We start from the raw sequence: 72089 nt of genomic DNA, 5'->3' as shown, positions 1-72089 counted from the left end.
CAGTGGCTTCACTGGATAGGTGTTCCAGACAAAAAATCAACAAGGAAACAGCGACCCTAAATGACACACTAGATCAGATGGATTTAATTGATATTTACAGAACATTCTACCCCAAAGCTGCAGAATATACATTCTTCTCAAGTGCACATGGGACATTCTCAAAGATAGACCACATGTTAAGACACAATACAAGTCTCTACAAGTTTAAGAAGATTGAAATCACATCAAGCATCTTCTTGAACCACAGTGGCAAGAAATAAGAAATCAACTACAATAAAAACACTAAAAAAAATTTTAACATATGGAGGCTGAAAAGCATGTTTTTAAACAATTAATGGGTTACCAAAGAGATAAAGAAAAATAAAAACTTTCTGGAAACAAATAAAAATTAACACAGAACAAGCCCAAATATATGGGACACAATGAAAGCAGTCCTGACAAGGAAGTCCATAGCACTACAAGCCTACCTCAAAAAACAAGAAAACTTCTAATAGACTCCCTTACCCTACAACTTAAAAACTTAGAAAGAGAACAAGAAAAGTCCAGGGTAAGTAGAAAGAAAAAAATAATAAAGATCAGAGCATAAATAAATGACATAGAGACTAAAATAAATACAAAGATCAATGAAACCAAGAGCTGGTTCTTTGAAAAGATAAACAATATTGAGGAACCTTTAACCAGACTCATCAAGAAACAAAGAGAGAGGACCAAAATAAACAAAATCAGAAACAAAAGAGGTGAAGTAACAACTGTCCCAACAGAAATACAGAGGATTGTAAGAAAATACTATGAACAACTATATGCCACCAAGCTGGACAATCTGGAAGAAATGCATAAATTCCTAGAAAAACACAACCTTCCAAAACTATCAGGAAGAGTCAGAAAACCTAAATAGGCCAATAACTGCTGATGAAGTTGAAGCAGTAATCAAAGGGCTCCCAGCACACAAAAGCCCTGGCCGGAATGGCTTCACAGGGGAGTTTAACCAAACATTCAAAGAAGAGTTAACACTTATCATCCTCAAACTATTTCAAAAAATCCGTGCGGAAGGAACACTTCCAACCTCTTTTTACCAGGCCAACATTAGCCTAATTCCAAAGTCAGAAAATGACACTACAAAGAGAATTACAGGCCAATATCCCTGATGAACACAGATGCTAAAATCCTCAAAAAATATTAGCAAATCAGATCCAGCAACATATTTAAAAGATCATACACCATGGTCAAGTGGGACTTATTCCAGGGATGCAAGGTTGGTACAATATTTGCAAATCAATAAATGTGATACATCATAAATAAATTGAAAGACAAAAATCACATGACCATATCAATAGATGCAGAAAAAGCATTCTACAAAATCCAACACCCATTTTTGATAAAAGTCTTAGCAAAGTGGGAATAGAGGAAACATACCTCAACATAATAAAGGCCATATATGACAAACCTACAGCCAATATCATACTCAATGGGAAAAACCTAAAACCATTTCCCCTAAGAACAGGAACAAGACAGGGATGTCCACTTTCACCACTCTTATTCAACATAGTACTAGAAGTCCTAGCCATAGCAATTTGACAAGAAGAAAACATAAAAGGCATCCAAATTGGAAAGGAGAAACAAAACTGTCATTATTTGCAGATGACATGACACTGTACATAAAGAATCCTAAAGACTCCACCAAAAAACTACTAGATTTAATAAATGAATTCAGCAAGGTAGCAGGATACAATATTAACACTCAAATCGATGGTATTTTTATACACCAATAATGAACTCTCAGAAAGAGAAACTAAAAAAAAATACCATTTACGACTGCAACTAAAAAAATAAGATACTTCGGAATAAACTAAACAAAAATGTGAAAGATCTTTACTGGGAAAACTATAGGACACTGGAAAAAGAAATATAGGAAGATATATACAAATGGAAAAATATTCCATGTTCATGGATTGGAAGGATTAACATCATTAAAATGTCCATACTACCCAAAGCAATCTATAAATTTAACCCAATCCCTTTTAAAATACAAATAGCATATTTCACAGATCTGGAACCAACAATTCAAAAATTTATATGTAAGCAAAAAACACCCTGAATAACCACAGCCATCTTGAGAAATAAGAATCAAGTTGGAGGGATCACAATACCTGATATCATGTTATGCTACAAAGCTACTCTAATCATAACAGCCTGGTACTGGCACAAGAATAGACATATAAGTGAGTGGAACAGAACAAAGAACCAAGAAATTGACCCAGTATGGTCAATTAGTATTTTATAAAGGAGGCAAGAATATACAACGGAGTAAAGACAGTCTCTTCAATAAATGGTGTTGGGAAAATTGGACAGATACACGGAAAACAATGAAACTATACCACGAACTTACACCATACACAAAAGTAAATTCAAAATGTATAAAAGACTTAAATGTAAGACGTGAAGCCATAAGAATCCTAGAGGAAAACATAGGCAGCAAAATATCAGACATCTCTCAGAGCAATATGTTTGCTGATACATCTCCTAGGGCAAGAGAAACTAAGGAGAAAATAAACCAATGATACTGCATCAAAATGAAAAGTTTCTGCACAGCAAAAGAAATCATCAACAAAATGAATAGGGAATACACTGTATGGGAGAACATATTTGCCAACGACACATCTGATAAAGGGTTAATATCCAAAATATATAAGGAACTCATACAACTTAACAAAAGGAAGACAAACAATCCAATTAAAAAATGGCCAAAGGACCTAAATAGACACTTCTCCAAATAGGACATACAAATGGCTAAGAGACATATGAAAAATTATCACTAATCATCAGAGAGATGCAAATTAAAACTACAATGAAGTGTCACTTCACACCTGTCAGAATGGCTGCTATCAACAAATCAATAAACTGCAAGTGCTGGTGAGGGTGTGGAGAAAAGGACACCCAAGTACACTGCTGGTGGGAATGCAGAGTGGTACAGCCACTATGGAAAGCATTATGGAGTTTCCTCAAAAGGTTAAAAATTTACCTGCCATTTGACCCAGTGATCTCACTTCTAGGAATATATCCTAAGGAACCTGAAACACCAATCACGAAGAACCTATGCACTCCTATGTTCAAAGCAGCACAATTTACAATAGCTAAGATCTGGAAACAGCCCAAGTGCCCATTAGTAGATGAGTGGATAAAAAGACTGTGGCACATTTACGCCATAGAATGCTATACAGTTGTAAAAAAGAAGGATATTTTAACCTTTGGAACAGTATGGATGGAACTAGAAAGTATTATGCTAAGTGAAATATGCCAGTCAGAGAAAGACAAGTACCACATGATCTCACTAATATTTGGAATATAATAAAGAAAATAAACTGATGAAGAAAATGGACCCAGAGACATAAAAGCATGGAACAGACTGAGGGATCTCGGAGGAAAGGTGGGGAGGGGGGAAGGGGAGAGATTATTCAAATAACCTATATGCTTATAAGCATAACCCATGGACACAGACATTGTTATGGGGAAAGCCTGGGAGTGGGATGGATGCAGGGTGGAGAGGATCAAGGGAGATAAAAAGGGGATATCTGTAATATTCTCAACAACAAAAATAAAGAAAGTTAAAAAAATGGAGAGTGACAAAATACTAATAATAATAATGAATTTTATTTTGATTATGCCACGAGTTATGCCTATTTAATATACCAGTTATCCCACTACTAAAACAAAATAATTTACAATGTATATATATAAAAAAAAAGACCAAGAGTAATAAAATTTGAATTAACATCATAAATGTGACTTATTTTGCTGTTCTGTTGAAATTAAATTAGATGTGGAACTGACTACCTTAATATGGCTTGTTTGAGTTCCATTTGCTTATTCTGTTGTTTGCTCAAACATTCCAATTTTTCCACTATTTTTCTGTATTTAAACTACAGTAAAAACTGTGTTACCTGATGCAGTCTGAGGAAGGACCTATAGATATTGGGTGAATTCATGAGTTAGAGTGGGAAATAATAAAAATGCCTAAAATATTTTATTTCAACTTAAAACATAAGTGCATCTTGAGTCACTAATCCTTTGTGCTAGCACTAAAACTTTTTGAGTTTAAGTATCCTGAATTTGTTTCATGTTAACTTTCTTTTTTTCCTTTCTTTCTTTTTTTCTTTTTTTTTACAGAGAGAGGAAGAGAAAGGGAGTGAGATAAACATTGATGAAGAGTGAAACATAGATTGCTTTGTCATGCATGCTCCCTACTGGTGATGTGCTTTTGACTGGGAATCAAACCGGCAACCTCCTGATGCACAGGACAATGCCCTACCAACTAAGCCACACCAGTCAGGGCTCATGTTAACTTTCTTACATAAAATATATCCATGCCAGTTTCAATTTTCTTAACGTGAATCAAGAAATTAACGATGTTTGCAAAATAACCTGAGAATTCTAGATTGTAATGTTTTTCTCCCCAATCATTTATATTTGTTTTATCCACATCTATTTTGACAGTACATCTATTTACTGACATTTAATGAGTATTTCCAAAGTTTCACTTAGTTTCCATAAAACATCTTTCTTTATGCATTGATTTCATCAGTTTACATAATATTTAAGTAAATTATTTAACTATATGTTGTATATAAATTATATAATTGCAACAAGTACAACTGACAGAAACATATTTAGAGCAAATGCAGTTGACTCTTCGTAAGCATAAAACTCAAACTTGTTGTTTTGTACAATAAAGTAGCCATTAGCAACATATGACATTATAAGTTTAAATTCAACTAAATTTAGAAGATCCAAGATGGCTGTGGAGTAGATAGAAGTTACACTCACCTCCTCCAAGGACAAAACTATAATTACAACTAAAATATTGAACAATCAACCTGAATAACCAACTGAATGCCAGCTAAACAGAAGTCTTATAACAAATCATTTACAGAAGAAACCACATCAAGACTGGTAGGATAAATAGAGATGCTAAAAGTGCTGGCCTTTCTCCCATAGGCTGTGGCTGAGATCCCAGAGGGGATATCTCAGCTGCAAAGATGCATTCTGAGGAGCATGGGGTCTCAAGCCAGCACAAAGCGACAGATCCAGGAAGATACACCCATAACATCTGGCTGTGAAAAGTAGTAAGGATTCTGTCTGCCATGGAAAGATGGGAGTCTGTTAGAGACACTGGCACCCAATTAAAGAAAGAGTACACACAATAGCATTTGCATCTACTTACCCTGAGCTCTGGTTGAGAAAGGGTACAACGGACTAGAGTAATGTGAGGGGACACTGGGATTTGTGGATCTGGGATAGAGCTAAAGAGAGTCACCAAGATCCCTGTGCTGAGTCTTTCTCCTACACTGCAGACACCATCTTTCTTGGGTGGAGCACTCCCTTACATAAGACAGCAGCTTGTAAGAATGCAATAGCCCCACCCTCTGGGCTCCCTGTCACCCCACCTGTGGGGTTCTCACCCTGCTGAGGAGTCAGCTTCCTAAGCAGGGGTGTAGAAGCCTGGGCAGACTAAGATGATATAATTGACTAAGTTGCATGGCTTTGGGGCAGGTGCCATTTTCCCCAATTTCCCATGAACCTGAGTGGCAGCACCTCACCAGCACAGGAAATCTAGTCTGACAATTGGGGCTCCCAACAACTGCACCCATTTAACTCCCAGCAACTCCACCCTGCTGAGCTTGGGCTCCCAGAAGAATCTGGAACAGACCAAGTTGTGTGAATCTAGTAAGACAGGGACCATTTTTTTCCTCACATGCCTGAGCAGTGCACAGCCTTCACTTTACATGGCTCAATCTTTGTTCAGTTTTGGTAAACTCTGCTGGCCTCACCCTGACTACTCCTTGAGACAGCATCACACCACAAAACTCTGTAGGCATCTGGTAGGGAGCAGAAAAACTTGGTATACACTGGGTCTTTGGCTGAGTGGCCTCACATTAAGCAATACTATCGAGTTTGAAACTGGATCAATCTGATGAACACCATTCAACCCTACCTGGTAACTCACTGAGAACCTACCTCATGGAAATCACATCCAGAGACTCTTTAGTGACTGAACCTAACAGGCAGCTAGTAGGTGGAGGCAGGCTGAGGTGGATCTCAGGGTGCCTTAGCCTTTTTTGCTGACCAGCCCCTGGGTGCCATGCTGGTGGAAGCCAGTCTTGGTGAACAGCTTGGTCCTTGCCACACACACCAAGGCCCAGCAGAGACAGCCACAAACTGTAGGTCAATTTGTAGCTCCAAACAATGTCCCCAAGGCCAGTCACAGGCAGTGTCTGACATTCACTTGCACCAGAGTCACCCCCAAGAGGTCCCAAAATAGACACACCCAGTGACCAACTTTAGATAACATCAAAACAGGATCCAATTAGCTTGACATGTGGCATATTCAAGGAAAATCTCAATAGGCACAAGAGCCTGCTAAGGCAAAATTCACTTTGTGTGATCAGCACCTGTAGAGCAGCTCATAGGCTCTGGTCAAAATTAAACCTCACAGTAATCCAGTCTGAGGATCCTCCCCACACACAAATTGGTCAATAACAATCAAGTCCCACCCAGCTGAGCATGGCTCAGCAGTTGAGCATCAACCTAGGATCCAGGCGATCAGGGTTCAATTCCTTGTCAGGGCACATGCCTGGGTTGTTGGCCCAATCCCCAGTTGGGGGCTTGCAGAAAGCAACCAATCAGTGACTCTCTCATCATTGATGTTTCTCTCTCGCCCTCTCATTTCCTCTCTCTGAAATCAATAAAAATATAAAAATAAAAAAAATTAAATAAACACCTAAAAAACAAAAAAACAATGAAGTCCTAATTATAAAAGGAAGGTTGACATAACCCACAGAAGGGACATTCCTTTGACACCCAGCTCAAGTGACCTTATGGGACCACTGTGTCCAACAAGGCACTTGGCATATAAGACCACCCTACCAAAATTGGGAGACATAGCAGTTGTAACTAAAACATAGAAACAAACACAAAGAGGAAGCCAAATTGAAGACACAAAGAAACATGCCCCAATAAAAAAAAAAACCACCCAGAAATATCCAGAAAAAAGTTAAATTAAATGGAGGAAAGCAATTTACCAGATATAGAGTTTATAGCAATGCTTATAAGCATGATCAAGGAGCTTAGTGAGAACTGCAACAGTTTGAAAAAGCACATAGACACTATACAGAAAACCAGTAAGAAATGAAGAATGCAATATCTGAAATGATTAATACACTGGAAGGAGTAAACAGTAGTTTAATTAAATCAGAGGATCAAATCAGTGATTTGGAAGACTAGGTAATAGAAAACACTGAATCAGAGTAGCAAAAGGAAAAGATAATTTAAAAAATGAAGATAGTTTAAGAAGCTTTGGAAGCATAACAATATCCACATCATAAAGGTACCAGAAGGAGAGGAGAGAGAGCAAAAGAGCAAAGATCAATTTGAAGAAATAATGGCTGAAAACTTTCCTAACCCTGTGAAGGAAAATGACACAGAATTCTAGGAAGTGCTGAAAGTCTCAAATAAGATGCACTTAAAGAGGTCCATACAAAGACACATCATAATTAAAATGCCTAAGGTTTAAGACAAAGAAAGACTTTTAAAAGCAGCAAGTGAAAGACAAGACATTTTCTACAAGGAAGTTTCCATATGACTGTCAGCTGTTTTCTGAACAGAAATATTTCAGGCCAGATGAGATTGCACGAAATATTCAAAGTAATGAAAAACAAGGACCTATAACCAAGACGAATATACACAGCGAGGCTATCATTTAAAATTGAAAAACAAATAAAGAGCTTTCAAGACAAGAAAGAGGTAAAGGAATTTATCACCACCAAACCAGCACTATAAGACATGTTAAAAAGTATACTTTAATAAGAAGAAGAAGGAGAAGGAGAAGGAGAAGGAGAAGGAGAAGGAGAAGGAGAAGAAGAAGAAGAAGAAGAAGAAGAAGAAGAAGAAGAAGAAGAAGAAGAAGAAGAAGAAGAAGAAGAAGAAGAAGAAGGGGAGGAGGAGGAAGAGGAACCTAGGTATAAAGGATAAAATGATAGTAAATACATACCTATCAATATTCACTTTAAATGTAAATGGCTTAAATGTTCCAATCAAAAGACATAGGGTATCCAAAATTTAGCTATTGTAAATTGTGCTGCTATTAACATAGGGGTACATATATTCTTTCTGATTAGTATTTCAGAATTCTTAGGGTATATTCCTAGAAGTGGGATCACTGGGTGAAATGGCAGTTCCATTTTTTATTTTTTGAGGGACCTCCATACTGTTTTCCATAGTGGCTGCACCAGTCTGCATTCCCACCAGCAGTGTATTAGGGTTCCCTTTTCTCCACATCCTCTCCAGCATGTGTCATTTGTTGATTGGTTGATGGTAACCACTCTGACAGGTGTGAAGTGATATCTCATTGTGGTTTTAATTTACATCTCTCTGATGTTTAATGACATTGAGCATTTTTTCATATGTCTTTTAGCCATCTGTATGTCCTCTTTGGAGAAGTGTGTCTATTCGGTTCCTTTGCCCATTTTTAAATTGGGTTGTTTGTCTTCCTCTAGTTGAGTTGTATGAGTTCTTTGTATATTTTGGAAATTAGCCCCTTATCTGATACATCCTTGGAAAATATGTTCTCTAAAACCATGCAGTTCTTTTGTATTTTGGAGATGATTTCTTTTGCTGTGCAGAAGCTTTTTAGTTTGATGTAGTCCCATTTGATTATTTTTCCTTTGTTTCTCTTGCCCTAGGAGATGTATTGGTGAAAATACTACTATGGGAGATGTCTGTGAATTTATTGCCTGTTTTATTCCAGGATTTTTATAGTTTTGTGACTTACATTTAAGTCTTTTATTCATTTTGGATTTATTCTTATGTATGGAGTAAGTTGGTGGTCTAGGTTCATTTTTTTGCATGTACCTGTCCAATTTCCCCAGCACCACTTATTGAAGATGCTGTCTTTACTCCATTGTATGCTCTTGCCTCCTTTGTCAAATATTAATTAACCATAATGGCATGGGTTGATTTCTGGGGTCTCTGTTCTATTCCACTGATCTATATATTTGTTGTTCTACCAATACCAGGTTCTTTGATTACAATGGCTTTATAGTATAGTTTGGTATCTGGTATAGTGATCTCTCTCACTCTGTTCTTTTTTGTCAAGATTGCTGCAACAGTTTAGGGGTCTTTTTTGGTTCCATATACATTTTTGGAGTATTTATTCTAGTTCTGTGAAATATGCTGTTGGTATTTTAATTACAATTCCATTGAATCTGTAGATTGCTTTTGTTAGTATGGGCATTTTAATGATGTTAAGTCTTCCAATCCATGAACATGATATATTCTTCCATTTTTTAATATTGCCCTCTATTTCTTTTTTCAGTGTGCCCCTGTGTTCATAGCAACACAATTTATAATAGTTAAGATCTGGAAGCAGCCCAAGTGCTCATAAGAAGATAAATGGAAAAATAGCAGTGGGACATTTACACAATGCAATACTATACAGCTGTATAGAAAAAGGATCTCGTACTTTTTGGGAAAGCATAGATTGAACTGGAGAATATGCTAAGCAAAATAAGCCAGGCAGAGAAAGACAAATATCACATGATCTCACTTTTATATGGAATCTAAAGAACATAACAAACTGATGAACAAAATAGATTTAGTGACATTGAAGCATGGAACAGACTGACAAGTCTCAGAGGGAAGGTGGGGATGGGTGGGGAGAGATTACCCAAAAAATTTATATGCAAATATGAATAACCCAAGGACACAGACAATAGTGCGGTGAAGTCCATTTGTGGTTGGGTGGGTCTGGTGTAGAAAGGGTCAATGCGGAAAAAGAGGGACATCTGTAATACTTTGAACAATAAAGAAAAAAAAGACATAGGGTAGCTGAATGGATAAGAAAATAAGACCCATATATATGCCAACTACAAGAGAAACAGCTCAGAATGAAAGGTACACACAGACTAGAAGTAAAGGAATGAAAAAGAAATATTTTATGCAAATAGGAATTTTTAAAAGGTGGAGTATTAATAATTATATCAAAAATAGATTTAAGCCCTAGATGATCTGGCTATTTTTAGAGCATCAGCCTGTGGACTGAAGGGCCTCAGGTTCAATTCTAGTCAAGGGCACATACTGGGGTTGCAGGCTCGTTCCCTGGCCCTGGTAAGGTCATGTGCAGAAAGCAACTAATGGATGTGTCTCTCTCACATTGATCTCTCTCTCTCTCTCTTTCTCTCTCTCTCTCTCTCTCTCATTTTCTCTCCTTTCCACTCTCTCTGAAAAGCAATGGAAAAAATATCGTCAGGTGAGGATTTAGAAAAATAGATTAAAAAAATAGTCAATAATAACAAACCAGTAAGGACACTATATAATGATAGAGGGAGCAGTCCAACAAGAGGATACAACGCTTGTAAACATTTATGCTCCCAACCTTGGAGCCCCTCAATATGTAAAGCAAATCATGATGAACCTAAAGGATGATATAGATAGTAATACAATCATATCAAGGGAATTTTAGCACCTATTGACTTCAATGGATAAATTTCCAGACAGAAATTCAACAAGGAAATAGCAGCCTTAAATAACACACTAGACCAGATAACATTAATTTCTATCTTAATAGAAATTAAGAGCATTTTACCTTAAATTAGCTAAATATTCATTCTTTCCAAGGGCACATGAAACATTTTCTAGGATAGATCACGTTAGGACACAAAAAAATGTCTCAATAGATTTAAGAAGATTGAAATCATATCAAGTTTCCCTCTGACCCCAATGGTATGAAACTAGAAATAAATTGCAAGAAAAAACTGAAAAATGCATAGACATGGAGGCTAAATAACATGTTACTAAAGTAAGATTGCATTAACAATGAGAACAAGGAAGAAGTCAAAATGTACCTTGAAGTAAATAAAAATGAGAACACAACAACCCCAAGTCAGAGAGACACAGTGAAAGCAGTCCTAAGAGGAAAACTTATAAAATTAATGACCTACCTCAAGAAACAAACAAAAATCCCAAATAAACCATTTAACCCTACCCTTAAAAGAACTAGAAAAAGTACAACAATCAAAACCCAAAGGCCTGAAGGAGGGTGCAGGGTGGAGGGAGTCAATGAGGGAAAAAGGGAAACATCTGTAATACTTTCAACAATAAAGATAAATAAAAAACCCCAAAGTGAGTAGAAGAAAGAAAATATTAAAGTTAAGAGCAGAAATAAATAAAATAGAATTTGAAAAAACAATACAAAAGATCAATGAAACCAAGAGCTGATTCTTTGAAAAGGTAAGCAGGAGGGACAGAGCTTTAAAAACACTAATATAAGGGTAAAAAAATATTACAAACAACTATATGCCAACAAATTTGAAAATCTGGAAAAAATAAATAAACTTCTAGAAACATACAATCTTCCAAAACAAAATCCCTAAGAATCACAAAATCTGAGTTGATAATTTACTACTAATGAAATTGAATCAGTAATAAATAAATAAAACACCTAACAAACAAAAGCCTTGGACCATATAGCTTCACAGGTAAATTTTACCAAACATTCAAAGAAAAAGTAACACTTATTTTTCTCAAAGTAGTCCAAAAAATTCAAGAGAAGAAAAGACTCCCAAGCTCATTTTCCAAGGCCAGCACTATCCTAATGCCAAAACCACATGTCGACACAATAAAAAAAGAAAACTATAAGCCAATTTCCCTGATAACCATAAATGATAAAATCCTCAACAATGTATTTGCAAACTGGATAAAAAAATACATTAAAAATATTATATACTGTGATCAAGTGGGATTTATTTTGAGGAGGCAAAGTTGGTTCAATATCTGCAAATTAATAACCATGATACATCGTATAATTAAAATGAAGGATAAAATCACATTATCATATCAATAGATGCAGAAAAAGCTTTTAATAAAATGCAGCACCCATTTATGATAAAAACCCTCAGCAACCTGAGACTAGAGGGAACATACCACAACATAATAAAAGCCATATATGACAAACCCACAGCCAGTGACATACCCAATGGGTAAAAACCAGAATTGTTTCACTTAAGATCAGGAACGAAACAGGTATGGCCACTTTCACCAATCTTATTCAACATAGTACTGGAAGTCCTATTCACAGTCATCAGACAGGAAGAAGGAATAAAGACATCAAAATTGGAAAGAAAGAAATAAAAACGTCATTATGTGCAGATTTTATGATACTGTATAATAGAGAACCCTAAAGAATTCACCAAAAAAACTACTAGAACTGATTAATGAGTTCAGTGAAGTAGCAGTGTACAAAATAAATATCCAGAAATCAGTTACATTACATACACCAATAATGAACTATCAGAAAGGGAAACTAAGAAAATAGTCTCATTTACAATTTTTGTTTGTTTTTTGTTTTTTTGTTTGTTTTAATCTTCACCCAAGTATATTTTTTCCATTGCTTTTTCAGAGAGAGTGGGAGGGAGAGAGAGATAGAGAGAAACATCCATGTGAGAGTGACACATCAATCCTCCCACAAGTTCCTCAATTGGGGCCAAAGATCAAGTCTGCAATCTAGGTGTGTGCCCTTTGCTGGAATTGAACCTGAGACCCTTCAGTCCATGAGCCAACACTGAACAACACTGGCTAGGGCCCCATTTATAATTGTATCAAAAAATTTTAAAAACCTGGGAATAAATTTAACCAAGGATGTAAAAGACCTGTAGTTGGAAAATTATAGGACACTGAAGATAGAAATTGAAGAAGATACAAATAAGTGGAAGCATATAATGTGTTCATGGATTGGAAGAATTAACATCATTAAAATGTCCATGCTACCCAAAGCAATCTATAGATTCAATACAATTGCCCTCAAGATACCAATGGCATATTTCAAAGAACTAGAACAAATATTCCAAAAATTTATATGGAACCACAGAAGACCTTGAATAACCTAAGTAATGCTGAGGAAAAAGAACAAAGTTGGAGGAATCATGATACCTGATATCAGATTATATTACCAGGACATAATAATTTTAAAAAGCATGGTACTGGCATGAAAAGGGATCTATACAACAATGGAACAGAATGGAGACCCCAGAAAAAAACACATGAATTTTTGGTTAATTAATATTTGACAAAGGAGGCAAGAAAATACAGTGGGGTAAAGACAATCTATTCAATAAATGGTTTGGGGACAATTGGACAGATATGTGCCAAAAATGCAACTAGACCACCTTCTTACACCATACAAAAAAAACCCCTCAAAATGGATTAAAGATTTAAATGTTAGTCTTGAAATCATAAAAATCCTAGAAGGTAAAGTAGGCAGTAAAATCTCAGACTTTTCTTGTAGCAATATACATTTCTGATATATATCCTCAGGCAACAGAAACAAAAAGAATAAATGACAAATAGGACTACACCCAACTAAAAACATTTGTACGGCAAAAGTAACCATTAACAAAATGAAAAGACAACTCACTGAATGGAAGAACATGTTTGCCAGTGATACATCTGATAAGGGGTTAATATTCAAAATTTATAAAGAACTTACAAAACTCAACATCAAAAAAAATCCAATTAAAAATGGGCCAAGGACCTCAATAGACACTTCTTCAAAAAAGACATACAGATGTCCAACAGACTTATGAAAAGATGCTCAACATCACTAATCATCAGAGAAATGCTAAGTAAAACCACAATGAGATATCACCTCACACCTGTCAGAATGGCTGTCATCAATAAATAAACAAACACCAAGCATTGTTGAGGATGTAGAGGAAAGGGGACTCTCTTGCAATGTTGGTGGGAATGCAGATCGTGCAGCTGCTATGGAAAACAGTATGAAGGTTCCTTAAAAATTAAAAATGGAACTGCCTTATGAACCAGTGATTCAACTTCTGGGAATATATCTGAGGTAACCCAAAACACTGATTCAAAAGAATGTATGCACCCCTATGTTCATTGCAGCAATATTTACAATAGTCAAGATGTGGAAGCAGCTCAGGTGCCTATTAGTAAATGAGTGGATAAAAAACAACAACAGTGGTACATTTACACAATGGAATACTACTGCTGTAAAATAGCAGGAAATCTTACCTTTTGCTATCATGCTTAGTGAAATAAGCCAGTCAGAGAGAAAGAGAGAGACAATTACTATATGATTTCACTTATATGAGGAAACTAATTAACAAATCAAGCTAACAAACAAAACAGAAACATACTGCTAGATACCAAAACTGACTGATAGCTGTCAGATGAGAGGGGGATTTGGGGAGCTTGGGGAAAAATGTGAAATTATTAACTAAAAAAATCCTCATAGACACAGACAACAGTATGGTGATTACCAGAGGGAAAGGGGGATGGGGCAGGTAAAAGAGGGTAAAGGGGGGATAAATGACAGAAGGAAACTTACCTTTGATTAGTGAGCACACCATAATGTGCAGGTGATGTACTATAGAATTGTATACTTGAAATTTATATAATTTTATTAACCAATGTCATCCAATAACTTCAATAAAAATTAAAAATAAACCCGAACCCCCCTCAAAAAATTCAATTAAATTTAAAATTTAATTCCTCAGTCAAACTAGCCACATTTCAAATATCCAATAGAATACCTGGCTAGCGGCTTCTTTATTGAACAGGGCAGATAGGGAGCATTTTTATAATCTCAGAAATTTCTATTGGCTCTCCCTTCTCTAGAGAATAACAATAGCCTGTAGAGCTCCAGAGGTCCACATTTAAAGAAGAATTGTCCAAGTGATGGAGAGCCATTTAAGAGTTTTAATCTGGAGAACAATATGGTCATATTTGCATTGTAAGGGGAAAAGACAAGAAGCAGATAAGGTGTGAAAAGGATACATGCAGGAACAAAGAGAAAAATAAACTTTTGAGAAATATTTTTCATGTGAGAGCAGTGGTTTTAGATATGGAAAGTGACAAAGAAAAGAAATGCAAATGAGTCATAGGTTTGAATTTGGGTGATAGGTTGGATAATTTCTGAGAAATAACATGGAAGGAAAATATGTACAAGGGAATTGAGAAAGAATAGTTCATACAATAAATCACGGAGCACAAGGTAGCTTGGCAAAATAAAGAAATCAAGATTATGCTTATAATTGCAAAAATAAAGGAACAGTTGAGAGACTCTGAGTTAAAAATACAGGTCAAATAGGAGATTATGGTAATAGTAGAATACTAAAGTTTATTTTCTCTGAAATTAATCCATTATAAAATTCAGGGTACAGCCATGTGGGTGGAGTGTCTAAAGTGGAGTTCCAAGGGTCCAGCAATTGGAAAGTTAGGTTTTCAGGTAGGTAACCAACATTGATGCTTAAATAACAAGAACAATAATAATAATAATGATAATAATAACAACAACTACCATGGGCCAGAGAAGTTACTATATTGTCTTACTTTATTCTTCCAGCAATCTCGTGAGATACAATTATCCCATTTTACGTATGAGGAAACTGAGAAACAGACTAAGTCTCTTGCCAAAGGCCACACTGTTGATAAGTATTTGAACTTTGATATAAACTCAGATTTTGGGGGGTCTAAAATCTATATTCTTCTTTGTATGTCACTGATGGGAAATAACTTATCAACCATATATGAAACTTTAACTCTCATTTTGTGAATGTGATGTCTTTTCGTTTTATATGATATTAAATTAGATTATAAAATTTCTTAAATAAAAGTTCTATGTTGTTTGAATTATACAGATAAATAGGAATGTATATAAACTTAATACTCCTAAAGTTCCAAGAAATAAAGGAAATTAAACCTTTAAGACTTTAAATGCACTAGAAAAAATATTCTTGAAGAAATCAACCCAGAATAAAAATACGAGTTTATATAATTTGGTAAAACTTTCTCAAATAAAAGTAATTTCACAATTTTTATTTCATAAAAGTTGCCCTGCCTTCTGTGATTTATCAGTGTTAAGTGTAATATAAGCATACATTTCTATTCTATTTTTATTAATACATTTGCTTCAATTTATACAGGTTTACTGATCAATTAAGGTAGCATTACTTCTACATAATGTTTAAGATTATAAAAAATTTAAATTTGCATTTAACTAAATTGAGTTGTTCTGATGAATTTTATTACAATAGTATTTATTTTGCACCATATTTATTAGCTTAAAGAAAATTTCAAAGATGTTTAGGTAGCTTAAAATCTTAGACTGATACTGAATTAAATTAATTCATGAATTCATGATAGTCTAGATCTTTTTCCCCCCAATTTTATTACTTGCTTTATTTTTAAAAAAATTTCCTTATTCCTTAATAAAGGATGCTATTTTATAACAAGGAAAAACAGAGTTTACTTTAAAAATTTTTAAATGTTTTAATTTACTTTATTGTTGAAAGTATTACAAATATCCTCTTTTTTCCCACATTGATCCCCTTCACCTTGCACCTCCGCTCCAGGCCTTCACCACATTTGTCTGTGTCCACAGGTTTGCATATATGAATATAAGTTCTTAGGTTAATCTCTTTCCACCCACACATACATCTGTGCCTTCCCTCTGAGATTCAACAGTCTGTTCCATACTTCTATGTCTCTGGATCTATTTTGTTCTTTGGTTTATTTAGTTCTTTAGATTCCACATACGAGTAAAATCATGTGATACTTGTCTTTCTCTGAGTGGCTTAGCATAATACTCTCCAGGTTCACAATGCTGTATCAAAGGGTGAGGAATCCTTCTTTATTACAGCTCCATAGTATTCAAAGGTGTAAATGTCTCAGATGATTCATTATATGATTTAAAAAAAATTATCTTTATTGTTGAAAAAATTACAGATGTCCTCTTTTTCCCCCCATTGATCCTTTTACCTCGCATCCAATCCCTGCCCTAGTCCTTCACTGCACTATTGTCTGTGTCTTTTGGTTATGCATTTACGCATATAAATTCTTTGGTTAATCTCTCGCCACTCCACCCCCACCCCTGTTTTCCCTCTGAGATTTGTCTCTCTGATCCATGCTTCTGTCTCACTGAATCTATTTTGCTCATTAGTTTACTTTGTTCTTAGATTCCACATATAGGTGAAATCATGTGATATTTGTCTTTCTCTGCCTGGCTTATTTCACTTAACATAATATTCTCCAGGTCCATCCATACTGTCCCACAGGGTAATAGATCCTTCTTCTTTACAACTGCATAGTATTCCATGATGTAAATATCCCACAGCTTTTTTTTATCCACTCATCTACTGCTGGGCATTTGGGCTGTCTCAGATCTCAGCTATTGTAAATTTTGCTGATATGAACGCAGGGATGCATACGTTCTTTCTGATAAGTGTTTCGGGTTTCTTAGGATATATTCCTAGAAGTGAGATCACTGGGTCAAAAAGCAGTTCCATTTTTAATTATTTGAGGAAATTACATTCTGTTTTCCATAGTGGCTCCACCAGTCGGCATTCCCACCAGAAATGTATTAGGGTTCCCCTTTCTCCACATCCTCTCCAGCATGTGTCATTTATTGATTGGTTGATGGTAACCACTCTGACAGGTGTGAAGTGATACCTCATTGTGGTTTTAATTTGCATCTCTCTGATGATTAAGGACATTGAGCATTTTTTCATGTCTCTTGGCCATCTGTATGTCTCTTTGGAGAAGTGTGTCTATTCGTGTCCTTTGCCCATTTTTAAATTGGGTTGTTTGTCTTCCTCTAGTTGAGTTGTATGAGTTCTTTGTATATTTTGGAAATTAGCCCCTTATCTGATACATTCTTGGAAAATATGTCCTCCCAAACCATGCGGTTCCTTTGTATTTTGGAGATGATTTCTTTTGCTGTGCAGAAGCTTTTTAGTTTGATGTAGTCCTATTTGTTTATATTTTCCTTTGTATCCCTTGCTCTTGGAGTTTTATCGGTGAAAATTCCACTATGTGAGATGCCTGTGACTTTACTGCCTATGTTTTCTTCCAGGATTTTTATGGTTTTGGGACTCACATTTAAATCTTGTACACATTTTGAATTTATTTTTGTGTATGGGGTAAGTTGGTGGTCTAGTTTCATTTTTTTTTTTTTTTTGTGCATATACCTGTTTAATTTTCCCAACACCATTTATCGAAGAGACTGTCTTTATTTAATCCACTGTATGCTTTTGCCTTCTTTGTCAAATATTAATTGATGAAAATGGTGTGAGCTTATTTTTGGGGTCTCTGTTCTGTTCCATTGATCTATACAACTGTTGTTCCAACTGTTTTGGTTACAATGGCTTTGTAGTATAGTTTGATATCCTGTAAAGTGGCATGACATAATTTCAATCTTCTTGAACTTCTAAGACTTGTTTTGTATCCTAACGTGTGGTCATTCTTTGATAATGTCCCATGTGCACTTTAAAATAATGTATATTCTACAGCTTTGGGGTGAAATGTTCTGTAAATGTCAATTAAATCCATCTGATCTAGTGTGTCATTTAGAATTATTATTTCCTTGTTGATTTTTTTGTCTCGAAGATCTACATAGTAAAGTCAGTGGGGTGTTAAAGTCCCAGAGTGTGACTGTATTGCTGTCAATCTCTCCTTTATAGTCCTCCAGAGGTTTTTTTCTCAGCCTGTGTGAGTTTTTTGTTCTGAGGTGGGTCTCTTGTTCAAAGCATGTATTTGGGTCATATTTTCTCATCCATACAGCTGCCCTATGTCTTTTGATTGGTGCTTTTAATTCATTTATATTAAGGTGATTATTGTTAGGTATCTATATCTGATGGCTTGTTTATTTCTTTATGTCAATATTTCTATTTCAACTGCTTATTACAGCAGCCCCTTCAACATTTCTTGCAATGCTGGTTTGGTGGTGATAAAATCATTTAGCTTTTTTTGTCTCATAAACTATTTCAACATATATTTTAAATGATAATCTTGCTGGATAGAATAGTCTTGGTTTTAGATCCTTGCTTTTTATACCCTTGCCATACCCTTTTGGCCTATAGCATTTCTGATGAGAAATCAGCTGACAGCCTTATGGGAGCGCCTTTGTAGGTAATAGATTGCTTTTCTCTAGCTGCCTTTAAGATTCTCTCTTTGTCTTGAATTTTTGGCATTTTAATTATGATGTTTCTGGGCATGGACCTTTTTGGGTTCTTCTTGCTTGGGACTCTATGTGCCTCCTGAACTTGTGTGACTTTCTTTCACCAGGTTAAGGAAGTTTTCTGACATTATTTCTTCAAACAAAATCTCTATTCCCATGTTTATTCTCTTCCCCTTTTTGCACTCCTATTATGCAAATATTATTAGGTTTCATGTGTTCCCAGAGCTCCCTTAAAATGCCCTTCTATTTTATTAATTTTTTTTTTTTTTTTATCTTTGATTGAGTGATTTTTTTTCTACCCTGTTTTCTAATTCGTTGGTACTATCCTCAGCTTCCTCTAATATGCTGTTTATTCCTTCCAATGTATTCTTCATTTCGGGCTGGTAATTTTTCATAGTTTCTATATCTTTTCTCATGCTGTTGATTATCTTTACAATCAGTATTCTGAATTCTATATCTGATAGATTGTTTATTTCCATTTCATTTATCTCTTTATTTGGAGAATTCTGTTCTTTCATCTGGGGCTTTTTTTTTTTTTTTTTTTTGTATCCCCATTTTGGCAGCCTATCTGGGATTGTTTCTATGTATTAGGTAGATCTGCTAGGACTCTCGGTCTTTTTGGAGGGTCTCTGGTGCAGGCCAGTGTCAGAGGCTGTTTGTGACTTGCCTTGAGTTCCTTGTTTAGAGCTATCAAAATCTAATGGCTCATGGTTCCTTCTCTTGGGGCTGAGTGAGTTTGGACAAGAGCAAGATGCACACCAAAATCTGCTTTTCCAAGACTCAGGTCCAGAGGCAGATCAGGCAAATACTCAAAGCACTCTGAGGTCTACCTCTGCCTGCAGGCTGATTAACCTGATTCTCTTAATGAGCCTCAGGCTGTAGAAACTCCACAGGGTGGGGTGGCTGGTTGTTATCAATCTCTTAAGAAGCATCAGACTGTAGAAACTCCACAAGGTAGGATGAGAGGGTGTCCAGCAGGATGGTGCAATTGCTTCCCTCCCTGGCAAATGCTGCTTGTAAGGTAAATGTCTGCCCGAGAAAGATTTCCTCTGTGGTATGGGTGAACGACTCGGGTGGATGATCTTTTAAATATATTATTGGATCAGATTTGTTAATATTTTGTTGAGGAATTTGGCATCTATATTCGTCAGGGATATTGGACTGTAATTCTTTTTTCTTGTACTGTCTTTATCTGTATTGGGAATTAGGATAATGATAGCCTCATAAAAAGAGCTTGGGAGTGTTCCTTTCTCTTGGATTTTTGGAAAATTTGAGGAGAATAGGTGTTAGTTCTTATTTGAATGTTCGGAAAAATGCCTTTGTAAATCTGCATGGATCATGGTTTTTGTTTTATGGGAATTTTTTGATTACTACTTCAATTTCATTTTTGTTTTTGGCTCATTCAGGTTTTCTGATTCTTCTTGATTCAGGTTTGCAAGATTCTATTTTTCTTGGAATTTTTCCATTTTGTACAGTTTGTCCAGGTTGTTGGCATATAGTTGTTCATAATATTTGTTTACAATTCTTTGTATTTTGGTTATGTCAGTTGTTTCTTCTCCTTTTTTGTTTCTGATTTTGTTTATTTTGGTCCTCTCTCTTTGTTTCTTGATGAGTCTGGCTAAAGGTTCATCAATCTTGTTTTTCTTTATAAAGAACCAACTCTTGGTTTCATTGATCTTCTGTATTGCTTATTTAGTCTTTATGTCATTTATTTCTGCTCTTATCTTTATTATTTCATTCCTTCTACCTACTCTGGCATTTTCTTGTTATTCTCTTTAAAATTCTTGACGTTGTAGGTTTAGATAGTTTATTAGAATTTTTTCTTATTTCTTGAGGTAGGCCTGTGGTATTATAAACTTCCCTTTCCGGACTGCTTTACCAGTTTTTTATAGATTTTAGGTTGTTGTGTGTTCAGTATGATTTGTTTCCAGGAAGTTTTTGATTTCTTCCTTGATTTCATTGGTATCCCTTTCATTGTTTAATAACATGCTCTTTATCCTGCATGTGTGTGAATAATGTTTTGTGGTGTTTTTATTGTAGTTGATCTCTAATTTCATGCCATTTTAATTTGCAAAGTTGTTGATGATTTTAATCCCCTTGAATTTGTAAAGACTTAGTTTGTGTCCTAACATGTGGTCTGTCTTTGAGAATGTCCCATGTGCAGCTTTGGAGTCAAATGTTCTGTAAATGTCAATTAAATCCATTTGATCTAGTGTGTCACTTATGGTTGCTGTTTCCTTGTTGAGTATTGCTTTTTTTTCATTTCTATTTGCATGAAAAAATTTTTTCCATCCCTTCATTTTCATTCTGCTTGTCTTTTGTTTTAAGTTGTGTCTCTTGTAGACAGCATGTATATGGGTCATGTTTCCTTATCCATTCAGCTACCGTATGTATTTTGATTGGAGCATTTAAGCCATTTACATTTAAGGTTCTTATTGATAGGTACTTTTTGTTGCTATTTTTATTGTTTATACCTGTGTCGTTCCCTCTTTCTCTATTTCTTCTTCTTCCAACAGTTCCTTTAGCATATCTTGCAGTGCTGGTTTGATCCTAATAAAGTCCTTTAGGCATTTTTTTTCTGAAGAGCATCTAATTTTACCTTCACTTTTGAATGTTAGCCTTGCTGCATATAGTAGTCTTGGATTCAGTTTCTTGCTTTTCATTACTTTGTATACTTCATGCCACTCCCTCCTGGACTGAAGCTTTTCTATTGAGAAATCAGCTGACAGTTTAATGAGAGATCCTTTATAGGCAACTTTCTGTCTCTCTCTTACAACCTCTAAGATTCTTATTTTGTCTTTAATGTTTGCTATTTTAATTATGATTGTCTTGATGTGGACCTTTTTGGGTTCATCTTGATTGGGATTCTCTGTGTTTCCTGAACTTGTGTGCCTTTTTTCTTCATCAGGTCAGGGAAGTTTCCTTTCATTATTTCTTCTAACAGGTTCTCTATTCCTTGCTCATATTCTTCTCCATTTTATATCCTTATGATGCAGATGTTGTTATGTTTTATGTTGTTTCAGAGCTCCCTTAAACTCTCCTCCTGCTTTTTAATTTTTTTCCAGTTGCTGCTCTAAATGGGTGTTTTTTTCTACTTTCTCTTCTAATTTGCTGATTCAGCCCTCAGCTTCTTCTAGTCCACTGTTGAATCCTTCCAGGTTATTCTTCATTTCTGCTATATCATTCTTCATTTCTAATTGCTTTTTATTCGTTGTTTCAACCTCATTCTTCATGCTGGTGTAATTTCTATTAAGTTTCATATACTTCTCATTATGTTGCTTGTAGTGCTCACTAAGTGTTTGGTCACCCTCATAACCATTACTTTGAATCTTTTATCTAACAAATTGCTCGCCTCTATTTCATTTAGTTCCTTTCCTGGTGATTCTTCCTTTTATTTTATTTGAAGTTTGTTTCTTTGTCTCCCCATTTTAGCAGTCCAATAGTCTGTGGCACCAGGTGAGGCAGGTATAGTCATTGTGGCAGATATGTGGGTACAGAGGTGATTGGTCATGACAGGTCACAGCAGTGGGTCCAATCACCTGGTGGCACCTGGTTAGGCACACCTGGTCACTGTGGCATGTCTGTGCATCTGGGGGCCTCAGGGTGCAGCAGATCTGGTCTTCGAGGGGCACCCAGTCAAGCAACCTGGACACAGAGGCAGGTCCATGTGTCTGGAGGTGTCAGATCTCCACTTAAGGGAGGGGGGTCATCAGGCTACCAGACTGTTTGCTGCATCAGGCATAATGGATCCTGGTGGCTGGTCCATGTGTCTGGGCGCACTGGATCATGGTGGCAGAGCCAGGCACACTGTGTCAAGGCTGTTGGACCAGTCATCCATTGTCTCATAGTCAGGCATGCGGGATGGGGTGGGCAGGTCCCTGTGTCTGTTCAGGCCACATATCAAGGTTGCAGGGCAGGCCTGAAACTCCACTGGAAGATAGGTTAGGGTTGGCTGGGTGGTCTGCTTGTGGACGGGGTGCACTGGCAGGGTGCTCCTCTGGTAGATGGGATGGGAAGTGCCAAGCACACCACTCACAGAGGGTCGAGGAGGGTCTAGTGCTCCCCTGGTGGAGTGGCCTGGCTGGACCTGGCTCTCCACAAAGTCAGAAGCGTGGTCTATGGACAGAAACAGAGTACTCATTCTGGTAATGAGTACCATGAATTTCCATGCTCATCAAGTCCACTGTAAAGTCTTCCATTTATGAAATGTCTTGGCTTGTGAGATGCTCCTGACTTGCCCCTCTCTACCTGTCCAGCCTCTGTTCACTTCCTGGCCCACCTAACTCACTATGCCCCAGCTGAGCACTGTGTATGTTAATTTTGTATCCTGAAACATTACTGAATTTATTTATTATTTCTAATAGTGTTTTTAAAAGACTATTTAAGGTTTTTCTCTATATAGTATCATGTCATTTGCAAATCAGAACAGTTTTACTTCCTAATTTCCATTAGATCATTTCCAAATAAAAATGAAACTATGATCACCAAACATAAATTTACATTTATATGCTATTGCTTCTTATTTTTATATGCAAAGTTATAAATTCGGATTATGGGAATATGTTCATTTTCTCTACTTGGAGAAATTGTATGTGTATTTTGTGACTCTAAGTGTTGTATTATGTGTATTCATGAGTTTTGCTAGTCTGCTAAGTGCTGATGTGTGACAATTTCAATTAACTACCCCTCAGTTATCTTTGTGAAACAAAAGTTCCTTTGTTTAAAAATTATAGTTAATATAAGTGATCAAGACTATACTTAAGAGCAATAGCTTCAGAGGAACATAACTTTGAACTTACATTTGTTCCTCAAAGACAAGAATAGTTCTGTCATAAAGAAGTGGATCTCAGAGGGTTTTTGTTTGTTTTATCTTGTATTTGTCTCCAAACTTTTGTACGTTTCAAATATATTGCGAATTCCAAGGAGTTTTCTTGTGGAATATAACTGTAAATATTTACCATATTATAAAACAAAATGTGCATGCTTCCCTAATGCATCCTTATTGGAAACTTAATGTTTCCTCATTGATTTATTTGAAGATAGAAATGATGAAGCTACTACATGTTTATAAAATTTTAATAATATTAGGATATTTTTCCTGATGTTACCGAACCCCTGAGATGCAAGGAAATGTCAGTTTGTTTCAGAATATGAAAGAGCATAATGAAGGACAAATCTTGGAGAGCAATTTTGATTTGCTTTGGTTTATAATGTCTGAATCTGAAAAGCTATAAAATGTGTTAACATTTTAGCGAAGTTTACACAATATTGATTGGCTTATTTCCTTTAATTACTATTTATTGCATTTATTCTACAATCTGGAGGATCCCTTACAGCCCTCTGTAATCTCTTCATTTTTTCTTTTTATTTAACTTGAAAACAAACCATTTTTATTTATTTATTTATTTATTTATTTATTTATTTATTTATTTATTTAATTTATTTCCTATTGTTCAAAATGTTACAGATGTCCCATTTTATCCCCATTGACCCCTCCCCCCTTGAACACCTCCTTCCCTCTGAGATTCATCAATCTGACCATGTTTCCATGTCATAGAATCTGTTCTGTTCATCAGTTTATTAAGTTCTTTAGATTCCACCTATAAGTGAGATGATGTAATGGTTTGGCTTTCTCAGCTTGACTTATTTCACTTAGCATAATATTCTCCAGGTCCATCCATACTGTCCCAAATGGTATGAGATCCTTCTTCTTTACAGCTGTATAGTATTCCATGGAGTAAATGTCCCACAGCCTTTTTATCCACTCATCTACTGATGGGCACTTGGGCTGTTTCCAGATCTTAGCTATTGTAAACTGTGCTGCTATGAACATAGGGGTGCATATATTGTTTCTGATTAGTGTTTAAGGATTCTTAGGATATATCCCTAGAAATGGGATCACTGGGTAAAAGACCAGCTCCATTTTTAAGTTTTTTAGGAACCTCCATATTATATTCCATAGTTGCTCCACCAGTCTGCATTCCCAACAACAGTGTGCCAGGACTCCTCTTTCTCCACATCCACATGAGCACATGTCATTTATTGATGGTAGCCATTCTTACAGGTGTGAAGTGACACCTCATGGTGGTTTTAATTTGCATCTCTCTGATAATTAAGGACATTGAGCATTTTTTCATATGTCTCTTGGTCATCTCTATGTGCTTTTTGGAGAAGTAAGTGTCTGTTCAAGTCCTTTGCCCAGTTGTTAATTGGATTGTTTGTCTTCCTCTTGTTGAGTTGTACGAGTTCTTTGTACAATTTGGAAATTAGTTCTTTATCTGATACACCCTTGGCAAATATGTTCTCCTAAACTGCAGGGTTCCTATGTATTTTGAAGCGGTTTTCTTTGGCTGTGCAGAAGCTTTTTAGTTTGATATGGTCACATTTGTTTATTTTTTCTTTTGTTTCTCTTGCCCTAGGAGATGTATCAGTGAAAATTCCAATATATGAGATGTCTGTGACTTTACTGTCTTTGTTTCCAGGATTTTTGTGGTTTTGTGACTTACATATAAGTCCATCCATTTTGAGTTTATTTTTCTGTATGGTGAAAGTTGGTGGTCTAGTTTCATTTTTTTTGGCATGTAGCTGTCCAGTTTTCCCAGCACCATTATTGAGACTGTCTTTATTCCATTGTATGCTCTTGCCTCCTTGTCAAATATTAACTGACCATAATGACTTGGGTCTATTTCTGCGGTTTCTGATCTGTTCCATTGATCTATATGTTTTGTTTTGTACCATTACCAGGCTGTTTTGATTACAATAGCTTTGTAGTACAGTTTAATATCTGGTAAAGTGATCCCTCCCACTCTGTTCTTTTTTCTCAAGATGACTGCAGATATTTGGGGTCTTTTTTGGTTCCATATAAATTTTTGCAATATTTGTTCTAGCTCTGTGAAATATGACGTTGGTATTTTAATAGGAATTGCATTGAATTTATAAATTGCTTTGGGTAGTATGGACATTTTAATAATATTAATCATTCCAACCAATGAACATGGTAAATTCTTCCACTTGTTTATATCTTCCTCTATGTCCTTTTTCCATGTCCTGTAGTTTTCCAACTATAGGTCTTTTACATCCTTAGTTAAGCTTATTCTTATGTAACTTATTTTTTTAGTTGCAATGGTAAATGGTATTTTTTTTTTAGTTTCTCTTTCTGAGAGTTCATTATTTCTGTATAAAAATGCCATCAATTTCTGGATGTTAATTTTATATCGAGCTACCTTGCCAAATTCATTTATCAAATTCAGTAGTACTTTGATGGAGTCTTTAGGATTTTATATGTACGACCTCATGTCATCTGCAAATAATGACAGTTTTACTTCCTCCTTTCCAATTTTGATACCTTTTATGCTTTCTTCCTGTCTGATGGCTGTGGCAAAGACTTTCAGTACTATGTTGAATATGAGTGGTGAATGTGGGCATCCCTGCCTTGTTCCTTTTTTTTTAAGGGAAATGGTTTTGACCATTGTGTACGATGTTGGCTGTAGGTTTGTCATATATGGACTTTATCATGTTGAGGTATGTTCCCTCTATTCCCACTTTGCTGAGAGTTTTTATCAGAAATGGGTGCTGGATTTTGTCAAATGCTTTTTTTGCATCTGTTCATATGATCGCATAATTTTTGTCCTTTCTTTTGTTTATGTGATATATCACATTTATTGATTTGTGGATATTATACCAGCCTTGAATCCAGGAGTAAATCCCATTTGTTTGTGGTGTACGATCTTTTTACTGTATTGCTGGATGAAGTTTGGTAATATTTTGTTGAGGATATTAGCATCTATATTCATCAGGCATATTGGCCTATAATTTTCTTTCTTTGAAGCGTCTTTATCTGGTTTTAGGATTATGATGATGCTGGCCTCATAAAGAGCAGGTGGGAGGTTTCTCTCTTCTTGAATTTTCTGGAATAATTTGAGGAGAATAGGTGTTAATTCTTCTTTGAATGTTTGGTAAAACTCGCCTGTATATTCATATGGTCCAGTACTTCTGTTTGCTAGGATTTTTTTGAATCTTGCTTTGATTTCATTAGTTGTTATCAACCTATTCAGGTTTTCTATCTCTTCCTGATTCAGCTTTGAAAGGTTGTATGCTTCTAGGAATTTGTCCCTTTGTTCCATGTTCGGCCAGTTTGTTGGCTTATAGTTTCTCACAGCATTTTCTTATATGAAATTCTTTGTATTTCTGTTGGGTCAGTTGTTAGGTATATCACCTCTTTCATTTCTGATTTCATTTATTTATTTGAATCTTCTCTGTTTCTTGGTGTGCCTAGATAAGGTGCATCAGTCTTATCTTTTCAAAGAACAGGCTCTCGGTTTCATTGATTTTTTTGTAGTTTATTTAGTCTCTATGTCATTAATTTCTGCTATGATCTTTATTATTTCCTTCCTTCTACTTCCTTGGGGCTTTTCTTGCTGTTCTCATTCTAATTCTTTTGTGTTAGATGGTTTAGTAGAGCTTTTCCTTGTTTCTTGAGGTATGTTTGTACTCCTATGAACTTTCCTCTCAGAAATGCTTTTGCTATGTCACATAGATTTTGAATTCTTGTCTGTTCAATTTTGGTTTTTCCCCCAGAAATTGTTTGATTTCTTCCTTGATCTCATTGGTAACCCATTCATTGTTTAATAACATGCTATGTAGCCTCCATGTGTTTGAATATTTTTCAGTTTTTTTATCATGTTTGATTTCTAGTTTCATGTCATTGTGATCCAATAAGATGCTTGATATGATTTCATTCTTCTTGAACTTGTAGAGACTTGTTTTGTGTCCAAACATGTGGTCTATTTTTGAGAATGTTTCATGGGCACTTGAGAGGAATGTGAATTCTGCTGCTTTGAGATGAAAAGTTCTGTAAATGTCAATTAAATACATTAGATCTAGTGTGCCATTCGAGGTCTGTGTTTCCCTGTTGATTATTTGTGTTGATGATCTGTCCAATGATGACAGTGAGGTGTTAAAGTCTCCCACTATGATTGTGTTGCAGTTTATTTCCCCCTTAAATTTTACCAAGAAATTTTTGATATATTTAGGTGCTCCTATATTGTGTACATATATATTTAAACTAGTTATTTCTGCCTGTTGGATTGATCCGTTTAATATTACGTAGTGACAATCTTTGTCTCTTATTCTGGTCTTTATTTTGAAGTTTATTTTGTCAGAAATAAGTATTGCTACACTAGTTTGTGTTTTTTCTTAGTTTCGTTTGCATGGAATATTTTTTCCATCCCTTACTTTTAGCCTGTGTGAGTCTTTTGCTCTCCAGTGGGTCTCTTGTAGACAGTGTACATTGGGTTCTTGTTTTCTTACCCATTCAGCTACTCTATGCCTTTGATTGGAGCATTTATTACATTTACATTTTAGGTCAGTATTGATATCAACTTATTTAATGCCATTTCCCCCCTTTATGCCAATGTACCTTTCTCTCAATATTTCTTTTTTTTCTTAGAGCAGTCCTTTTAGCATTTCTTGCAATGCTGGTCTTGTGGTATTGAACTCCTTTTGCCTTCTTTTATCCCAAAAGCTCTTTATTTCACCTTCAATTTTAAATGATAGCCTTGTTGGATAAAACAGTACTGGTTGCATGTTCTTGCTTTTCATTACTTTTAGAACTTCATGCCACTTCCTTCTCACTTGAAGTGTTTCTGTTGAGAAATCTGCTGTTAGCCTTTGGGGGTTCCCTTGTAGGTCACTGCTTGTCTATCTCTTGTAGCCCTTAATATTCTCTCTTTTTCCTTGACATTTGCTGTTTTAATTATGATGTGTCTTGGAGTCAGTCTCTTTGGGTCCCCCTTGTTTGGAACCCTCTGTGCTTCCTAAACTTGTGTGTCTTTCTCCCTCACCAGCATAGGAAAATTTTCTGTCATTATTTCCTCCACCATGTTCTCTATCCCTTGCTCTCTTTCCTCCCCCTCTGGTACTCCTATGATGTGAATGTTGTTTTGCTTCATGTTGTTCCAAAGCTCCTTTAGACTTTCCTCATGCTTTTTAAGTGTTTTTTTCTTTTTGCTGCTCTTATGAGTGGGTATTTCTACCTTATTTTCTAAGTCACTTATTCTATCCTCTGCTTCGTTGAGCCTGCTCTTAATTCCTTCCAGTGTATTCTTGATACCAGATACAGTATTCTTCATTTCTGACTGATTCTTATTTATGCTATTTAACCCTTTTTTCATGTTTTCACTAAGTTCCTCATCCTTTTCATTAAGTGTTGTTCTCATTAGTTTCATTGAGCATCTTTATAACCATTACCCTGAATTCTATTTCTGATAACATGCTTAAATCCATCTCATCAAGGTCTTTTTATGGTGAATTTTCCTTTTCTTTAGTTTGGGGGTTGTTTCTTTGTCTCCCTATTTTAGTGGCACTTCGTGTTTGTATCTGTATAGTAGATATATTTCCTGTCTCCCAGTCTTGTGGGGTTGGATTTTGTAGTGTATGTCCAGTAGAGCCCAGAGGAATGTTTTCCTTATACTTCTGAGCTATTTGCTCTAGGAGAGTCCTTTTTGTGGGTGTCCTTTTTGTGGGGACTTTGGGCTTTCCTGTTGTGATAGGGTCTAGATTGTTGTTGACCCATTTTTGGGAGAACTCTCTTCTCAGGTTGACTAATTGTGTGTCCCAGCCACAAACATGTCGTGTGAGCTGTTGTACAGGTACCGGCAAGGCATGATAATACACATCCAAACTGCCAGGATACAAGCAGTATCTTACAAAATATCTTGATAATCACAATGAAAACATCCCAAGTAAAAGTAAAATTGGGAAAGTGAAGTGAGAAAACAAATGCTAAAGCTAATAAAAGAAAAAAAGGGGGGGGAAAAAAAGAATAGAATGAGAGAAAAGAGAAAAGAAAAGGAAGAACAGGTACTATTGCTAGTAGGAACAAAAATAAAAAATAATAAACTAATATAAAATGTAAAAAATAGTGAAGCTACTTGGAGAGAAAAGAGCAGAGAAAAGATTCTGAAAGAAGGGCAAGCAAAAAATTAAGGGTACAGCTTAGGAATAGGAAAATAGTTGAAAATGAAAATACAATAAACGGAAACAGAAACAAACGATCAAACAAAAAGACAGGAAGACATAAGGAAGAAAAAGAAAAAAAATGTTATGACAATGGGATAAGTAGAGACAGAGAAATAAAACAAGGACAGGGAGGGAGTACAATAAGAGATATGGGGGAAACAATAGAGAAAAGCAGTAAACTTATTGGTCATACTGATAATGTCCCAGAAATTAAGCATGGAGTATCAAGAAAATCTTGATTATAGAACAAAAGACAAAACAAAACAGGGGAAAAAAAAGCAAAAACGAAAAAGGAAAACAAAATAATTTTTCTAAAAACATTAAATATTTAAAAACTAAAAGTAACTAAAAAATTTAAAAAGAAAAAAAATTTTCATTTTTCTACTTTTCCTAATTAAAAAAAAAAGTCAATCAGGTGAGTTTTATCTGGGCGGCTTATGTTGTCTGAGGTTCACTGTTTTGTATGCTGTTTTCAGTTCTCTTGGGAGGTACTTGTATATTAGCCAATGTCAGGAGCTGTCTAGGTTAGCTCTGGTGTCCTTAGATAGTTGGCTGATCTGAGGCTCTCTGTGGACTACCTCCACTTGTCAGCTATTTTGCCTCCCCCTTGTGGTTGCCTGGTCTTACTCCAGACTCTTCTGAAGAGTCTTTAGGCTGCAGGCTGGCTAGTGTAGCTCAGGATATTTCTCCCTCTAATTAGAGGTTTCACTATCAAGCACTCACTGTGGGGAAGTTAGTTTCTACTTCAAAGCCAGCCCCTCAGTCCTTACCCTATCCTCCAAGTCTAGTTCCCCCTTCAATGGCCTGCTGCAGCTTCAGACTGACTTCAGTTTGTTGCCTTTTCTGTATGGGAAGTTTCAGCAGCCTGGGCTCATTGGGTTAGATTAAAAAGCATTCTAGTGAGCACTTTTCCTGCCCAGCCCCATGCAAGGGTTTTATCATTTTCTCCAGTTCCCAAACAATTGTCCCTGAGAGTCTTATTCTTATAATGTCCTCTTGTGAGCTATTCTCCCTTCCCTCTCAGGACTATGCCTGGGGGGAGATATCTAAGACTTCAGTGAGCTGAACCAGCCCTTTTCCTGTTGGGGGTGATGTTCCTACCCTGCAGGAGAGATAGGAGTGCTCTGCCCCTCCTTTCTCAAATCTGGTTGATTGATTGCAGGAGGTGCGCTAATTTCAAACTCTCCACAATGCAGACATAAATCCCAGCTTCTCTGGTCTGTCTCCCCAATGCAGTCCAGGAATTTGGGCACCCATTCAGTGATCAAAAACTCAAAAATACACAAAGCCACAGACAAGGAGATTATCCAGCCTGCAAAGTCCCACTGTCCTTGTGCCTAGGCACCAAACTAGAGGGGTCACAAAGTCAGCTCAACCGACCTCCCCTGCACTGCTGATCTTAGTAAAGTCGGGACGGCTCCTTGCCCACTATCCAGGCACCCTTTACGGTGGATTAGAAGTCCCAGAATTGCCCCACCGGGAGCTCAGGGGCCTGGAGAACAAATTGACCCCACAGGTAGTTCCAGTCCCTCTCAGGAGGTGTTAGGGCTCTTTTCCCTTTCCCCACACCACACAGATCAAATGCTTTCTGGGGTTCTACACAATACCTTACAGGAAGTCAGAGGGTCCCTGCATGTGGCTGCTCAGTGCAGCCCTCTGGACCCTTTCTATCGGGAGCCACACACTGTCATACTGCCTTTCCTGTGGTCAGCACCCTGTGTGAAAGACACCTGTCATGGCAACCATTAGAAGCTATGTTTCACTAAGAAAGTATGGTCCCCTCCTTGCAGGCACACTGTTCCCCTAGGTCTCTCTGCCTTCTGCTTGAGACTCTCTTTCCCTCCTCCTCCACTAGGAGATTGAAATTCCAGCTTTTGGAAGCCAGCCCCCCCCCCCCACACACACAAAGGGATGGAGCTTTGCAGCCTTTAGCCCTAGGGCCTCAGAGCCCAGCACAGGCTTCAGGGGGCACTACCCTTTTCTATACACCCCTTCTCTTACCAGAGTTTATGATGTTTCTTCAGTGATCCCTACTCGAAATATGCCTACTCTGGTATATTTCTCTGGTTTTTCCAAGCTGGTTGCACAGTATTGTAGTGGTAAATTGAGTCCATGCCTGGGAGCAAGGGCACTCTGCTTCTTGTCACAGTGCCACCATCTTCCTCCTCTCTGTAATCTCTTTAGATAGGAAAGATTTTGCGTGGCTGGAATAATATTCTGTGATTTATGTTGACTTTATTATGATCTTGATTATTTAAGGCAAAAATTTTTCACTTAGCAAAAAGCTAAGTTTTTATATGATCATGCCACATTCTATGTTATTAAAAAAATTTTTTTAAGGAAATTATGTAAAGAATTTAATTTTTTTTCTGTATTATAACCATGGGCAAGAAAGTGTTGATCATGTGGCTTCCAAACACCCTGTCAAACACAGTATAAAATAATATATTAATAAATCTAATCACTTACATGGGTCTTTATAATTTACAAAGAGATTTTACATTCAATACTTCACTCGGTCCTTTTATGACACTAATTGTACAAAATAGGAAACTAAAGTGAAACAACTTTTCCAATTTGTGAAAAGTGATTTCAGATTCAAACTTATTTCTGACTCCAGTTTCCACAATCACTGTGTTGGCTCTGACTAATAAATAAGTTAACCACATAGTACGAAATATAGAGATTTTTTAGCAAGAGCATTATGTGCAATTTAGAAGAAGTAATTTTAGCTGTGATACTGCACTATAAACATAAAAGCACATAAGATATTACCATTGAAATGTACTGGGTGAATTATACATGGGACCTTTCTATACTATTTTTTGCATGTGAATTTGCAATTTCCTCAAAATAAAAATGTTTTAAGACAGTAATCTTTCAATTATATTTGACAATTGCTTTTTCTTTGTGACATTATAGGTAAAAAATTAAGACTCCTGGTCTCCAGATTGATCTTTTTTATATATTGTTATAACTGTTTTATTTTATTATTAATTATTTTCATTAATCTCTTACTTGCCTAATTAATTTTTTTGTATTTTTTATTTTTCAATTACAGTTTACTTTTCATATTATTTTGTATTGGTTTCAGGTGTACAGCAGAGTGGTTAGACAATCATATTCTTTACAAAATGGTCTCCTCGATATTTCCAGTACTCACCAGGCACCATACATAGTTATTGCAATATTATTGACTATCTTTTCTATGCTGTACATCCCCATGACTATTCAGTAACTACCAGTTTGGGAGACAAGTATCATTGCTCAGGTACCAGTGATTCTATCTCAAGTGTTTACATTTACTGATAACTTTTTATATTTTTCCAAAAATTGAATTGTCCATGTAAAATTACCTAAAATGATTTTTTGAGATTTTTTTTTTTAGTTCTACTCTTAGCAACATCCAATTAAACAATACACTGTTATCCATTATAGTCAACATGCTTTACATTAGAGTCTCAGTTTTATTCATACTACAGCTGAATTTTATACCCTTCACCAATCGCTCCCTATTTTCCCAAGTACCCAGCCCACCACCCAACCACTATTCTACTCTGTTCCTATGTGTCTTACTTTTTTTTTTTTTTTTAGATTCAATATATAAGTGATATGCAGTATTTGTCATTCTCTGTCTGTCTTATTTTAGTGAGCATAATATCCTCATAGGTCTTTCATGTAGTAGCAAATGAGAGAATTTCTTTCTTTCTCATGGCTGAATAATATTCTATTGTACATAAATGCTACACCCTCTTTATCCATTTATTTGTTGATGGACACTTAGGCTGTTTCTATATCTTGCTTATTGTAAATAATGATACAATAAACACAGGACTGTAGATATCTCTTCAATATATTGTTTTCATTCCCTTTAGGTAAATACCAAGGGGTGGGATTGCTGGATCATATGCTAGTTCCATTTTTAATTTTTGATGAATTTCCATACTGTTTTCCATAGTGACTTCACCAAGTTACCTTCTTATCAATAGTGAACAAGGGTTCTCTTTTCTCTACATTATTGCCAACACTTGTTATCTTTTGTCTTTTGAAAAATTTTATTAAATTTATTGGGGTTAAATTTATTGAGTTTTATTAGTTGATAAAATTATATAGGTTTCAAGTCTTATGGAAGCTCTTTTGTAGGTAACAGATTGCTTTTCTCTAGCTGTCTTGAATTTTTGGCATTTTAATTATAATGTGCTTGGGCCTTTTTGGGTTCTTTTTGCTTGTGACTCTCTGTGCCTCCTAAACTTGTGTGACTCTTTCCTTCACCAGGTTAGGGAAGTTTTCTGCCATTATTACTTCAAACAAGATCTCTAACTCTTGTTAATTTTCGACCTCTCCTGGAAGTCCTATGATGCCAATATTGTTACATTTTATGCTGTGCCACAGCTTCCTTAAAGGGTCCCCCAGGTTTGTTTTTTTTTATTGTTTTTTCTTTTTGGTTCTCCTGTTAAGTGATTTTTTTCTACACAGTCTTCTAATTCAGCATCAGTTAATCTACTGTTCATTCCTTCCAATGTTTTGTTTTTGTTTTTTTTTTATTTTTTTTTAAAATTTCTTCATGTCATTCTTAATTTCCTTCTGAGTTTCCATTTCTTTTCTCAGGCTATTGAGCATCCTTACACTCAGTATTCTGAACTCTATATCTGATATGCTTATCTCCATTTCATTTAGCTCTTCTGAAGAATTCTCTTGTTCTTTCATTTGGAGTTTCTTTTTCTCCCCATTTTGGCCACCTGTTTGGGTTTGTTCCTACGTATAAGGTAGATCTGCTAAGACTCCTGGTTTTTTGGATGGTTTCTGGTGCAGGCCAATGTCAAGTGTTCTTTGTGACTTGCCTTGAGTACCCTGTTTGAAGTTTCCTGCACTCCACAGCTTGTCATTCCCTCTGCTGGGGCTGGGTGTGCTTGGACAGGACCAAGATGCCCACCAAGGTCTGCTTTTCTAAGCCCTAGGTCCAGAAGTAAATCAAGCAAAGACACAAAGCACCTGAATGCTATTATTCAGTCTCCTAATGAGCCTCAGACTGTAGAAACTCCATAGTGTAGGGAGAGAGTTTTTCCAGCAGGGTAGGGAAATTGCTTACCCCCCAGGCAAAAGCTGTTTAGAAGGTAAATGTCTGCCTGAGAAAGATGTCCTCTGCAATATCGGGTAATGGCTCAGCACTGGGGCCCAGATGGGTGCCCTCTGAACTCTTTCCACTCTCCAACCTCCCTAATGCTCTTCCCACAGACGGAGCCCAAAGTGAATGGCTTCACACAAAACTATGTGTGTTGGCCCTTTAAGAGGGTGCCTGGCAGACAGAAACCCAGCTGCTTTTCACAGCCAGATGTTATGTGGACACCTTTCTCAGTTCTGATGCTCTGGGTTGGTCAGCCCAGCTTCAGATTTAGACCCCAGAGTTCTCAATGGGAAACCCCCACATCTGAGATAGCCCTCTGTACCTTCAGCTGCTGCCTGTAGGAGCCCAGCCAGCTCTGTCCCAACTCTGCACTTCCTACCAGCCTCTACGTGGTGTCCACTTTTCCTCCTTGGTTATGAGAGTGCTCTCCAGCTATTCTTCAGTTGCAGTTAATTATTCTGGTGGTTTTTCTATATTTTAGTTGTAATTTCAGTTTGGTCCTGGGAGAGTATCAGTGTAGCTTTCACTCAGTCTGTCTCCATCTTTGATTCCCTGCATATAAGTTCTTTGGTTAATCTCTTCCCACTCCACCCCTTCCCTCTGTTATACATCAGTCTATTGCATGCTTCAATGCCTCTGGGTATATTTTCTTTGTCAGTTTATTTTGTTCAATAGATTACACATAAAAGTGAGGTCATGTGATATTTATCTTTCTATCCCTCACTTATTTCACTTAGCATAATACTCTCCAGGACCCTCCATGATGTCTCAAGTGGTAAGAGATCCTTATTTTGACAGCTGCATAGTATTCCATTGTGTAAAGGTACCATAGCTTTTTTATCCATTCATCTACTGATGGGCACTTGGGCTGTTTTCAGATTTTAGTTATTTTAAATAATGCTGCTATGAACATAGGGTACTTATATTCTATCTGATTCATGTTTCAGGATTCTTAGGATACATACCTAAAAGTGAGATTACTGGGTGAAATGGCAGCTCCATTTCTAATTTTTTAAGGACATTCCACACTGTTTTCCAGAGTGGCTGTTTCAGTTTCCATTCCCACCAACAGTGTACTCAGTACCTTTTTCTCCACATCTATGCCAGCACTTTTCCTTTGTTGATTTATGGATGATAAATTCTGTGAGGTGTGAGGTGATACTTCATTGTCATTTTAATTTGCATCTCTCTGATGATTAATGACATTGAGCTTGTTTTTTTATATGTCTCTTGGCCATTTGTATGTCCTTTTGGAGAAGTGTTTATTAAGGTCCTTTGCCCATTTTTAAATTGTATTATTTTTCTTCCTCTTCTGGAGTTGTACAAGTACTTTATATATTTTGGAATTTAAACCCGCATCAGATGTATCATTGGAAATATGTTCTCCCATACAGTGGGAACCCTTTTCACTTTGATGCTGGTTTTCTTTGCTGTGCAGAAGTTTTTTAGTTTTATATAGTCCCTTTTGTTTATTTTTTCCTTTGTTTCTCCTGCCCTAGGCAATGTATCTGTGGATATTCTGCTGCATGAGGTCTGACATTTTGTTGCTTATGTTTTCTTCTAGGATTTTTATGGTTTTATAACACACATTTAAGTGTTGTTTTTCCCCCAGTTTGAGTTTATTCTTGTGTATTATGTAAGTTGGTGGTCTAGTTTTATTTTTTTTGCATGTATCTGTCCAATTTTTCCAAAACCATTTATTGAACTAACTGTCTTTATTCCATTGTATGCTTTTGCCTCCATTTTCAAATATTATTTCAGCATAGTGGTTTAGGTCAGTTTTTTGGTTCTCTGTTCTGTTCCATTGATCTATATATCTGTTCTTATGCCAGTACTAGGCTGTTTTGATTGTAATGGCTTTGTAGTATAACTTGATATGTGGTATTGTGACCCCTCCCACTTTGTTCTTCTTTCTCAAGATTGCTGCAGCTCTTCGGTGTCTTTTTTGGTTCCATATGTATTTTTGGAGTGTTTGTTCTAGATTTGTAAAATATGCCTTTGGTATTTTTTAAAAATTTGTTTTTATTGTTGAAAGAAATACAGATGTCTCCCGTTTTCCCCCATCGGCTCCTTTTACCTCACACCCAACCCCCACCCCAGGCCTTTACTACACTGTTGTCTCTCTCAATGGATTATGCAATTGGTATTTTAATAGGGATTGCATCAAATCTATATATTGCTTTTGTATGGACATTTTAATGATGTACATTCTGCCAATTCATGAACATGGTATATTTTTCCATTTGTTTATCTTTTTCTATCTCTTTTTTCATCATCGTGTAGTTTTCTGAGTACAGATCTTTTACCTCCTTGGTTAAGCTCATTCCTAAGTATCTTGAATTTTTGTTGCAATGGAAAATGGGATTGTTTTTTCAGTTTCTTTTTCTCAGAGATCATTGTTGGTGCATAAAAATGCCATCAATTTCTAGCTGTTAATTTTTTTTATCCTGCTACATTGCCAAATTGATTTATTAAATCTAGTAGGTTTTTTATGGAGTCTTTAGGTTTTTTTATGTACAATATCATGTCATCTACAAATAATGAAAGTTTTACTTCCTCCTTTCCAGTTTGGATGCCTTTCATTTTTTCTTCTTGTCTGATCTCTGTGGCTAGGACTTCCAGTACTATGTTGAATAAGAGTGGTGAATGTGGACATCATTGTCTTGTTTCTGTTCTTAAGGGAAACACTTTTAGTTTTTGCCCATTGAGTGTGGTGTTGGCTGTAGGTTTGTTGTATATGGCCTTTATTATGTAGATGTATGATCCCTCCATTCCCACTCTGCTGAAAATTTTTATCAAAAATGGGTGCTAGATTTTTTTGAATGCTCTTTCTGCTTCTATTTATAGATCATGTGATTTTTATCCTTCATTTTATTTATGTTATTTATTACATTTACTCATATGCAAATATTTTACAAGCTTTGCATTCCTGGAATAAATCCAACTTGATCATGGTGTATGCTTTTTTAGTGTGTTGCTGGATTCACTTTGTTATATTTTTTGAGGATTTTAGCATCTGTGCGCCTCAGGGATATTGGCCTATAATTTTCTTTCTTTGTAGTGTCTTTATCTGGTTTTGGAATTAGGATAATTCTGGCTTCATAAAAAGTTCTTGGAAGTGTTACTTCGTCTTGAATTTCTGGGATATTTTCAAGAGGATAGCTGTTAATTTTTCTTTGAATGTTTAGTACAATGGCCTTGGATTTTTTTTTTATTACTGCTTCAATTTCATTAGTTGTTATTGGCCTATTCAGGTTTTTTGATTCCTCCTGACTGAGTTTTGGAAGATTGTATATATCTAGGAATTTGTTCATGTTCCCTAGGTTGTCCAGTTTGTTGGCATATAGTTGTTTACATATTTGCTTACAATTCTGTGTTTTTTTGAGGTGTCCATTGTTATATCACTTTTTTCATTTGTGTTCTCTCTCTGTTTCTTGATGAGTTTAGCTAAGGGTTCATTAATCTTGTTTATATTGTCAAAGAACAAGCTCCTGGATTCATTAATCTTTTGTGGGGTTTTTTTTGTTTTTTGTTTTTTTGTTTTTTTTTTGGTCTCTATGTCATTTATTTTCACTCTGATCTTTATTATTTCCTTCCTTCTACTTCTGCTGGTATTTTTTTGTTGTTTTCTTTCTAATTCCTTAGAAATTCTCTTTCTAATTCTTTGTAGGGATTGTTTATTAATGCTTTTTTTGTTTTTTGAGGTAAGCCTGAAATCCTATGAATTTCCCTCTTGGGACTGCTTTCACTGTGTCCTATATGTTTTGGATTTTTGTGTATTCATTTTATTTGCTTCCAGGAAGTTTTTATTAATTTTTTGCTTGATCTCATTGGTAACCCATTCATTGTTTAATAACATGCTATTTGTCCTTCATTTATTTGAATGTTTTTGAGATAAGTGTTTAGGTTTTTTTTGTACTTAATTTCTAATTTCATCCCATTGTGATCCAAGAAGATGTTTGGAATGATATCAATCTTTTTAAATTTGTATAGACTTGTTTTGTGTCCTAACATGTGGTCTGTCTTTGAGAATGTTCCATGAGCACTTGAGAAGAACGTGTATTCTACTGCTTTTGGGTGAAATGTTCTGTAAATATCAGTTAGATCCATCTGATTTAGTTTGTCATTAAGGTTGCTATTTCCTTAGTTTTTTGTCTGGAAGATCTATCCAGTGATGTCAGTGGAATGTTAAAGTCCCCTCCTATTACTGTATTGCTGTCAGTCTCTTCCTTAAAGTCCATCAAGAGTTTTTTTAATATGTTTGGGTGCTCCTGTATTGGGTACATATGTATTTTTACAATGGTTATATTCCTTGTTGGATCAATCCCTTTAGCATTATATAGTAGCCTTCTTGGTCTCTTGTCATGGCCTTTGTTTTGAAGTCTGTTTTGTCAGATATGAGTATTGCTACCTTTGCTTTTTTTTCATTTATATTTGTTTGGAATGTTTTTTTCCATCCCTTTACTTTCAGTCTGTGTAAATCTTTTGTTCTGAGGTGAGTCTCTTGTAGACAGCATATATATGTCATGTTTCTTATCCATTCACTCACCTTATGTCTTTTGACTGGAAGCTTTAATCTATTTCCACTTAAGGTTATTATTGATAGGTACTTGTTTAATGCCATTTTAATTTTCTTTATGCCTATGATCCACTCTTCCTCCTTTTCTTCTTCTTTAAGGAATCCTTTTAACATTTCTTGCAATGCTGATTTGGTGGTAATGTACTCCTTTGGCCTTTTTCTTTTGTCTGGAAAAGTCTTTATTTCACCTTCAATTTTAAATGATAGCCTTACTGGATAGAGTAATCTTGGTTTCAGATCCTTGCTTTTCATTGCTTTGAATACTTCATGCCATTCCCTTCTGGCCTGAAGTGTTTCTATTGAGAATTCAGCTCACATTCTAATGGGAACTCCCTTACAGGTAATTTTCTGTCTCTCTCTCTTACTGCCTTTAAGATTCTTTGTTTATCTTTAACATTTGCTATTTTTATTTTGATGTATCTAGGTGTGGGTCTTTTGGGATTCATCTGGATTACGGCTCTCTGTGCCTCCTGAACTTGTGTGACATTTTTCCTTTACCAAGTTAGGGAAGTTTTCTGTCACTATTTCTTCAAAGACATTCTCTGTTCCTTGATCACATATTTATCCTTCTGGTATTCCTATAATGTGGATGTTGTGTATCATGTTGTCCCAGAGCTCCCTTAAGCTATACTCCTTTTTAATTCTTTTTTTCTATTTGATGCTCTAATTGAGTATTCAGTTCTACCCTGTCTTCCCAGTCCATGATTTGATCCTCTGCTTTATCCAATCTACTCTTAATTACTTCCAGTGTGTTCTTGATGCCAGATATGTTATTCTTTATTTCTGACTGGTTCTTGTAAATGGTTTCTATTTCACTTTTCATGCTGTTGTAGCTCTCACAGAGTTTCTTGTAATTCACACTGAGTTCCTTGAGCATCTTTATAGCTATTACTTTGAATTCTATTTCTGATATGTTACTTGCCTCCATTTCATTTTCTTTTTTTGGAGATTCTTCCTTTCTCTCATTTGGGGGTTGTTTCTTTGTTTCCTCATTTTAGGTACTTCTTTGTATTTTTTCAATGTATTATATAGAACTGTTATGCTTCCCAGTCTTTGTGGGATGGCTGTATGTAGAAAGTGTCTTCAGGGGTTCAGTGGTGCATTATCTTTGATCTCCTTGGCTGGATGCTCTAGGAATGCCCTTTGTGTGCATTATTTGGGTTCTTCTGCTGCAATTGTGACTTGATTGTTAATGTCCTGTTTGTAGGTGGGATCTCCTCTCTGACTTGTTGACTGTGAAGCTCATTCCCAACCCCGTCATGCCAGCTGTTATACAGGTACTGACAGAACAGAATAAGACACAATGGGGTCGAACCCAAAATAACACGGAAATCAAACTAAGCAAAGCAACAAAAACAGGAAAGACTAAGGAGGAAAAGAAAAGAAGACAAAGTGAAAAATAAAATAAAAAGAATACTAAATGACCAGAGACCAAAGACTTATGAGGGATATAAAGAAAAAAGGGAGAAAGAAGAAGAAGAAAAAAGACAATGTGGAAGCCAGAAGGAATCGAAAAGAACTAGAATAAGAATACAAAAGAAAAGGTAACAAAAAATAAATGAAATAATAATAATGAATTTAAAATGTAATAATAATGGATATATTAAGATATAAGTAGGAAAAGTAAAATGAGAAAAAAAAAAGAAAATAAGAAAAATTAATAACAATAAAAAGAGATAAAAAGAGAATAGAATAAAAAGGAAAGAGAGAAATTAGAGATATGCAAGAAAAAAGAGAAGGAAGGAAAAAGGGAAAAAGCAAAATATCAAACAACAAAAAACAAAAACACACAAACAAAAACACACACACACACACAACAACAAGTTTTGGGTTTGCCATTTGTGGAGTTTGCTGGATTTTGCTCAGATGTTGTTGAATCTGCTTCCTTGTTGTGTCTAACCTGGGCTTCCCAGGAGCTTCTCTTTTATAAGCCAATGTGAGTCACTGTCTTTTCCTAGCCCTGAGGTCTGCTAGTTTGGAGTCTCAAGTAGCCAGGGGGGGTAGGGCTTCCTTACCCCAGAGACTGGGTCTGTATGGAGTCTCACCCCTTGAGTGTCCCTGTTCTGAGTTGTTCTTCCTTCCCCCTGGATCTGGGCTCTGCCTGGAGAGGGGGTATCTTGTTCTTAGCAGGGATGGTTTGATGAGATTCATGTTGGGAGTGGTGCTGGTAACTTGTAGGAAGGAGGGCTAGGCCCATCCTCTCCTTTCAATGCCTCAGCTCTGCCTGGCTTGCTGGCACTTCCTCACAACCACCTGCAGGGGCACAGATTTCCAGCGCTGGGCTGTTCTCCCTTGCCTAGATCCTGCAAGGCTGGTCAGAAGCAGCTGTTTTGCAGGTGGCAAAAAAGTCACCTCCCTTGCGCTCAAGGTAGGCAGGACTTATCCTCCTTCCTGGTCCTACTGTCCAGTCTCCCTTCTGCTCACCAGCATGAGTTCTTCCAATAAAAAAAGGGTTTCCCAAATTCAAGGCTGGATGTGTCCTTCAGAACCTTCCCTTGGAGGCTAGACCTGAGCTCCACTATGTGGCCCTTCTGGCTGACAGAGATCAGGAGAAACTTCTCAGGCTGGACGATGGTGGGGTGCTAGCACTACTCCATCCAGGGACTTCAGCCCCAGGTGTCCACTGCTGTGACCAATCCTTGGTCCCCACAGCCATTGCCCTCTGGGCCACCTCTCTCTGTCCCAGGCACTCCCGTCTCACCCACAGATCCGCAGCCTCTTCAGTCTCCGTCTAGTCCTCAGATCTAGTAAGTCCAGAGCAGGGGAGGCTACAGTCTCCTTTCCGGACTTCAGTGCAGTTCCTGCCCCAGAACTCTGGTGGTGGGGCCTTGCAGTTCAGCTCCAGGGCTGCTATGGCAACCTGGTGGCAGTGGGGGTGGGTAAGTCCAAGGCAGGGCAGCAAGGGGGGCAGGGGGCGGGCTAGAATCTTCCGGGGTGAGAGGTTGTTGAACAGGGTCCAGGTTGGGATCCTCGGTGGGCATGAGGGGTCGCGATGGGTCCTTGGCAGGTGCACAGGTCAGAGCGGGTCCTCATGGATGCGCCGAATCCCCGTGGTGTCTGTGGGGAGCGCCCGGTCTATGAGGGCCCACCACGCTGAGCTCAGTCCCCAGGGGAACTCCAGGTAGGGTGGTTTCCAGGGCAGGGGCACCTGGTCTGAACGGGGCTTGCTGTGGGCATGCGGGGCCCAGGCTACAGGGGTGCACAGTGAGTGAGTGTGCAGGTTCAGTTTGGGGTGCTGCAAGTTCGGGTGGCAGTGAGGCTGGCCTCCCAGCCAAGGTCACTCCCTGCAGCCTCCTCTCAAAGAGGACCTTGCAAAACCTTCAAGATAGCCCTGCCTCTAAGTTGGAGGGCATGCAGAAGAATGGCTGTGGTGGCCGCTCCTGGGTCTCCTGGGTCTGGAGAGCCCAAACTGCCTCCTGAAGACCACTGCAGGATCGGACTGACTCTCACACACACATCCATGCATGTCTGCACACTTGCCCTCTCACTCATTCACTCACTCACTCATTCACTCACACTCTCACCCTAACTCCAGTCCTGCCTGCCTCCATGTTTTATCTTGGCTAGCAGATTTAATTCCCAACTTTTTTTTTTAATCAAGATTGTTTTGGATATCCTGGGTCCTTTACAATTTCATATGAATTTTAAAACCAGTTTCTCAATTTCTACAAAGACATTAGCTTGGATTCTGACAGGGATTGCGTTGAATCTTTAGATCAGTTTGGGGGAGTGTTGATTACTATCTCTATCAATATTAGCTCTAACAGTACACAAACATGGGATGTTTTTTATTTTCTAGGTCTTCATTTTTCAGCTGTTCATCTCTGGAAATACAATCAATTTTTGCATATTAATCTTGTAGCAAGCAGATTTGTAAAACTCTTTTATTAGTTTTAATGTTTTTTTCAATTACAGCTCACATTCACTATTATTCTGTATTAGTTTCAGATGTACAGCAAGGTGGTTAGAAAAACATGTACTTTTAAAATATATATATATATATATTTATTTCAGAGAGAGGAGGGAAGAGGGAGAGACAGATAGAAATACCAGTGATGAGAGTCATTGATCAGCAAGCCCCCTGCTGAAGATCAAGCCTGCAACCAGGGGCATATGGCCTGACCCAGAATCAAACCCTGATCTCCTAGATCATAGGTTAGTGCTCAACCATTAAGCCACATCAGCTGAGCTATCCCTTCCTCTTCTTTTTTTGTTTTTTAAATATATCTTTATTGATTTCAGAGAGAGGAAAGGAGAGGGAGAGAGAGAGACAGAAACATCAATGATGAGTCACTGATTGAGCCTGCAACCCAGGCATGTGCCCTGACAGGGAATCGAACCCCTATCGCCTGGATCCTCGGTCGACGCTCAACCGCTGAGCCAAGCCCGGCCGGGCCCTTCCTCTTTTTAAAGAAGGCCCTTTAAGATTTCTTGTAATACTGATTCAGTGGTAATTAATTCTCTTAGCTTTTCATTGCCTGGGAATCTCTTTATTTCACCTTCAGTTTTGAATAATACGTGGCTGGGTAGACTAATCCTGCTTGTAAGTCCTTGCTTTTCATCACTTTGAATATTTCATGCCAATATTTTCTTGCCTGAAATGTTCCTGTTGAGAAACCATCTGACAATCTTATAGGAGCTCCCTTGTAGGTGTCTTTCTCTTGCTGCTTTTAAGGTTCTCTCTTTTTTTTTTTAACTTTGCCATTTTAATTATGATGTATCTTAGTGTAGACTTCTTCGGGTTCATTTTGTTTAAGACCCTGTGCTGCATGTATCTATATGTATTTTTCTTTCACCTCGTTATGAAAGTTTTCAGCAATTATTTTTTTCAAATAGTTTCTCAATCCCTTGTTTTCTCTTTCCTTTTTAAAAAAGTATTTAAATATTTTTATTGATTTTATTGAAAGCAACAGAAACATAAGATAGAAACATCAATGATGAGAGAGAATCATTGATTGGCTGCCTACCACACACCTCACACTGGGACTTGAGCATGTGCCAAGTTGGGAAACCCAGGCATGTGTCCTGACCGAGAATCGAACTGTGACCTCAACCACTGAGCAACACCGGCCGGGCTCTCTCTTCTGTTTCTAGTACCACCATGTTGTGTCTGTTCCTTTACTTCGTATTGTTCCAAAGGTCCCTTAGACTATCTTTAATTTTATTTTTATTTTTAATGCTCTGATTGTTTTCTGTTACCTTGTCTTCCAAATCCCTGGTTTGATCTTCTACTTCACCTAGGCTGCTGTTGATTTATTTTAGTATATTCTTCATTTCTGATATTGTATTCTTCACTTCGTACTGGTTCTTTTTTATTGTTTATATGTCTTCATGATATTGAAGTTCTCACTAAGTTTCTTGATCGTTCTTCTTTCGTTTTTGTTTTTGTTTCTTTAAATTTTCACCCGAGGACATGCTTAGAGAAAGAAAGGGAGAGAGAGAGAAAAAAAGAAAGAGAGAGAGAGGGACAGAGAGAAAGGGAGAGAGGGAGAGATTGATGTGAGAGAGAAACATCAATCAGTTGCCTTCCATACATACCCCAACCAGGGATCAAACCCGCAACCTGGGTATGTGCCCTGAACTGGAATTGAACTGGCAACCTTTCAGCGCATAGAATGCTTAACTAATTGAGCCCCTCCAGCTGAGCCCTTGCTCATTCTTATAACCATTATTTTGAACTCTGGTAGCTTGCTTGCCTCCATTTTATTTAGTTCTCCTTTTGGAGATGTCTCCTGTTCTTTCATTTGAGGCATGTTTCTATGTCTCTCCATTTTGGCTCCCTCTCTGTGTTTGTTTCTGTGTATTAGGTAGATCTAGTACATTACCTAGTTTTGCAATGGTGGTCTTATGTAGTTGATGTCTGAGCTAAGTAGTCCAAGAATGTCCCTTGTATGGGTTATGTGAGCCCTCTTATTGTAGTTAAACCTTGACTGCTGTTGGCCTGTCCATGAGTGGGGTTGCTCCTACATCTGGCTATGAGGATCAACCCCCAACACACTGTACAAGCTGCTGTGTAGGTTCTGGCACCAAAAAGCTGAATTTACCCCAACAGGATCTGGTGTTTGCTGAGATATCTTTTTGTGTCTGTCATAGTGGAGCTACTTTGGTCCTGCTCTGATGTGATCTGAACCACTGGTTGTGTTGGTTCTGGGGCCCTTCGATGTGGATCCAGTGTTGGTCAATATCATGCACTGCTAATGCCAGGCCCTTGGCTACTTGTTTGGAGCTACAAAGCACTCAAAAGTGTGTGGCTGACTCTGCTGGGCCTGGATGTGCATGGGAGGGGCCTAGCTGCAAACCAAGTTCAGTTTTCATCAGCAGGAAGCCTGTGGGACAGGTCAGCAAAAGTCCCAAGGCTCCCTAAGATCTGCCCTCTCCTTTTAGCTGCGTGGTAGGCATAGTTACTAAAAGAGCCTCTGGTGGTATTTGAGTACCTTGAGACAGGCTCTCAGTGAGTCACCAGATAGGGACTAGTGATGGTCAACAGATTGATAGAAATTTAAATTCAGCACCAGTGCTGGGTTTGAGGCTACTAAGCAACCGTCTCAGTGTATACCAAGATCAGCTGCCACAAGCCTTATACTCACAGACCTTGTGGTAGGGCTGGGTCCAAGGGATTCATCAGGGTGAAGGCAGCAGGGTTCATCATGTCCACACAGACCAAGTTTTGATCTTGTGCAAAGAAGGCTGTGCCCAGGACAGATGGTCTGATGTATGCAGGAAAAATGGCCCCACCTAAGAGCTTCACAATTCAGTTCTTCCCAGAGTCTGATGGGACCTACTGGAGAGTCTTCTCCATGAGGGTGGGGGTGGGGGGTGGAACCAGGTTGGCCATGGTTGGCTGACAATACTTCAGAACACAAGATCAGCATCCAGAAGTCTGGAGGGTGGAACTAATGCATCTCCCTTGATTGGGCTAGTGAATCTCTTGTGGGTCGTTAAGGTACTGCCATATGGCCACCAGAAGCATGGCACTCTGGTATGGGGCTTCAATGGGCTACTATGACTGCTCCAGCAGAACACTCGGGGTCTTGCACTTGGAGGTGCTACAGTAACTGCTCCAGTGGAGAGCTTTGGGCTGGTGCACAGAGGGGCTTTGATGATGCCTGGGGACAGAGCAGTCCCAGCAACATGGCTTGGGGAGGAGAAATGACCTCTGGCCCAGAGCCACACAATTCTGTCTCTGATTCTCTTTGAGTCTGCTCTCAAGATCCTTTCTAGAGAGTCTATACACCAGTCTCACAGCTGACTCTTCTGCTGGGCTTAAACTTGGGCAGAATAACAGGGCAGCTGGAAAGGTAAGGTTGTACAGTCCCCTTAAACCAAAGTGGTTTGGCAGGGTGTGTCCTCCCCAGGAAAAATGATGTCTGTGGGAGGTGCAGGAGAGCAACTCAGCACAGGGACCCTGGTGGCTGACCCTTCAGCTCTCTTCCCAGAGCCACACTGCCCAGTCTGTCCTTGCAAGTCTGTAGTCTGCTTGGAGCCGCCCTCCCTCTGCCAGAGCCTAGGGTGAGTGATTGCCAAGGATATTTTGTTCCTTGGCCCTTTAAGGGGGATGCCTAGGTTTCTAGTAGACTCCTCTCTCTCCCTGGCAGACAGAATCTCCTCCACAGACAATAGTGTGGTGAAGGCTTGGGGTGGGGAGTGGGTGCAGGGTAGAAGGGGTCAATGGGGGAAAAAAGGGAACATCTGTAATTCTTTCAACAATAAAGATAATTTTTTTTAAAAAAAGAATCCCCACCAATTTTTAACCAGAGTTTATGCGGACACCTCTTCTGGCCTCTATTGTTCTAGGCTGGAGAACCCCACATGGGAGGATATCCGTAGCTGAGATATCCCTCTAGATTCTGAGCTGCATCACATGTGTAGAGAACCCAGCCCTTTTGCATCTCCATCCTTCCTACCAGTCTCAATGTGGCTTCCTCTGTAAATCCTTGGTTGTAAGGTTTCTATTCTGGTGGTCTTCATTTGGTTATTCAGGTTAATTGTTCTATAATTTGGTTGTAATTTCAGTTTAGGGCTGGGAGGAGGTGAGTGTAATTTCCACTTACTCTGACTCCATCTATCTCACAGGGAACCAATTCCTGAATATATATATATATATATATATATATATATATATATATATATATATATATATATATATATATTAATATATCTTTATTGATTTCAGAGAGAGGAAGGGAGAGGGAGAGAGAGATAGAAACATCAATGATGAGAGAGTCATTGATCAAGCCCGCAACCTGGGCATGTGCCCTGACCGGGAATCGAACTCTGATCACCTGGATCCTAGGTCGAAGCTCAACCGCTGAGCCACGCCCGGCCGGGCAATTCCTGAATATTTATTTTGTATTCTGCTGCTTCTCTGAATTTATTGATCAGTTCTAGTAGTTTTTGGTGGAATCTTTAAGGTCCTCTATATACAGTATTATGTCATCTAGAAATAGTAACAGTTTTACTTCTTTTCCAATGTGGATGCCTTTATTTCTTTTTCTTGTCTGGTTTCTGTGGCTAGGACTTCCAGTACTATGTTGAATAAGAGTGTTGAAAATGAACACCTCTGTCTTGTTCCTGATCTTACAGGAAACACTTTTAGTTTTTCTCTGTTGAGTCTGATAGCTGTGGGTTTGTCATATATGGACTTCCTTATTGTGAGGTGTGTTCCCTTTATTCCCAATTTGCTGAGAGATTTTACCATAAATGGTTGCTGGATTTTATAAAAAACTTTTATCTGTAACTATTGACATAATATAATTTTTGCTTTTTGTTTTGTTTATATGATATATCGCATTAATTGATTTCAATGGATATTGTCTGAACCTTGCTTACCAGGGATAAATTTTACTTGATCATTATTGTCCAAGTTTTTTAATGTATAGCTGAATTCAGTTTATTAATATTTTGTTGAGGAATAATTGCATCTGTGTTCATCAGGGATATGGGCCTATAATTTTTTTTGTTGTGTCTTTATCTGGTTTTGGAATTAAGATAATGCTGGATTTTTAAATTACCTTGGGAGACTTCCTTCATCTTGAATTTTTGGACTAGTTTGAGAAGGATAGGTATTAGTTCTTCTTTAAATGTTTGGTAAAATTCATCTGTGAAGCCACCCAGTCTAGGACTTTTGTTACTTGAAAAAATTTTTTTTATTATTACTTCAATTGCATTGGATGTAATTGGTCTGTTCAGATTTTCTGTTTCTTCTGGATTCATTATTGGAAGAGCGTATGTTTCTAGGAATTTATCCATTTCATCTAGATTGTACAATTTGTTAGCCTATAGTTTATAACTTTTTCTTACAATATTTTATATTTTTGTTGTGTCAGTTGTTACTCCTCTTCTTTCATTTCTCATTTTACTTTTTTGGGTCATCTCTTTTTTCTTGATGAGTTTGGTTAAACTTGCTTACCTTGCTTTTGGTTTCATTGATATTTTGTATTGTTTTCTTAGACACTATTTTGTTTATTTCTGCTATGATCTTTATTATTTCCTTCCTTCTACTCACTTTGTACTTTGTTTGTTGTTCTTTTTCTAGTTCTTTTAGGTATAAGGTTAAATTGTTTATTTAATATTTTTCTTGTTTCTTGAAATAGACCTGTAATGCTACGAATTTCCCACTTAGGACTGCTTTTGCTGTGTTCTGTAGCTCTTGGGTTGTTGTGTTCCTATTTTTTTCTCTCAAGGTATTTTTTTGTTTCTTCTTTGATATCATTGTTAAATCATTCATTGTTTAATAACATGTTATTTAGGCTCCATGTGTTTGTATGTTTTAATTTTTTTTCTTGTAATTGAATTCTTGTTTTATACCATTAAGGTCAGAGAAGGTGCTTAATATGATTTCAATGTTCTTAAATTTATTGAGACTTTTTTGTGTCCTAATATGTAGTCTATCTCTGAAAATGTTCCATATGCACTTGGAAAGAATGTATATTCTACTGCTTTACAGTGAAATGCTCCAAAAATATCAATTAAATCCATCTGTTCTAAAATGTTATTTAAGGCTGCTTTTTCCTTGTTTTGTTGTCTGGAAGATCTATATTCTGATGTAAACAGGGTTAAAATCTTCTGTTATGACTATATTACTGTCACTGTCTTCTTTTATGTTTATCAGTATTTGCTTTATATATTTAGGTGCTCATATGTTGGATGCATTAACGTTTACAAGGGTTATATCCTCTTATTGAAGTGTTCCCTTTAACATTATATAGTGTCCTTCTTTTATTATTGCCTGCTTTACAAAGTCTATTTTTCTGATATAAGTAATTACCCGCAGGTTTTTTTTATTTTTTCTTTGCATGAAATATCTTTTTCCATACCCTTACTTTCAGTCTGTGTGTATCTTTTGATCTGAAATGAGTCTCTTGTAAACTGTATATACCTGGGTCTTATTATATTATCCATTCAGCTACCCTATATATTTTGATTGGAGCATTTAATCTACTTACATTTAAAGTGATTATTGATAAGTATATAGTTATTGATATTTTATTGTACATATCTATGTTCCTATTTTTTTAATCTTCTCTTAAAGAAAGCCCTTTAACATTTTTTGTAATACTGGTTTGTTTGTAATTAACTCCTTTAGCTTTTCCTTCTCAGGGAAGCTCTCTATTTTGCCTTCAATTTTAAATGTTAGCCTTAAAAAAATAAATAAATAAAAAATGTTAGCCTTGCTGGATAAAGTAGTCTTGGTTGTTGGTTTTTGCTTTTAATCACTTTAAATATTTTGTGCCAATCCTTTCTTTCCTGAAATGTTGCTTTAAGAAATCAGTTGACAGACTTATGGGATCTCTCTTGTAGGTAACTCTCTTTCTCTTGCTGCTTTTAAGATTCTCTCTTTGTCTTTATCCTTTGTCATTTTAATTATGATGTGTCTTGGTATGGGCCTTTTTTGGTTCATCTTGCTTAGAACTCTCAGTGTTTCTTGGACTTGTGTGTCTTTTCCCTTCACCAGGTTAGGGAAGTTTTCAGTCATTATTTTTATTTCTTTATTTATGTTTTTCAGGCACTATATTTTATTTTATTTCATTTTATTTTATTATTTTATTTCATTTTATATTTTATTTTATTTTTCCAGCACCATTTATCTCCTCTATTATTTTTAAAATAAGTTATCAATCCCTTGCTCTCTCTCTTTGCCTTCTGGTATCCCTATGATACAGTTGATGTTGTTACAATTGATGTTGTCCTAGAGGTCCTTTAAACTCTCCTAATTTTTAAAAATTCTTGTTTCTTTTTATTGCTCCAATTGGGGGTTTTCTGTTACTTTGTCTTCCAAATCGCTGATTTGATTCTCTGATTAATTTAGTCTATATTTGATCCTTTAAAATGTATACTTAATTTCAAATATGGATTTGTTGTTCTTTATGCTTGCTATCTCTTCATTGACCTTCTTATCAAGTTCCTTAAGCATCTTTATAACCATTGTTTTGAACTCTGTATCTGGTAAATTGCTTGCCTACAATTCATTTAGGTTTTCTTCCTGGGAGTTTCTCCTGTTCCTTCATTTGGGCCATCTTTCTTTGTCTCCCCATTTTGGCTGCCTCTCTGTGTTTGTTTTTGTTTATTACATAGATCTGCAATGTCTCCAAGACTTGGTATAATGGCCTTATGGAGTAGATGTCTTGTGGAGCTCAGTAGTGCAGTACCTCTGATCACACAAGGCAGGTGCTCCAGGTATGTCTCTTGTGTATATTATGTGACCCTTCTGATGTTGTTGACACTTGACGGCTGTTGGTCCATTCATGGGCTTGTTGACGCTCAGGCTATTTGACTGTTGAGGATTGACTCATTCCACAGTGTATGAGCTGCTGTGCAGGGTTTGACCCCACAAAGTGGAATTTGCCCCAGCAGTGTCTGGCATCTACTGAGATCTTATTTTGGGTGTACTGCTTGTAGAGCTAATTGGGTCCTTCTCTGATGTTGTCTGAAGCCTCTCACAGGGTGTATATTTGTTTTGGAGCCTCTTGGGAGGGATTCCTATGCAGGTCAATGTCTGACACTGCTTGCAACTTGCCCTGGGCTACCTGTTAAGAGCTACAAAGTGATACATGGTTAGTTTCTTCTTCTTCTGGGCTTGGGTGCACATGAGATGGGCCAAGCTGCCTCCTGAGGCTAGCTTCCATCAGTACCAACCAAGCCTGGGGAAGGCCAGCAAAAGGCTCGAGGCACCCTGAGATCTGCCTGTGCCTGCCAACTACCTGTTAGGCTCAGTTACTAAAAAAGCCTCTGCCAGTAGGAGATTTGTGTGATGCAGGTTCTCACTGACTCAATTGGTAGGGATGAGTGATATTCTCCTGGTTAATACAAATTTAAACTCAGTGCCAGTGCTGGGTCTGAGACCACTCTGCCAAAGTCTCAGGGAACACCAAAATCAACTGCCACCCTCCTGGGTCCTGTGAAACTCTGTGCTGAAGCAGGGTCTCAGGAAGTCATCAAGGTAAGGACAGTAGAGTTCATCAGCCTAAAACAAATTAAGATTTTGACATGTGGAAGAAAGACTTTGCATAGGAATGGTGGTGTTGGTTGGGTTATGTGGGACAAAAAATGTCTCTCATCTTAGAGCCACACAACTTGCTCTCTCTCTGTGCATCTCTGAAACCCCTGAGTCTGCCTGGACCTCCTTCGTGATCATGGTATCTCCCCTGCCAGGTAAGTATATGCTGGGACCTCCTTGAGAGCCTTCCAAGAAAGGCTGCAGTGAGCCCAGTCTGCCCATAGTAGCTGATTCCTCAGCATGGTGGGGTCACAAGGAGTCAGGAGTGTGGGGCCAGTAGATATCCCAAGGCTGATGCTGTATAAAGGGGAGTGTTTGACTGAAGAAATATGGTGTCTGTGTGTATGTGGGAGAGGGACTCAGCTCATGAAAAATGGCAGCTGTATTTCTAGACTTCTCCCCAAAGTCACACAACCCACTCTCTTTTTGTATGACTCTTGTCCACCCTGAGTCACCATTTCTCTGCCAGAGCCCAGGATAAATAGCTGATAATATGATTTTGTGCACTGGTACTTTAAGAGGGCACCTGAGTTTCTAGCAGACTCTTTTGTCTCCCTGGTGGACAGAGTCCCCACTGATTTGCACAGCCAGATGTTATGTGGTCCTCTTCCCAGCTCTGGTGCTCTGGGCTGGGGAACCTGGCATGGGGTTGACACCCCTAGCTTGTCAGTGGAGACCTTTTCAGCTGAGATAACTCTCCATATTCTCAACTGCCACACTTGGGTGTGGAGCCAACCTTTTCCAATTCTCCATCCTTCTTAACAGTCTTGAGATGACTTCTTCTCCATGTCCTTGGTTATAAGACTTATGTTCAGCCAGTCTTCAGTTGGTTTAGATTTATTGTTCTATAATTTAGTTATGATTTTAACTTGCACCTGGGAAGAGGTAAGTGCTACTTCCATCTACTCCACCACCATCTTGGATCTCCCACACGTAATGTAATTATTGATGTACTTTGTTAAGTTTATTACTAGGTATTTTATTCTTTTGGTTGTAATTGCAAATGAAATTATTTTTTCATTTCTTTTTCTGAAGTTTTGTTGTCAGTATACAGGAAGGCAATGGATTTTTATACATTAATTGTGTATCCTGCAACTTTACTGCATTTGTTTATTGTTTTTAATAGTTTTTTTGGTGGAATCTGTAGGGTTTTTTATATACAGAATCGTGTCACCCACAAAAAGTGACAGTTTTATTTCTTCCTTCCCTATTTGGATGCCTTTTATTTCTTTTTCTTCCTTATTGTTCTAGCTAGGACTTCCAGGACTATTTTGAATAAGAGTGATGAGAGTGGACAGCCTTGTCTTGTTCCTGACCTTAGAAGAAAAGCTTTCAGTTTTTCACCATTGACTATGATATTGGCTGAGGGTTTATCATATATGGCTTTTATTATGTTAAGAGACTTTCCTTCTATTCTTATTTTATTGAGTACAGTGGTACCTTGATTTTCAAATGTAATCAGTTTTGGAAGACAGAGTTCTGAAACATTCAAAAACTGAGAGATCAACAGCCGACAGCTAGGCCTCAGGATCTTGCACTCAGCAGAAGCCATGTGTCATGTTCGACTTCCGAGGCGTGTTTGAAAACCGAAGCACTTACTTCTGGGTTTATGGCATTTGTAAACCAAAATGTTTGTGAATGGAGACCTTTGAAAACTGAGGTACCATTGTATTTTAATCATAAATGGATGTTGTATCTTATCAAATGCTTTTTCTGCATCTATTGATAAGATCATATGATTTTTATCCTTTCTTTAGTTAATGTGGTGTATTACATTGATTGATTTGTGTATGTTGAACCATCCTTGTGCTCCCAGAATGAACCCCATTGATTGTGATGTATTATTTTTCTGATGTACTGCTGTATTCGATTTGCTAGTATTTTGTTTAGGACTTTTGCATTTGTATTCATCAAAGATATTGGTCTGTAGTTTTCTTTTTTGTGTTATCCTTGCTAGGTTTTGGTATTGGGGTTATAGTGGCCTTATAAAATGTGTTAGGAAGTATTGCTCTTCAATTTTTTGGAAGAGTTTGAGGATAACTTTTAAATCTTTGAACGTTTGATAGAATTCACTGGTAAAGCCAGCTGGTCCTGGACTTTCACTTTTTGGGAGGTTGTTGATGGTTGTTTCAATTTCCTCACTGTTGATCGGTCTATTTAGATTTTCCAATTCTTCATGATTTAGTCTAGGATGGTTATATATTTATAGGAATTTATCCATTTCTTCTAGGTTATTGAATTTGGTGGCATATAGTCTCTCATAATATTCTAGTGTGATCCTTTGTAGATCTGTGATGTCTGTGGTGACTTCTCTCTCATTTCTGATTTGTTTATATAGGCCTTTTCTTTTTTTTCCTTAGTGAGTCTAGCCAAGGGTTTGTTAATTTTATTAATCTTTTCAAAGAACCAGATCTTTGTTTCATTAATTTTTTGTAGTCATTTTGTTCTCTGTTTCAATCAATTCTGCTCAAATTTTTATGATTTCCTTTCTTCTGCTGACTTTGGGTTGCTTCTGTTCTTTTTCTAGTTCTCTAAGATGTGATGTTAGGTTGTTTACTTGGGATTTCTCTTGTTTCTTGAGATAGGCCTGTAATGATGTAAACTTTCCTCTTATAACTGCTTTTGCTGCATCACAGAAATTTGTTTTTTTTTCAGTCCTCACCTGAGGATATTTTTTCCATTGCTTTTCAGAAAGAGTGGAAAGGAGAGAGAGAGAGAAACATCGATATGAGAGAGACACATTGACTGGTTGCCTCCCGCACGTGCCCTGACAGGGGCCGAGGATCGAGCAACCCAGGTACCTGCCCTTGGCCAGAATCAAGCCTGGGACACTTCAGTCCACAGGCCAATGCTCCAACTACTGAGCAAAACCAGCCAGGGCCCAGAAGTTTTGATATGTTGTATTATTATTCTCATTTGTCTCTATATATCTTTTGATATCATCTTTTATTTCTTCTTTGACCCAGTCATTTTTTAGTAATATGTTTTTAAATTTCCATGGACTTGTGGGTTTCTTTGCTTCCCTTTGCAGTTGATTTCTAATTTCAAAGCATCGTGTTCAGAGAATATGCTTAGTATAATTTCTATCTTCTTGAATTTGTTGATGCTACTTTTGTGACCCAACACATGGTCTCTCCTTGAGACTGTTCCATGTGCACTGGAGAAGAATGTATAATCTGATGTTCTGGGATGAAAGGCTCTGTAAATATCAATTATGTCCATTTGGTGTAGCATCAGGTACTCTTTTAAGTGACTTACATGTAACATCTCAATCTTCACAGCACTATAATTACTGTTTTATTACTGTTTTACAGAAGCTGAAACTAAAGTTCAGAGAGGTTATGTAACTTGCTCAAGATCACACACTTTTTAGACAAAAGTAAGTTATCCAATTCCAACATCCATACTCTTTAGCCATTTTGCTATGCGACAATGCCCCAAAACTTACACTATTTGCCTCTATTTTACTGAATCTAAACTTTACTGTCAAAAATCCATAAACACAAATAGCTGAAAGGAACCTTGGAGTCTATAAGTCCAGAGATTGCAAACTAGTAATTGACAGGCAGAATATGACCTGAAGAAATATTTTATTTGGTCTTCATGTTGTTTTAGTGTAAATTCTTCATCAACAAAAATTGAAAGATTTCACATAAAAAATAGAATCATTGGATTTTATAGAAAACAATAGAATAGTGAATCTGCGTAGCCACTTGGTCACAAAGAACTGTTGCTCCATTATTTCTGACTGTTTAAACAGGCATACATGCTTTATTTACATAGGTCCCCACCTGCCTTTCATTCATTTAGCTACATGGCCATTGTAGGAATTTGCACTTATGAGTCTCAGTTTGATTGAACTCCAGATGGGGAATGGAGACTTAGAGAGGGACACTGACTTACCCAAGACCACACAGAGAGTTGGTAGCCAAACTAAGCCTAGAGTTCAGTTCCTTTTGACTCCCTGTTCAAGACTCTTTCTACTCCAAAGTGTGTTTCTTTTTTGTGTCTTTAAATAACTTATTTTTCTTGCTACCAATTCTCCATCAATATTTCTTTCAGTGTGCTTATTATTTCCTTGAAAACTGACCTCAAAACTTACCCACGTACATAGTTTATCAAACTAATCTCACCTAACTCTCATAAAAAACATACTCAGCATCCCCTTAGCACCAATTAATTTGCACTTGCTGATATGCTGCTTTGCAAATAATTGAGTTATTTTCTCTGTATGTATTTTATTTTCTGACCTAGACTAAGCTCCTTAATGCAATGGTTGGCCTGTGGCAAATTTGTGAAGTTGGTGAAACTTGTGTTCTAGCTTATTCTTTTTCTGTCCTTTTGATTACCCAGTGCTCATTACTGTGTTCTCTCCCTACTGTCATCAAAACTTTCTTTAAGGAACACCTGTGATATTAGTCATTTACCAAGGGTCCATGAACTGGTAACCTGAGGGCTGAATTTGGCCAGCACACATATTATGTTGGTGTGGCAATTAAAAAAAATTTTTTTTAATGTAAAAGTCTTCACATAAGACTTAATTTCTAATTCCCTTTGAACTAGCATCATAGACGTCAGCTCATTTACACATTTGTGTTATCTACCTAACCACTATAGACATGGGAGTCTGTGTTCCCTGTATTTTATTTTCCATTTGGTTTCTTGCATTTTTCCCAAGACCCATTTCCATTTTCGCCTAGATTTGGTAACTGAATGTCTATCTTGTTCCCTGTGCTTGAGTCTAGGAAATCTTGGTAATCTTTTCAAAATATCAAGTCTGCCTTGATATCAGGTGACCTATTTCCTGATGATAAAGTAAGTCTGCTTGACTGTGTTTTGAATGACATCTGCTCTTTGATTTAATGGAATTGTACTCTAACTTATTTTGGGAAGCCTGCCACTTCATCCCATTAGACCCTCTTATGCTATTTGTGTAAATGACTACCTATTGCCATGCCAATCAGATATGGTGCGTGTATTCCATGTAGGACTTCTCTCCAATGCTTAAGTTTGAATCTGATCCCAAGTACCTACCTCTGCCTAGTGAGAAGATCTAATTCCATATCCTATTTCTTCCCAGTTGATCTCATGGCACATGCAATTAACTTGGCCACCATTAGGAAGTTCAATTGATATGACACTGAGTGTGAGTTTGAGGTAATGAACTCTCTTTTCTAGGAACATTTGTATTCTGTCATTTTAGAAATCATCCAATATGAGGTGAGAGATATTTGGAGGAGATGAGGAAGTAAGGGACATAAGGAGAAAATTCCCAGGGTCTCTGAAAAATCAGTCTGCATCCTGAATTGTGATACTGTTCAACTCATGGTGAGAATCTTTTTTGTAATTCCATAAGTGCTAAGTGTAAATGGAGGCTCAGCAAATATTTTCTTTCTGGGAAACTGTTCACAACACAATATAAATCACACAACTGAATAAACCAAAAACAGAAAAGCAAGTTATTTAAAACTAACTTCTTAGTGAAAAGGACTCAAGCTAGTCATATTATTAGAGAGAAAAAAACTACAAGGAGTTATAGAAACTTCTAGAATGTCAACCATGAAATTCTGGCTAATAAGAAGAAATGATTAGCTAATAGAAGGCTAATCAAAGTAATACACTTGTAAAAAAACTAGTCTGTACTTCTTTTGATTAAATTTTCACTCACATTTTCTCTTCAGTTTTATCACCAAGTATCTATATTACCTTTGTTAATAAACATAAATTTTGATTATTTTTAATTGTTTTCAAGATTAAATAAAGTAATTAATGTTGATCTTATTTTTTATATAAGAAAACCATGACAGATAAATTACTAGTCCAAAATATCCAAAAAGAAAGCACTCAGAATGAGAAATATCTATTTTTCAAGGTACATGAATAGGCCCAAGACCTCAACTCAGTGATCTAGAATATACATCCTTAATATATTTATGGAATGTCTTATTGAAAATTATGTGGTAAGCATATATATTTTATCCATATTTGTATTACTCTACACCAAAAATATGAAGACAACTTAATGTGAAAGAATAGCTATAAATTTAATTACACCAAAACTTAGAATATTCGTATATAGAATAAATACTGTAGATACAATTAAAATTAGCTGCAAAACTTATATATTAATTGGAATAATATTTTTAAACACAATAGAATATGCCTCAGAAACAGAGATGGACACAAAATAAAACACTTATGGGAGGAATTACTTGCTAAGAGTTACATAATGGGCAAAGTTGTACATTCTAATATATGCCATGCATTGAGTTCCTATGTATTTGTTACAACGTTGTTGTTCTTTCTTCAAAGATGGCATTTTCTGGCCTTTTTTTTTGTTTCATTTCCCCCAGTTTTTTAAACTTAAGTTTTATGCCCCAAAATTAACTTGTCATAAAATTTTATGTAAAAATTAAAATGTTTGTGTGACTCTGGGAAGACAATGGCAGTAGCAGCAAAGTTTTTAATCATTTGCTAAAGACACCCATAAAAACAGACAGAACAACTAGAATGGTAAACAATAAAAAATAATAACAATAAAAATAAAAAACCATACAGGTGATACCTAAAACAAAATTAGAAAACAAGGCATCCCCCACAAATCCTAAAATTCAAGTTGGGGGAACAAATCACCTACAAGTACATTGATGCATACGTTATCAGCATCTGTGAGGAGGGAAGCAACAGAGCTTCTAAACAGATATGAAAACACAAAAGTCCTAAAATAGCCAACATGTACTGCAAATTACACTAGACCAATTTGAGACTAGCAGCTGAGCCTAGGAATGTTTTCAATTGGCAGATGAGTAAAGGGATCCTAAGACATGTTGAAGGGGTTGGAACACTCTGCCCTACAAATTCTTGAAAATAACCATCTGAAACTCCCTTTTATGAAGAGCCTCATATTGAGTAAAAACCTGCTTAGAATAGAATTCCAAAAACTGAGCAAGAGAGAAAAGGATCCAGATAAAAATGGAATTGGGAAACAGAAGCCGGAGCTATCAGAAAGAAAGACGTATCTTTTTAATACTTTGTGAAAACCACATAAGGAGATCTAGAGTCATTAAGCTAAAAAAGCTTTCTTAACCCTCCTTCTCTACCCAAAGCTGTGTTACAATGAACAAAAGTATTGTACTTGAATTTATACAAAATTTTGTAAGCATAGATGAGAGAGAGAGTAATGAACAGAATAAGAACCAAAAGGTTAAAAATATATGCCAAAAGACATGCCCACAAAGCAGATGAAAATTATAAATTAATATCTCAAAATGAACTAAAATAAGTTAATAAAATTATAGAAAATATGAAGTAACAACATAAATAAAAATAAGAACTCAGAAATTGAAACAACAGAAATCAGGAATGAATTAGAAATTAAAATTATTTAAAAAATAAACTCAAAACTAGAAGAAACAAAAGAATGATAATGAAAAACATAAGGTGAAGAGGAGGAAATTTATTTAAGTTATTTTGAGTTTTGAAGTAAATTTGGAAATCCCTGTTTATTCTTAGAGTAGACAGAAGAATTGAATGTTTACCTCCATTTCATCACAATTTACTAAGCATTTATGTGGTTTGTATATACAGTCTAACATTAAGAAAACTTTAGTAAGTATTCACTTACTAATATCGAATAATATATATATTTCTGAGGAGAAAAATATTATAGAAAGTTGTGTTTTGCTCTTTTTTTACTTAGGTAACATTGGTTAATAATATTACATATGTTACAACTGTACAATAACTTAATTTGATGCCAGTGTTACCTATTGCATGCTAACCACCAAAAGTTTAATTTCCATCCATCACCATAAACTTGACCCTCTTTACCCATTTCACCTCACATCAGCCCCTTCCCCTCTGGTAACCACCAATTTGGTGTCTGTATCTGTGAGTTTGTTTTTGTTTTTGTTCATTTGTTACTTTTTTACTTTATATTTCACTAGTGAAATCAAAGTTTTTTACTTTTTAAACCTGACTTATTTCACTTAGCATAATACTCTCAATATCTATCCATGTTGTTGCAAATGGCAATATTTCATTTTTTTTGACTGAGTAGTATTCCATTGTATATATACGTCTTCCTTATCCACTCATCCATTGATGGAAACTTAGGTGGTTTCCATAACTTGGCTATTGTAAACAATTAACATGAGGATACTCATATATTTTCCAATTAGTGTTTTCATATTTTGAAGAGGAATTGCTGGATCATACAATATTTCTATTAAAAAATTTTTGAGAACCTTCCATACTATTTACAGAGTGCACTAATTTTTAATTCCACCAACAATGTGTGAGATTTTCCTTTGCTTCACATCCTTTCCAACACTCACAATTTTTTATATTTTTTATAAGAGCCATTTTAACCCATATGAGGTGATAACTCAGTGGGGTTTTGATTTGCATTTTCCTAATAATTAGTGATATTGATCATCTTTTCATGTGACTGTTGACCATATGTATGTCTTCCTCGGAAAGGTGTTTATTCAGATCCTCTGCCCATATTTTTATCAGTTGTTGTTTTTGTTGTTGATTTGTATGAGTACTTTATGTATTTTGGATGTTAATCTCTTATTATAAATATCATTTGAAAATGTCTTTCCCATTTGGTTTGTTGGTGGTTTCCTTTGTTTTGCAAAAAAAATTTATTATTATGTAGTCCTATTTGTTTATTTTTTTGTTTCTGTTTCCCTTGCCCTTGGAATCAAATTCACAAAAACCGCAGTAAGACAGAAGTAGAGAAGTTTAGTGCCTATGTCCTTTTCTATGTATTTTATTGTTTTGTGTTTTAGTTCTTTTTAGTTTACCTTTATTGTTGAAAGTATTACAGATGTCACCTTTTTTCACCCATTGACCCCTTTGTCCCAGCACACACCTGCTGCCCCAGGCTTTCACCACACTATTGTCTGTGTCCATGGGTTATGCATATATGCATATAAATTCTTTCATTAATTTCTCCCCCTCACCCCCCCCCTCTGCCCTCCCTTTGATATTCGTCGGTCTATTCCATGCTTCTATGTAACTAAATCTATTTTGTTCATCAGTTTATTATGTTCTTTACATTCTACAAATAAGTGAGACCATGTGATATTTGTCTTTCTCTGCCTGGCTTATTTTGCTGAGCATAATATTCTCCAGGTCTATCCATACTGTCCCAAAAGATAAGAGCCTCTTTTTTTTACAGCTGCATAGTATTCCATGGTGTAAATGCCCCACAGCTTTTTTATCCACTCATCTACTGATGGACACTTGGGCTGTTTCCAGATCTTAGCTAATGTAAATTGTGCTGCTATGAACATAGGAGTACATATATGCTTTCTGATTAATGTTTCAGGATTCTTAGGGTATATTCTTAGAAGTAAGATCACTGGGTCAAAAGGCAGCTCCATTTTTAATTTTTTGAGGAACCTCCATACTGTTCTCCATAGTGGCTGCACCAGTCTGCATTCCCAGCAGCAGTGTACCAGGATTCCCCTTTCTCCATATCCTCACCAACACATGTCATTTGTTGATTTGTTGATGATAGCTATTCTGACAAGTGTGAAGTGATACCTCATTGAGGTTTTTACTTTGCATTTCTCTGATGATTAGTGACCTCGAACATTTTTTTATATGTCTCTTGGCCATCTGTATGTCCTCTTTAGAGAAGTATCTATTCAGGTCCTTTCCCCATTTGTTAATTGGATTGTTTGTTTTCCTCTTGTTGAGTTGTATGAGTTCTTTGTACAATTTGGAAATTAGCCCCTTATCAGATGTATCCTTGGCAAATACGTCCTTCCATATCCTGGCATTCCTTTGTACTTTGAGGCTGATTTCTTTTGCTGTGCAGAAGCTTTTTAGTTTAATGTAGTCCCATTTGTTTGTTTTTTCCATTGTTTCTCTGCACGGTAGCTGGATAAAAAATTAACATCCAAAAATCGATGGCATTTTTATACACCAATAATGAACTCTCAGAAAGGGAAACTAAAAATATAATACCATTTACTGCTGCAACTAAAAAAATAAGGTACCTAGGAGTAAACTTAACCAAGGATATAAAAGACCTGTACTCGGGAAACTACAGGACACTGAAAACAGAAATAGAGGAAGACACAAACAAGTGGAAGAATATTCCATGTTCATGGATTGGAAGAATTAATATCATTAAAATATCCATACTACCCAAAGTTATCTATAGATTCAATGCAATTCTTATTAAAATACCAATATCATATTTCAGAGAACTAGCAGAAATATTCCAAAAATTTATATGGAACTAAAAAATATCCCAAATAGCAGCAGCAATCTTGGAGAAGAAGAAAACAGTTGGAGGGATCACTTTACCAGATATCAAACTATACCACAAAGTCACTGTAATCAAAACAGCCTGGTACAACAAGAGACATATAGATCAATGGAGCAGAATAGAGACCTCAGAAATATACCCATGCTATTATGATCCATTAATATTTGACAAAGGAGGCAAGTTTATACAATGGAGTAAAGATGGTCTCTTCAATAAATCATGTTGTGAAAATTCAACAGGAACATGTAAAAAAGTGAAACTAGCTCACCAACTTACTCCATACACAAGAATAAATTAAAAATGAATAAAAGACTTAAATGTAGGTCACGAAACCATAATAATCCTGGAAGAAAACATATGCAGTAAAGTCACAGACATCTCACATAGTGGAATTTTCACTGTTTGTGTTTTATATTCAATTATTTAGTCAATTTTGTGTTCACTGTTGTGTATGGTGTAAGATAGTGATTTAATTTTACTTTCTACATATGGCTGTCCAGTTCTCTCAACACCATGTATTGAAAATACTTCCCTTTCTCCATAGTATATTCTTGGTTCCTTTGTCATAATTTAGTTGTCTGTATATCTATGGGTTTATTTCTGGGATCTCAATTCTGTTCCATTAATCCTGTGTATGTTGTTCTGTCGATATACTTTTTAATTACTATAACTGAAGTATAGTTTGAAATTTGTGAGTTTAATACCTATGGCTTTAATTATTTTCCTCAGGATTGTTTTGGCTATTCAGAATCCTTTGTGGTTCCATACACTCTTGAGAATTTTTGTTCTATTTCTGTGGAAAATGCCATGGGTATTTTAATCAGGATTGCATTGAATCTGTAGATTGCTTTAGGTAAAATGGACATTTTAACAATGTTAATTCTTTCAATCCATGAACATGGAATATATTTCTATTTATTTGAGCTTTCTTCATTTTTTTTTAACAGTGTCTTGTAATTTTATGCATACAGGTCTTTCATCTCCTTTTTTAAGTTTATCCTAGGAATTTTATTATTTTCTTGTGATTTTAAGTGGAATTGTTTCTTCATTTCTCTTTCTGATAATTTGTTGTTAATATATAGTAATGCAACAGATTTTTGTATATTTATTTTGAATCCTGCAACTTTACTGTATTCATTTTTTTGAATTTATCTTTATTGTTGAAAGTATTACAGATGCTCCCTTTTTTCCCCATTGACCTTTTCTACCCTGCACCCACTCCCTGCCCCAGGCCTTCACCACATTGTTGTCTGTCCATGGGTTATGCATATATGCATATAAATTCTTTGGTTTATCTCTCCACCCACCCCTGCCTCCCCTCTGAGATTCATACTGTATTCATTTATTATTTCCAATAGCTTTTTTGTGGAGCATTTAAAATATCATTGATATTTATACTACCCAGTGCTTTATGAGTTATGCAATTTTCTGCACACTGTTTCAAATTATTACTAGTTTCTAAAAGGCAAAATATTCTTAATACTAAAGCAGAAGAGAAATATATTAAATCTATCAACACTAGAGAAATTCCCTTTTTTAAAGAAAATGTTAGAAGCTTAGTGAATTTTAAATAAAATAGGGATGAAAATGATTTAAGAGAAAGTGACATGTAGATGATATAAGTAAGATCAGACATACATATAAATTGTGTCCCAAGGGGGGAAAAACAAACTTAAGAAAAATTACAAATGTTAACATCAACAATTAAAGAATATTTTCCTAAAGAAAGAGAAAACTTGAAACTTTATATATAAAAAATGCACCGTGTATTTGAAATAAAAGTTCTAGAATGATAGACACTAATACATATTTTGCTAAACCTACTGAGCTTTAAAAACACTTTGGACAAAGAAGCAAAGACACCAAATTACACAAAAGTGAAAAATAAAATAAAATTGTTTTCAGGAATTTCAAAAGTAAGCTCAATGCAACCTGTTTTTCCTGCTGCTTATAAGTGAAAACTCTGAAGAACAACAACAAGCTACTATGTGAAAACTCTGAAAAGTAATCAATGACAGGCTGATTAGGGAATGTCAAAACCTGGAGATGTGATACATACAGGGTGAGTTATACATTTTTTCTCCTTTTCTCTTGTCGCTTTGACCAAAGGGGAATCCCCATTTGCAGAATATCTCAGGAGTACATAATTCAGGAAGCTAAAACTCTAGAAAAAATACAAACATACCTCGAAGTTATTGAGCATTTGTTTCCAGACCACCACAATAAAGCAAATATGGCAATAAAATGAGACACACAGATTTTTTTGGTTTCCCAGTACATATAAAAGTTATGTTAATATTTTACTATAGTTTATTAAGGGTGCAAGAGCATTATGTGTATAAAACAATGTACATACCTTTATTTAAAAATTACTTATTCTTAAAATATGCTAACCATCATCTGAGTCTTCTAGGGGTTATCCATTTTCCTGGTGGAAGTTCTTGCCTCAATGTTACTGAAAACACAATCGCTGCAAAGCACAATAAAATAAGGTATGCCTGTACTATCTTTATGGTCAGAGGAACAGAAAAAGAGGGGTCTTCAGTCTGGAGACAGTGCGGGGAATTTCATAAAGGAGAGAGCTGAAGAAGGGGATCTCCTAATACTGTGTATAAATTCACAAAAGAACCAGAACCAACCCTCAGCTACACAGGTGTGGGACTACTACCCCATATGGTGAGATAGAACTTGCAATCCAGACCTGACTGGGTTTACTACCAGCTAAACAAATAAATGTTCTCTACAAAAATTTCTTAAAATTTATACAAGGAGAGATTCCAAGATGGTGGCAGAGTAGGTGGAAGCTATACTCTCCTGCTCTTGGCTCCAAACCATATGTACAGCCAAATTATAGAGCAATCAATCTAAATAACCAACTGAAGGCTAGCTGAATTGAAAGATTATAACCAAAGATCTACAGTAGAAGCCACATAAAGACTGGTAAGAAATGTGGAGATGCAGAAAAGGTTAACCCCCACACACCTGTGCAGTGGCTGAGAAATCAATGTAATATCTTGGCTGCAAAACTCCTTCCTCCAAGGAGTATGGGGTCTTAATCTCACTCAGGGATCCCCAACCCAGAGCAACAGAGATGGGAAGAGCCTGCATAGCTTCTGGTGGTGAAAATCAGTGGCGATTCAGTTTGCCTGGGGTAAAAGAGAGTCTGCTGGAGAGCCAGATGCCACCTTCTTAGGATTGAGCACTCCTGTTGTTACCACACCAGCCTGGAGAGTGCATGACCCAGTCCTCTTACTGCTGGCAAACCCACTCTGTCATGCTCAGGTCCTGTGGAGGGGTCTGCTGTCTGCCCCCAACAGTGATCTTTGGGACACTTTTTCTGGGAAGGCTCTTGGCAGAAACTCAGACAGCGACTGAACTATGTGGCTTTAGAAAGGGGATCATTCTCCCCTACCTCAAGCACACAGATGGTGACAACCCCTCACCCCCCGCCACTGTCTGAATCACTTGACCAGCTCTGTCCTGTTGAGTTCAGTCACACAAAGGGGTCAGAGTGAAACACAGAGCATGGAATCTCTGAGCATGTCTCCCAGGGAAGCATTTGTCCAGGAATAAGATGAACAGGTGCTGGGTTGTTTGACATCAAAAAAGAGCTACTCATCTAACCTGTAAGATCGGCACATGCTATTGCAGGAAGAGGAAGTGCCTACCCCTCTCTTAAAAGCTTGCAGACACCACCCCAAATGAGAGACTATTTGGATCTACCCTTCTAAGTCCTGGATGCCATGCTTTGCTGAGCTCAGTTCTTTAGGGGAGAACGGAAAGCTGGTGGGAGCTGGGATCTTTAGAATGTGTGTGTCATTCAAAGGCAATTGTCTGGGACCAGAATGAAGTGCTTGGTTCCCTCCTGCAGGCTGGGCCAACATCACTCCAAAAGAAGGTGTAGTATACCTTGATATCTGGTATTGTGATCCCTTCAACTTTGTTCTTCTTTCTCAAGATTGCCTTGATTAAGTCTTTCTATTTTGCATATAAATTTTTGAACTGCTTATTCTAGATCTCTGAAATATCCCGTTAGTATTTTAATAAGTATTGCATTGAAATTATAGATTTCTTTGGGGAGTATGGACATTTTAATGATGTTAATTCTTCCAATCCATGAACACTGTATATTCTTCCACTTGTTTATACCTTCTTCTATCTCTTTTTGCAATGTCCAGTAGTTATCTGTGTACAAGTCTTTTACCTCCTTGGTTAAGTTTATTCCTAAGTATCTTAATTTTTTTGTTGCAATGGTAAGTGGTATTGTTTTTTCAGTTCCTCTTTCAGAGAGTTCATTATTGATGTATAAAAGTGCATTGATTTCTTGGTGTTAATTTTGTATCCTGCTACCCTGCCGAATTCATTTATTAAATCTAGTAGTTTTCTAATGGAGTCTTTAGGATTTTCTATGTACCATATCATGTCATCTGCAAATAATGACAGTTTTACTTCCTCCTTTCCATTTTGGGTGCCTTTTATGTTTTCTTCTTGTCTGATTGCTATGGTTAGGATTTCTAGTACTGTGTTGAATAAGAGTGGCAGCTGTAAAAAAGAAGGAACTGGAGAGTATTATGCTAAGCAAAATAAGCCAGCCAGAGAAAGACAAGTATCACATGATCTCACTCATATTTGAAATATAATGAACAAAGTAAACTGATGAACAAAATACATACAGAGACCTAAAAGCATGGAAGAGACTGAGGAATCAAAGAGGGAAGGCAAGGGTGGGGGAGTGGGTGGGGAGAGATTAACCAAGAACTTATATGCATAAATGCATTATCCATGAACACAGAAAGTAGTATGGGGAAAGCATAGGGGTGGGGCAGACATGGGGTAGAAGGAATCACTGGGGGGGGAGGGGACATCTAAAATACTTTCAATGATAACAATAAATTTTAAAAAGAAACTTTATGGTTAGTGTTAAAATGTGGTATGGAGAGATTTCCTTGCTCTTTTGTCTCAGGGTTTTCCTAGCTATGCTTGATAGTTTAGTTTCTTTTTAATTCTTACTCTAGGATATATTTTTATTGATTTGAGAGTGGGGGGAGAGAGAGATAAACACAAACAGACATCAATGTGAGAGAGAAACATCAATCAGTTGCTTTGAGTATACATCCCGACAGGGGATGGAATGTGCAACTTGGGTATGTGCCTTGACTGGCAATAGAACCACAACCTTTTTGGTGTGTGGAATGCCACTTGAACCAAGTGAGCCACCTGGCCAGGGTGATTATTTATTCTTATGTGAACTTTGTAATTACCTTGTCTAGTTCAGGAAAAAAAATTATGACATTTTTATTGAGATTGCATTAAATTAATGATTTAGAGGTAAGTAAAGTTATTTAGTTTTCTACTGTCCAAGAACATGTTATGTCTTTCCATTTATTCTAGTCTACTTTTGTACTTTTAGGAGTATTTTATACTTTTCTTCATGCAGGTCTTGGACATTTCTTGGTAACTTTTTGCCTGTGTATTTAATTTTCTTTTAAAAAGTATTTCTTTATTGATTTCAGAGAGAGGAAGGGAGAGAGAGAGAGAGAGAGAGAGGGAAATATCAATGATTTGAGTCATTGATGGGCTGCCTCTTGCATGCTCCCCACTGAGGATCGAGCCAGCAACCTGGGCATGTGCCCTGACTTGAAGTCGAACCTCGATCTGCTGGATCCTAGGTCGATGCTCAACTGCTGAGCCATGCTGGCCAGGCTTAATTTTTTTTTTTTATGATACTGTAAATAGCGTCTTCTCTTTCATTATATATTCTATTTGATTTTGTTCATATATATATGAAAGCTATTGATTTTATATACTAATTTATTAACTTGTTAACTTCTTTCATCTTTCATACTAATTTTTACATTGATTTTTTTAAGCTTTTCAGATATATAAGCATACCGTCTACAAACAGAGGTAGTTACTTCTTTCCAGTTCTTGTGAATCTAAACAGTTATTAACAGTATCATAATAAAATGTTTCCATAAATTCTTTTTTCTCTTTTTAGTGTTTTTAACATGACTGTTAGATTTTGTAAAGAGATTTTTCTGCATATATGGACATAATCATACAATTTTTCTCTGTATCTCTATTTATAACATGAATTATATTCATGGATCTTCTAACAGTGAATCATCCTTGTCTACCTAGTATAAACTGTATTTGGCTGTCATATATATTTTTAAGTGGTCTGTAGGATTCCATTGGCCAATATTTTATTGAAGATTTTTGCATCATCATTCAGGAATGAAGACTGGTCTACTATTTTCATTTTTTATATAATCTTTGCCATGTGTGAGGATCAGTGTTATACTTTGTAGAATTAATTTGATGTTTTTTCTATATTATGCTCTGAATTAATTGATATTGAGATGACCTCATTTTAAAATTTTAATAGAAATTATAGAATCCCCCTTATGAAACATATGGGCTGGTATGTATGTATCTGTTTGTTTTTAGAGGGTCTCTTCATTTTATTATTATTATTCTTTTTTAAAATTTCTTGATGAGTTTTATTCTTTTGGTACAGGCATGGGTTCTGAGAAGATTTTATTAAAATATTTCATAACGGAAGAGAGGGAAGATGGTGGCACTGTGAGAAGCAGCAGAGCGCCCCCGCTCCCAGCCATGGACTCGATTTACTCCTAAAATCCTATGTAGCCAGCTTGGAAAAACCAGAGATACATACCTGAGTGAATGGAGTGTGAGTGGGGAGCACTGAAGAAACATCATGGAGTCCGGCTGGCAAAGGAGAAAGCCACACAAGTTCAGGAAGCACAGAGGGTACCAAACAAGAGGGACCCAAAGAGACCCACTCCAAGACACATCATAATTAAAACGGCAAATGTCAAGAACAAAGAGAAAATATTAAGGGCTGCAAGAGAGAGACAAGCAGTGACCTACAAAGGAACCCCCATAAAGCTGACAGCTGATTTTTCAACAGAGACTCTTCAGGTCAGAAGGGAGGGGCGTGAAGTTCTCCAAGTAATGAAAAGCAAGAACATGCAACCAAATTTGCTTTATCCAGCAAGGCTATCATTTAAAATTGAAGGTGAAATAAAGAGCTTCCCAGACAAAAAAAGGCTAAAGGAGTTCAATACCACCAAACCAGCATTGCAAGAAATGCTAAGAGGACTGCTTTAAGAAAAAGAAGGAATAGTGAGAGAAAGGTACATCAGCATAAAGGGGTAAAATGGCATTAAATAAGTTGATATCAATAGTAACCTTAAATGTAAATGGAATAAATGGTCCAATCCAAAGATATAGGGTAGCTGAATGGATAAGAAACAGGACCCAAATATATGATGTCTACAAGAGATCCATCTGAGAGCAAAAGACTCACACAGGCTAAAAGTGAAGGGATGGAGTAAAATACTCCATGCAAATGGAAAGGAAAAGAATACTGAAGTAGCAATACTTATTTCTGACAAAACAGACTTCAAAATAAAGACCATAACAAGGGACAAAGATGGTCACTACATAATAATAAAAGGATAAATCAACAGGAGGAAACAACCCTTATAACATTTATGCACCCAATATAAGAGCACCTAAATATATAAAAAATTTCTTGGGGAACTTTAAAGGGGAGATTGACAGCAACACAATCATAGTGGGGGACTTTAACACCCCATTGTCAACATTGGACAGATCATCAAGACAAAAAATCAACAGGGAAACGCAGACCTTAAATGACTCACTAGACCTAATGGATTTAGTTGATATTTACAGAACATTTCACCCCAAAGCAGCAGAATACACATTCTTCTCAAGTGCACATGGAACGTTCTCAAAAATAGACCACATTTTAGGCCACAAAGCAAGTCTCTACAAATATAAGAAGATTGAAATCATATCAAGCATCTTCTCGGATCACAATGCCATGAAACTAGAAATCAACCACTATAAAAAAATTCAAAAATATTCAAACACATGGAGGCTAAATAGCATGTTATTAAACAATGAATGGGTTACCAATGAGATCAAGGAAGAAATCAAACACTTCATGGAAAGTAACGAAAATGAACAGACAACAACCCAAAACCTATGGAACATGGGAAAAGCAGTCCTGAGAGGAATATTCATAGCATTACAGGCCTATCCCAAGAAACCAGAGAAAGATCTAATGAAACATCTAACACAACAACTAAAAGAACTAAAACAGCAAGAAAAGCCCCGAGGAAGTAGAAAGAAGGAAATAATAAAAATCAGAGCAGAAATTAATGACATAGAGACTAAAAAAAACAATACAAAAAATCAATGAAACCAAGAGCTGGTTCTTTAAAAGGTAAATAAGATTGATGCACCTTTAGCCAGACTCACAATGAAAGAAAGAAAGAGTACCCAAATAAATAAAATCAGAAATGAAAGAGGCGATATAACAACTGACCCAACAGAAATACAAAGGATTGTAAGAAAATATTATGGGCAACTATATGCCAACAAATTGGGCCACATGGGGGAAATGGACAAATTCCTAGAAGCATACAACCTTCCAAAGCTGAATCAAGAAAAGGCAGAAAACCTGAATAGGCCAATAACAACTAATGAAATTGAAGCAGTAACCAAAAAACTTCCAGCAAACAAAAGTCCTGGACCAGATGGATTTACCAGCAAGTTTAACCAAATATTCAAAGAAAAATTAACACCTATTCTATTCAAACTATTCCAGAAAATTCAAGAGGAGGGAAATCTCCCAAATTCTTTTTATGAGGCCAGCATCATCTTAATCCCAAAACCAGATAAAGACACTAGAAAGAAAGAAAATTACAGGCCAATATCCCTGATGAACATAGATACTAAAATCCTCACTAAAATACTAGCAAACCAGATCCAACAATACATTAAAAAGATCATACATCATAACCAAGTGGGATTTATTCCGGGGATGCAAGGCTGGTACAACATCTGCAAATCAATAAATGTGATACACCACATAAACAAAATGAAGGACAAAAATCATATGATCATATTAGAGAAATGGACATCTGTAATATTTTAAACAATAATAAAATTTAAATAATCATATGATCATATCAATAGACGCAGAAAAAGCATTCAACAAAATCCAGCACCCATTTCTGATAAAAACTCTCAGCAAAGTGGAAATATAGGGATCATACCTCAAGATAATAAAGGCCATATATGAAAGACCTATAGCCAACATCATACTCAATGAGCAAAAACTAAAACCATTTCCATTAAAAACCGGAACAAGACAGGGATGTCCACTTTCACCACTTTTATTCAACATAGTACTGGAAGTCCTCGCCATAGCCATCAGACAGGAGGAAAACATAAAAGGTATTCAAATTGGTAAGGAGGAAGTAAAACTGTCATTATTTGCATATGACATGATACTGTACATAGAAAACCCTAAAGACTCCATCAAAGTATTACTAGATTTGATAAATGAATTTGGCAAGGTAGCTGGATACAAAATCAACATCAGGAAATCAATGGCATTCTTGTACACCAACAATGAACTTTCAGAGAGAGAAACTAAAAAGCAGTACCATTTACCATTGCAACTAAAAAAATAAGATACCTAGGAATAAACTTAACCAA

This window comes from Miniopterus schreibersii (assembly GCF_964146895.1).
Source record: "Miniopterus schreibersii genome assembly, chromosome: X".
In the NCBI taxonomy this organism is placed as follows: Eukaryota; Metazoa; Chordata; class Mammalia; order Chiroptera; family Miniopteridae; genus Miniopterus; species Miniopterus schreibersii.
The sequence above is the reverse complement of the archived record's forward strand: the minus strand, read 5'-3'. Positions refer to the sequence as shown.